This window comes from Tachypleus tridentatus, chromosome 3, assembly GCF_004210375.1.
Source record: "Tachypleus tridentatus isolate NWPU-2018 chromosome 3, ASM421037v1, whole genome shotgun sequence".
NCBI lineage: Eukaryota > Metazoa > Arthropoda > Merostomata > Xiphosura > Limulidae > Tachypleus > Tachypleus tridentatus.
The window spans coordinates 31,282,118-31,354,206 of record NC_134827.1 but is presented as its reverse complement, the minus strand read 5'-3'; the positions used below and the strand labels follow the sequence as shown (position 1 = coordinate 31,354,206).

Here is a 72,089-nt window from a genome sequence, read left to right as displayed (position 1 = left end):
ACTCAGCAGATAGCCCGATGTAGCTAGCTAGAAGAAAAACACACACACAAACAAACACACGCATTATAATTATTTCTATTGATAGCCTACACCACAACGGCTTGGTATAGTGCACCTAAACCTTTTGTATAATTTTAAATAAGGTACTGCGAAGGTCGTGGGAGTATTGAAAATTCAGTTTATTTCTTCTATACTTTACATAAGTTACAAACATCTACTGTAAACAATATTATTATTACCCCTTAAAGTTATATACTGAAAGGCATTAAAAACGCAGCAACGTACATACAGTTAAACAATTTTAATACGTTAGGTTAAACATAAGTTTTAAATGTACGTATCATGAACTCATCATGTCTTTTCACTGCACAATATTCAAATTTGATTAGAAACTGCACACAAACAGTTTAATCAGGATTTCAACATCCAGAACACTAATAACTGGTATGTCCTCCATTCGCCGCCAGGAGAGCCTGGATCCTGCGCAGAATTGATGTCACCAGATTGTCAATCTGCCTCTGGGGGATGATGTCCCACTCAGCCAGAAGTGCTGCACGTAGTTCAGCGAGAGAGCTGGGGCCAGGATCCCGATGACGGATGCGCTGATCCAGAATGTCCCAGAGATGCTCAATGGGATTCATATCGGGAGAATATGGAGGTCAGTCCAGAACATTCACATTGTTTTCATTCAAACAATTTGTACACAGCCTTGCCGTGTGCGGACGTGCATTGTCGTGCATGAAGGTTCATCCCAAAGTGTGCCGCGACCCTGGCTGGTGTCATCCCGACCGCCTGATCTCCGCTTTCTTGCGTCAGCCGAGGCATCTTTCTTTATGGTGAAATTAAATTCTTAAAACCCGGCGTTTTATAGGCTGAAGGAACAGTGTGTACTGCATATAAAAGTTTTTCCATACTCTCACATTATGCACAACAGCAAGGGATGTGTAAGTTTTGAACAGTATAAATACTGACACATGGTCACGCTGATTAAAATGATCTGAACTATCGAACTGTTTTCAGAGAATACTCGTGATTAAAACCCAGGCGTGTTTGCACCGTTATTGCTTAACCTGTATGAAACAACTCATTTTACTACTAGTTGCGTTTTTAATGCCGCTCAGTATATGTACAAGCTCAGTGCTTTGTACACTATATAATCGTTGTCTTTAGGTAGCCAACCCCTATATCATTAACCATAATATGAGCGTTAAAAAATCAGCAAACAAGGTAAATAAACAATTGGAAATTTAAAAACCAGCAAATAGGGATTGTACAAAAAAAAACATAAGGAAACAATGTTATTCTAGGTGGCAGCACTGAGCCAAAATAGGGATTTGTAGTTTGAGTAATTAATATATATTGTATCTTCAGCCAACTTTCCTTACTTTTTTTTTTTTTTACGATTCCTATTTGCAGATTTTAAAGTTCCCAATGTTTGTATTTGTCTTGTTTAGTAATGTAATTAAACAATTACCACGTGAATAGTGACCACCAACAAATAATATAAACAATTACAACAGAAAGCATATTCCAATATTAATATACATCCATCTTGAATTTTTGTTACCTACAGCCGTTAAGAGGTATTACCTGAATTATAATCCTAGAGTCGCCCTGTGCAAACGCTTGATTGTGCTGCTCAACTATCCTCGCTCTTCTTTATTACAAGAATTACACACAATTAACACCCCCCCCCGGTCAAGAATCTGTCGCTCTGTGCAATGCACAAGCTGCAGCCCCAGTCGTGTCCTTCAATGTCAAGAAATACTTCTCATACATTCCCTTCCACCACAACTTTTTAATTTTAGTCACAACTCGTGACTAAATGGTTTCTATATTCAAAATCGCTTCAGTATAACATACTTAAAACTGTGTTTGCAGGGTGTAAATATTTCTCGTAGTTAAGCACAAAGTTACACAAACGGCTATCTGTGCTGTGCCCACCAAGAGTAGTAAAACCCGGATTCTAGTGTTGCAAGTTCGCAGACATGCTGCTATACCACTGGAGTGATGTTGTTTTTGAATTTCGCGCAAAGCTACACGAGAGCTATCTGCGCTAGCCGTCCCTAATTTAGCAGCGTAAGACTAGAGGGAAGGCAGCTAGTCATCACTACCCACCGCCAACTCTTGGGCTACTCTTTTACCAATGAATAGTGGGATTGACCGTCACATTATAACGCCCCCACGGCTGAAAGGACAAGCATGTTTGGCGCGACCGGGATGCGAACCCGCGACCCTCGGATAACGAGTCGCACGCCTTAACCCACCTGGAGTGAGGTGCCACAAGTGGATGAGAAAGGTCACACATTCTCCTTGAACAGAATATATCAAACAATCGTAAGTTATTTTAAAATATTTACTGTAATTTAATTCAGTTTTCATTTCAGTATTGTAATTGCCGAAAGTTCTGACTTATGATTAGGTGTTGCTGCTGTGTTAAAAAAAAAAAAAAAGAATATAGAAATTCTATAAAAATTATTCACTGAATTAGTTTCTCTACTTCAGAAATAATAATTTCCACTGAATTCAGACATGGATATTAATACGTCCTCTAGTCACCAGAGATATCGAAATCTGGATTCTAGCATTGCAAGTCCGCAAGCATGCCGCTGTGCCACTAGGGGCTACACTTTGTTTATCGATATTTTTTTAAATTTCATATCATTAAAGTTTATATTAAGATTAAAATTCGTTGGACATACGAAGATCATATTTTTTTTTTTTAATTATCAGTTTACTTATTTTTAATTTTAGAATTTCGTATATGAATTTTCACATCTTGACGTAAAAATTAGTTAAATATTACAGTTACGCCCTCTATACAAAATATATGACGAAACACATCCTATTTCCACAGCTTCAAATGGCAAAAAAGAACATATTTAATACGAACAAGTAAAACTTACCCAAAAGCGTAGATCTTGGCCTTCATTATAGATTCGTTTAAACTGCTATTCATATAGTGCCCGAATCTGTGAGATAGAAAATAAATATTTTATATTTTAATTAAAAACTCAATTCATCGAATATTTCTCAACTTCATTATTATCACATACACCAAGACTTTTTTGTTCTTTGGTTTTTGGGGCCTCAATACCTATCAACTGTGGAGAATACCCCCCGCTAGTACAACGGTAAGTCTTCGGATTTATAACGCTAAAATCAGATAGCCCTTTGTGGCTTTGCTATACGAAAAACACACACACACTGTGGAGAACAGCATGTAGTATACTGTTTGATATTGTAAATTCAGGGCAAATAACTTTTGTTTTGCATCTGAATAATTAACTAATGAACAAATCATACGCCAACATGCGTCAAACGTTTCGTATACAGGTCAAATGAAACTAAAAATGATCTAATCATTTTTTTATTAAACTTTATTCGTCTCAAATCGTTACAAGTTTTGTTTTTGAATTTTGCGCAAAGCTACACGAGGGCTACGTGCACTATCCATCCCTAATTTTGCAGTGTAAGACCAGAGGGAAGGCAGCTAGTCATCACCACCCACTGCCAACTCTTGGACTACTCTTTTACCAACGAAAAGTCGGATTAAACGTTAAATTATATCGCCCCCACGGCAGAAAGGGCGAGAATGTTTAGTGTCACGGGGCTCAAACCTGCACCCTCAGATTACGAGTCCAGCGCCCTAACAACTTGGCCACGCTGGGCGATAGTTATTACAGACAAACACTTCGCATCGTGAATAATTTTATATTATTTACAATGTTTTTTGAAAATATTAATTGAACAAATGTTAGTGGTTTCGAAGTGGACTACACTTGTGTTAGCGGAGGCACTTACGAAACTGGTTGCATTCATTTGTTGAATTTCACGAAAAGTTTCTCGCGGGATAGTCTTGCCTATTTTGGAGGTAACTGGCTGAAGATAGCTAGTCAACTCTTTATCTACTCTTTTACTAAGGAAAAGTGTGATTGAACGTTAAGTAATAACGGCCCCACGGCTGAAAGGTCGCATATGCTCGGTTTTAGTATTCGAATCCCCGATCTACATATTGCAAGTCGAGTTCCGCTAACCACCAAGCCATGACAGGCCTGGCCCGGCATGGCCAGGTGGTTAGGGCGCTTGACTCGTAATCTGAGGATCGCGGGTTCGATTCCCCGTCACACTAAACCTGCCAGCCCTTTCAGCCGTGGGGGTGTTATAATGTGACGGTCAATCCCAGTATTCGCTGAGTAGTCCAAGAGTTGACGGTGGGTGGTGATGACTAGCTGCCTTCCCTCTAGTCTTACACTGCTAAATTAAGGAAGGCTAGCGCAGATAGCCCTAGTGTAGCTTTGAGCAAAATTAAAAAAAACAAACAAACAAACATGACAGGCCAACTATATGCGCCTTACGTCATAAAATAAAACTATACTTACACTACTTACATTATGTTAAATTTTGTCCATTGTCCACAGTTTTAATTAACACACCCTTTGTCGGACCGAGTCCAGTTCATGAGGTAACATTAACTTGTACATTTTCATTACCTTCTCTTCTGTATGACCGCACTACTAATCCATGTTCACAATATAGTTTCACTTAGTAGTCAGAAACACATGCGTAATTCTATTTTTGCAAATAAAATACTTTTAAAATAGAGCTCAAGTTTGTGTCCAGGATTCAGTTCGTCCATCACTGTTTGGCTTGTGAGATTCTTATCTATGATGTTTTGCTCATCAGTTCATTCTTATTAATATTTTATTCCGAACAATCGGATCAGAGAATCCTGGTGTAAGATTTATGAGAACTAACCAAGTAGTTTGTTTTCAATTTCGCGTAAAATTAGACGAGGGCTATCTGCGCAAACCGCCCCTAATTTAGCAGTTTAAGACTAGAAGGAGAGCAGCTAGTCATCACCACTTACCGTCAATTCTTGGGCTGCTCTTTTACCAAAGAATAGTAGGATTGACTCTCACTTATAATGCCCCTATCGGTTGAAAGGAAAAGCATGTTAGGTGCGACGGGGATTCGAAGCGCCCTAACCACCTGACCAAAATGTCTTAGTTACAATATTTGCTATACTGTTTTAACTAACGTTACTTGGAGTCAAGAATTTTTTTGTCTTTCATCGTGAACGCTCCAAGAAATATCTCTTAAGCAGATGGATACAGGGGGGGGGATGTCTCCCACTGGCCACACCAAAATTGTGTTGGTAAATGGGAAATCAGAAATATAAAGTACTGATCATCTCAATTAGAATATTTTTGCTGTATGTTTACTTGTAACATGTTATTTAGGAATATATGAAAGTTCATTGTCACATGCACTATGTTGTGTGATTCAGTATAGTGCTGTACGATTACTTGTAACTTGATATTTTAGAATAAAATCAATAAATGAGAGTTCATAGACATATATGTTTCTTTTCTTTGTTTCTAAATTAATCCCATGGAATTTACGTTGTAGTAACAAGGAAAAGTTTACTTGGGATCAGGTTTAAGTCATTGTTACTTAGTCGATCATCCCCCCACAAAAAAAAACTGTATCCACCACTGCTCTTAAGTGGCATAGCGGTATATCTAAAAAAAAACGACCTTCGTAAAACAATGGGATTGGCCATACATTATAACGTCCCCACATGTGAAAGGGAGAGTGTTATTTAGTATAACTAGGACTTCAGCCTCGACTCCCAAATGACGAACTTAGACCGAACATCACAAAACAAAGTGATGAATGTTCTGCACCTGAATAATTGACCAATAACAGAAAAGAAACTGGAGTTCTTCTAACCACTAGGCCACTCCCAGCTTTTTTTTTTTTTTTTAAACAAGGAAAATAATTGTTAAACCCAACGAAAAAAGGCAAATCATGTCCAAGTCCGATACACATTTATATATATATTATATTTATATATATAAATCTTGGCTTACCACAGATTAATTTTCCGTTGAAGGCATTTTTCCAGTTAAAACAATTTGTGAAATTATTTTATTTTGTTAAACGGTCCTTGAATTATTTATTAACCACTACAAATTATCAGGTAATTACTAAAGCATAAGAATATTCTGTGAAGTAGAAAAATAAAAACTCATTATCTGTTTCGTTAATTATTAAGAGCGTATAAATTGGAAGTTCTTTATTGTGAAAGACACGGTGAACCGAGTAATAAACATTAATCCTCTGAGTTTGGTTATTAAACTTCAGTGTTACAAGACAGTGTAATTTAGTAGTTTTAAGTTCAGCATTTTTTTCCCCACTTAAAATTAGCCTTGCTTGGTAGTCATTACCTTGACAGTTTCCTTAAACGCTGTGAGCAAGAAACAACTTAATCTCTTGTGGTAACACTCGTCATAACCATGACAATCTCTCCTTATTTATTTTTTTCTGGTTTAAAGAGGGGGGGGGAGAGAAACCCAAATCTCAAGTGCTTTCGAATAGTTGTTTTTCTTCAGTTTTGCCTATGTTTTAAAAACCATTGCATCTCTTGTGTTTGATGCTGTGTGCTCACTTCTTAACCAGATCTCTTGTCATCCGAGATTAAGATACGTTTATACTTAACAAGTTAATCGAGTCTAGAATAACATAACCACAGTTTACGTAAAATTTCACGAAGTCAACTTTACTCTTGATACACAAACTAATTCAGAGGTATCTAAGTTAGTAGAACCACATTGAAATATTTTGCGTGTGGATAACAATCCATTTGTAGCATCAAGACGTGTCCGCCATTTTGTTTATCAGTCTGTGTACCTCACTTCGCATACAAATATAATTATGATTGTATTTGTTTTACAAAAAATCACAATGGCGTCAACAATTTGAATTCACGAGTCTTCACTGGATGATTTTACATCAATATTTATTATTTTCAACCACACCTCAAGTTACAAATAAATTAAACTTTCAAACAAAAGTTTGGTTTCGTTGGGTTGTTGTTTTGTACAAAGGTTCAGTGGGCTATCTCTGTTGATTTAAAATACTGAAAATAAAATTTCGATATCCGCGATGGGTAGAGCACAGATAGCCCACTGTGACCCATTTGTTCTTAATAACAACCAAACAGAAGTACCGATGAGCCACTATCTGGCTGAAAAACAACTAAACTTATCTCTGAGCCACTGTTTGCGCTTAACAACAACCACACAAAATTACCAATGAGCCACTGTTTGTGGTAACAACTAAAGTTATCGCTGAGCCATTGCTTGTGGTAACAACAACAATCAAACCGCTAAGCAATATGTTTAATATGATTGATTTGTTCAAGAAGTCAAGCACTGGCATTTCGATTAGTTTTCTTTTTGATTGTGGATTCATACAATCAAAGCAATCAGCTATGTTGCGTATTTGAGTCTACCTAAAACTTAATCTCACACAATGCGTGACCAGTTTCGTACATAATTCATGAAGCTGGGACACATTAGGTCAACATTTAACGTCATATTATACAAACGTGCACACGTATATGAACAAAACAATTTTTTCCAACATTTTTAAACTTGATCAAAAGCGACTCTGTAAACGGCAAAATCAAAACACTGTACAACTTTAGTTTCAAAAACGCTGGCTGTCCTCAGTGTATATCTTTCGAAAAAATGAAAGAAGCCATGAACGCTATATTTCAAGCAACCAACCAAGGAAACAAAAAGAGAAATATAGCATGTTTTCGTTCAACTTGAAACTACTATCTCTCAAACTGCGTAGCGAGGTTATTTCTCATTATATACCTATTCAATTTCTTTTAAACAAAAGGCTTGGGTTAGCTTGACGGTGCCCGGTGGTTCAGGCACGCGATTCGTAATCTGAGGGTCGCGGGTTCGAATCCCCGTCCCACAAACGTGCTCGTTCTTTCAGCGGTGGGGTCATTATAATGTCAATCCCACTATTCGTTGGTAAAAGTGTAGCCGAAGAGTTGGTGGTGGCGACTGGCTGCCTTCCGTTTAGTATTACAGTAGTAAATTAGAGACGGCTAACGCCGATAGCACTCGTGTAGCTTTGGACGAAAATAGAAAAACAAACAAAAGTACCCTGGGGGGGGGGTCTCTTGATTAGCCTCTCTGACGCAGTCCAAAATTATGGACGCTCTTAAAAGACCATTTTTGTTGTACCCCCCCCTCATGTGCTGTTCCCCAAATAATTATTATACCGTATTCTGTACCGAAGTAAATATTTTGATTTTAATATTACAAAGAATTATCTTCACAGATGTTGTTTTAATACTGTTCTTTTACAGGAACTTACTACGCCCAAGTATATTTACCTTGAAACTAAAACAGCTGGTTAAAGTTCAGATCACCTGCTTAAGGTCTGAGACATACCTGACGTGTTTTATCGTTTTTTGTAAGAAACAAAGATTAGAATGTGATGCAAGATAAAATCTTTGAAGACATTTCACAGATATTATCATTTCTCGAGACTTCTGTTTAACAACATAAATACATCAATCGTTTAGACTATATTAACCTAAGTTTCAGTATCAACAGAGGTTTAATAGCACTTTATATGAATAGTTGGAAAATGCTATTGCAGTTGTGTGTCGTCTCATGTGGTAGACGTGGCACCATGAACAATAAGTTTAGTACCTGTGTATTTGTTTTATGGCGAATTCCTGACCATTCAAGAGCACAGTCACCACAGATCGTCCTATAGCTGGAAGATAAGACAGGAACAAACTTTATGAAATAGCCATAAAATAAAAAACTGTAAGACAATAAGGAACCTTCAACTGTAAAATGAAAGTTACAGTTACGAAACAGAATCTTTCGACCCTAAAAATCATTGTGATGAAGCTGGAAATATCTTCTACTACCACTGAAAAATAGTAGGATTTGAAATTGACAAAACCTCATAAGCTAGATGGTCTTGCAACTAGATTGCAGGATGTGGATCTGAGGATTCACAGTTTGCATCTTGTCACCTTAAGAATTTTGCCCTTTACACTTTGAATCGGGTTGGTTTTACGTTGATATCTGTTTGTTGGGCTCTAGCCTGGCTCACTTCCCCGGTGCCGCCTTTGTCTCACTCACCCCTTTCTCACCCGTCATTTTTATAATGCCCCACTGCACTTCATCACCTTAAACAAGTAAAAGTTAAATACAGGTAAATTTCCAAGCACAGTTAATAATTTTTCATGTGAGGGGACAAAGAGGAACCACAACGTTCCTGACCATCCCTGATGAGGAGAGAATTCTTCAGACTTCTCACTCTCTAAACTAAACCCCTGCCAAGTTCGTTTGCATATGCTTTGGGGTCGTACGTGCATTGTAAAAGTGATGATCAAATCTCATTACTTGATTAGAAAACTGATGGTTGGTTCTGTTTCCTCTTTTAGTCTATCAACAGAAAATTAGAGACAGCTGAAACAGATAACATTTGTGTAGCTTTGTGTAAGTATGCAAAAAAAACAAATATCCCTTTTATTGACCTATGCATGTACAAAATACAGATAAGTTTGAAAGATATCAAATATCAATTACTTTGAAATTAGACTGTCAAAGTGCCATGTGTTTCTAACTTGCATTTTCTGATGGGGAAATGCTACGTTTACTGACTTACAACAGTAAAATCTGGCATTAGATTCCTTGTGAAGGACAATGAAATAGTTCAGTGTGCCTTGGCTATAAAACAGTTTCCCAACCAATGGTATGTCAACAACTAGAGGTTCGTGAGATAATTCTAAAAGGTGTGCGAGAAAAATCTGGTAATAGCGTCTTTTCCATCTCCTAGTTCTACAATTCTTAGCAATATTTTAATTTCTTTCTAATTTATTAAAATATTTACTGTAAGCAATGGTTTGATTCAGAGACAGTTAAAACTATGTCTTTCTTCTGTTGAGTCAAAATTTAAAACACTGTATTCTTGAAGACAAGTTCAGAAGTTTCATTAGGTTTAGTAAAACGGTTTTTGTTTCTTTTATTATGTTTCTAGAGTCACGTTTCAGTTTCATTGGGTACTATTACTAATGACAATACCAGATTTTACTGTAAACATGTTACATACTGTGTGTTACAGAAACGGTTTATTTTCAATACATTCAACACTGTCAAAAGTTATTTCACAAAATCTGTTGCATCTTAAAACAGGTTTGCTACAAAAACTGTTATAACTCAAGAGCCTTGGGAAGAGAAACAAAAGTTGGAAAGTGTTGCTTTTAAACAAGTAATCAAATCTTCTAAGTTGCAGCATTTGTGTTGGACATTCAAGTTTCTAAGTTTGATTTAAATCTTATGAAAGGCTTAACAGTAAATAATTTATAAACAGATAATAAGAAAATGTTACTTACTATAACATATTAAATGTGTTCAAAGGAAATATTTAGCAGTGTTTATATTTACACTTGGTGTTTTATGCTGTTTTCCATCTATTACTTCTATCCATGTTAGGTCACCTTTTAGTATCAACACTAATGTAAGTACTGCTTATGTGGGGGATTTTAGGTATAACTTACAAAAATCAAAAGTTGTTATGTTACCAACATTTCATTTACTGCTAATAATTACTATGAAATAATCCAGTTTTAAAGATAACAACAAAATTAATGTTTGCAATAAAAGAAAGTTTTTATAAGGTTGCAACTTTTAATAGTGATTTTGAAATGATCTAACTTATCAACTCTAAACAATGATCTAATTTATTAACTCTAAACTCCATGGGAAGTTATACTGTATTAACTGAAAAAGCTTAAATCTGGAGATCAAATTTTCACTATATGGAGACTAAAAGTGCCTAAAGATTGTGCAGTAACACAGAATCCCTAGAAGTATTATTGGCATTCATGTAAGTCTGCAGTTTTTCTTTTCAAGCAACACAACCAAAATAGTTTTCCCAGTCACTGAGAAAATCTGACAATTGTGTGTGTGTGTAATAACAAAATCAGTCTAAATTAGTTTCAAACTTTTTTTTTAATACAAAACTGCAAAGATAAAAACAAACTTTTATTTTATATATCAACAGCTACTGAGAATTCCGCTCCCAGCTTTCAATCTCAGGGGTGGGGAGAGACTAACTCATATTGTTCACTGATATGAAAGTGAGACACGACATCACGGACATGCATTTCATATACATTAATCAGGATTAACTTTGGGTTTGGACATTCTGATTCCTTAACATCTTATTACTTTTCCATCATCATTGGGATTTAGGTATTAGAGACCTGGTGGAAGTGCTGTGTACTACTTAAAGACCTGGTGGAAGTGCCATGTACTACTTAAAGACCTGGTGGAAGTGCCGTGTACTACTTAAAGATCTGGTGGAAGTGCCGTGTACTACTTAAAGACCTGGTGGAAGTGCCGTGTACTACTTAAAAACCTGGTGGAAGTGTCATGTACTACTTAGATATCTTCCTGAACTGTTGTTGTTTATTAAAAATTATGTAGTTTTGTGTTTTTTTTGGTAAGCTGGTTTGGATGTCTATTGCTGCATTCCTTCTCACGGGACATGTCCATTTACGTTGTCTGATTGTGTAGTTATGTTAGCTGCATCGTTGTGTTTGTGGAATAATAAATAATTGTATGATCTGTGGTGTAATGAAACAAATTTAATTACCAGAATAACGTTGTCATCTTGAGTGGTTTCAGTGTTGTGTTAAGAATTCATAGAAATAGTTTTTAGCTACATCTGTTACTTTAGAGCACAGATATGTTGTGCGTTCTTTTGTTAGGGTGTGTCATGAGTTTGAGTTACTTTTTCAATGACCACTTCTCTGTTTTATATTTTGCACAAAGCTACTTGAGGGCTGTCTGTGCTAGACATACATAAGTTAGCAGTGATAGACTAGAGGGAAGACAGCTAGTCAGTACCACCAACTTTTTTACCAATGAAGAGTGTGACTGATACATTATAACACCCCCATGGCTGAAAGGACAAACATCTTTGGTGAAGATGCCACTTTGTTTGAAGCATGCTGTTGCTAAATGAAGAGTTACCATCTAACTAATGCTATTTCCAGTCTTGGTTGAAGATGTCTACTTGTTGGCTGGAAGTGGTTGTATTTTTGCTAACCCTTACAAGGATTAACAAACATCAAGCTGCACAGAGCAAAGATCATCTTGAATGCAAGCTGACTTTTGAAACTGGTAGGATCTGATTGCAATGCTTCACTGAGTTTTTATTTACACAAACTTTTTTTACAGCAGATATTTTGTTCGATAGTGTTCCAAAAGGCATTTTAAAATCTGGTCTTGACTCATCACAGGTGAACCAAGTCTGGAGTAAGATGAGAAAGATAGCAGAATTAAAAAGTACTTACTTTTAAAGGTGTCAAACAAAAACTCCAAAAGCTAGAAATGATTCACATGTGCACTGGAGGAACTTCCACAGAAGAGTGGAATATCAGATGATACATATAATTAGTATAACAGACAATAAACAGATCCTACATCTTTACAATTTGTTGCAGTATTTCTGTATTTAAGTGATAATGTAGAGGGCACTTGATGGTTACCTCTACTTATTGTTAAATGTTATAATTTCTATTTTCTTCATAGCTGTTGTCCTAATCAGTTGAAATAACAGGAGATTATAACACAGTTATTTAAATTACATGACACATAATTTATGACTTCAGTTTAATTATTTTTACACTTCTCTACTACATTGCCTATACACGTCCTTCACAACTCAGTTAACTAAATATTTCAAAATTGCCTAATTCCATTTCACTTTTAGCTTAGTAAATAGAATAACACTACATTTTGTTACGTTTCATGAATTATAATAAAACCTGCATTTTCATTTTTGTTTGCAATTAACAAAATATAAGTTCTTTCAAAAAATTCTCTTTACATGAAATCACAAGATGACCTGTTTGTATTTTTAAATTTTTGGTTGTTTTCTGTAGAACAGTAACCAAACTTTTCAAGAGATTAAATATATTTTCACTTTTCTTTTGTCTCAGATACACTGGGTAGTTTTAAACATTTAGTTACTTGTATCAGACAGATCTAAAACTTTCTTTCCTTTGTATTTATGTAATAAATGTTTCTATATACCGTAAAATCAAGTTTAATAAAGTTTATACATGGGGTTACTTCCAGAACTTATTACCACACCCATTGAAAACAACGAAAATTCTATTTAAAAACAAATTAATCATTTTATTAATAATGAAAATGTATGGAAAACTGTTTCTGTGACATAAACCAGACTTCGGTAGTAATACTTGTGGAAATCTTTCCTATACAACACATATACAGTTTAATAAATCTTTTAAATATCAAAGTGTTTCTGTTTTATTGATGGAAACTCTTCACCTCTTAACTTCATGATCCTTTGAAAGTTCCTCTTTTAAATTCAGCTATGTACATGCCTCCACACAGTTTTTTAAGGTGTCAATGTCAGTACAGCTTAGCAGTTTCCTATATATAAATAAAAATGTTATTAACAGCTTAAAAACAAAATGTAGAAACTATAAATGTTTTGTATAAATAATTTCAATTCTGATACTAAATAACATAAATAATTTCAAAAAATGTATCTGCATATTAAGCCTAACAATATCATATAAAAACTAAAAGAAACTAGCCTTCTTTAAAATGGATTTATGTGCATTTGAAATGTGGACTTATGTCTACTATTAACTTCTGCCAATTTTCTTTATTATAAGTTGATGTTCTGGGTTCTGTTATGATCAAAGACATACAAATGTGCCCAAACCATTGTTTCAAGACCAGGAAAATCAGCAGAAGCCCATCATAATTTCAATTCATAAACAAACTATCCTCTTCGGCAAATATACCATGTTGTAGTACCTGTATAGACAGATTTTCAATAATACCAAAGGCTAACCCTATCACAAGAAATGAACAGAGACAGCACTGACAATATATATACAAGTTAGTAGTTAGTTTCTTTCTTGTTTTATCTAACCCACATGTTAAATATATATCATAAGAAAAAATATATACATTTTTTATTTGAAAAATCAAACTTTTTTTTTTTACTCATGGAATTTTACTTAAGCTGAAAATCTGAAATTCAAGCATGTTTAAAAGAAACTTTTATGTTTAGTCTAAAGTATCACAACAAATGAAAGACCTATATGTACCATAACAATTGAAAGACCTATATGTACCACAACAATTGAAAGACCTATATGTACCACAACAATTGAAAGACCTATATGTACCGTAACAATTGAAAGACCTGTTTGTACCACAACAGGTAAAAGACCAGTATGATTTTTACCATTTGAATTACTTAAAATCAATCTGCTTTGCAAAATGTAAAACTGTATTTATTAAATAGGAAACATATCCAAGCAGAGATCTTTCCTAACCCAACACCACTTCTCCAACTAACTTTGAATTTTCTTATTATGCAAAGTTTTAAGTACTTTGAAAAAAATGACCACAGTACGGACAAAAAGGTATTCAATTTACATTATAAACCTACTTATTTTATTATAAGAATTGGTTTCACATCTGAACAACATACATAAACGTTTTTATTGCTATCTAGATTATGTGAAGTACAAGCAGTGTTAACATGTTAAAAACTAATAGTTACAAACGCTTACCTAAACATCTTTCTGCACTCAAGGCTTGCTTCAAACTCTCTGGCTTTCTGGTGGCCTTTTTTTATGATCTGACGAAAAGAGTAAAATTAGAAATATATGGTGATATTAAAGTGAATGGTTTAGACTCCTTCCACAAATATATAAATGAAGAAACTTCTACGTAAATATGTATTAGTTTCAGGTAGCTTTAGCCACGGCTAAACTTTGCAAAAACTTTAAGAGGTTCAATGTTATTTCATATTCCACAGATAAGAAACTAACATCCATGCGATACTAATGGATAGTAATATTAATGTGAAATGTCACATTAAACCAGTAATATTTAGAATCTGACACTAGAAATGCAAGATAATAGTTTCTTTTAACGCTGAGATTATTACACCACTTTCAAATAAGTGACAAACTCTGATAACATAATAACTCATACTGCTATTAAAAAATTAAATATCAAACATCCTAGAATGTTTTCTTTGGCAGTCTGGAAAGACGTGTATTCTAACTATGCAGCTTAAAGTGATCTTTCATGTGTGTTACTCTTAAAAAGTTTGTTTGATGTTGCTCAACAGTATATTACTTCACTTCCAAATGTTGCGATACAAAACAGAGATGCAACGAAAACGTTGACCAAGTGTATCAGAACGTTTCGATAAGTACCTCACAAGATAGTTATTTATTAACTTTGCATGATCTGGGTGCATCACTTTTGCACAATATAATTATTTTTTTACAATATTTGTCTGTAAATAAAACATCTGATATTTATTTCATATTTATGAACTAGCTTTGAAATTTAGAAAAGGTTTTATTGTGATATTTCTTTTGAGAGACAATTAACTTTAAATACTGATTCGTATGTCTTCCTGAATTCTTCTAAATATTTCCATAAACCTTTTCGGCACTGAATAAAAATTTGTAATGTTTGGCATGGGGCTGAAAACATAAGATTGATACTTCAACTAATTACAGTATCAGTACTAAAAGCATGATATCTTGGCAATAACTCAACAAAAGTCCCTGAAATGTTCAGTGATTGTACCCAATACTACACATGTTAAATTTAATACATAAGAATAAAGGAAGACACCCTGATACACAATGATGAAGTGTCATGCACAATAATTTATTTTCAACTGTATACAATTTGTGCAGCAGCCCATCAACAGTCTTTGTGGTTATGATACATCTCATGGCATGGTAAAAAGCACATGGGGAGATTGCACTGTTTGCAGAAATAATTAGTCTGCTTTCTTTTCCATCCAGCTGTGTATCCATCATTGCAAACAGTACAATCAGGTTTGTGTTTTTTGTCCTCATATTGTCCAATACTATGTCTTTCCACCAAGTGCTGACCTTTATCAGTACTTGGTCTTACTTTTTGTTTGGCTTTGCTGAGATATCTCTCCAGCAAATTTTGAATAATCTGCTCTCTGAATAGTCTTGGAGATACCAGGTTTTCACTGTTGCTCTTGCAATCTGCACAATATATTATATATCCATTAACAAGAACTAGGCTTGGTCAGTCAGTTTATGCAGTAAGTTATATGACCCTAACTACACCATGTGCTTACTTAAAGCAAGGGAAGATTCCAGGCCACAAATGTCTTCATTATCACTCTTCTCCGTTACAAGTAAGCTTTCATTATCATCTGGCTCAAACTTTTTGTCACTCTCTTCATCGTTAAAAATAATATCGATTACTTCTTTAGCGGTATAAGCTTTTCCTTTTGGTATTGTAACAACGTCGCAAGTATCAACAGAATATGCAAGGAAGGCACCTTCTAAAACAATAAACAGTACGATCTAAACAGACTAGAAAACAAATAAATCACGTGTCCTTGGTTTAAATACCTGCTGGGAATTTCAAGTAAACAATGAATAAACGTGGTTCTAGCCTCAAGTGGGTCTACAAGCCTGTGTGATTATGATAATTAGCCACAAAGGTATGTTGTTTACATCTTGTCAACGAAGATCGCCTGCCACGCTGAGCCTTCAAGTTGACTGCGGTCGTGAACCCCGCCAAAAGGGTTAAAGTTTGTATTTTATTAAATATAAATTTTCATTTTATCTGTTCTGATTTATTAAACATGTTCAGTTTCACTGTGTCTACAATCACAGGTTTACAATAAAAGCAACTTTACAATCAAGCCAACACTTTTAAATGACAGAAAAAAAAATCAGGTCAAAGTTTCATTTTATACACACAAGTTTCAAAATCATTTGTATTCATCTATATACATTTTTACATTTATTTTTGGTTATTTTCTTGACCCATTCATAGATACACACTTGATAAAATATATATATGTATGGATATAAATTATATAGAAAAGCAAAATGTACCTCAATAGGAAGTCCGGCTAAACGGGCAGCATTAAAACCATAACTCTTTGGACAGGCTCCATCGACAAATTTGTACAAAAAATGTAATTGTTTCCTTGGTTACATCTTCAAGATTTTCATCCTCTACCATACATGCCTAAAGAAAATGGCAAAAGTTAAGTGAAAAATCAAACAATACATTTCTATGATCAGTGCAAGATACTATGCATATTTAACTACACAACTACTACAAACTTGAACACAGAACAAAAATGAAGCAAGAAAAATACTATACATGCTTTAAAATAACAAATTACTGTTACAACTTACCTTCCTGATTTTCTTTCTCACTTATTACAACCAATAATAAATAAAAGGACAGGTAGCTTAACTTAGTGAAAACTTTTAGTCATCTTGTTAGATATTTTACACACACTACTGACTGTATTACTTTAATATTTTTCATCATGATATACAAATCTTACCATGTGACCAAGCCTAACATTAGGGTTATTGAGAAATTCATCAACGAGGCAGTGATAGTGCGTAGAAAACAATGTGCGACACTGTACTCTGGAAGAAAGATCATGAACAACAGCAGTTGCAATGGCTGAACCATCATAGGTAGAGGTTCCTCTTCCTAGTAGAATATAAAACACAAAATGCACATATAACATAATTATCATTTAAATATTTAAAGGTCAAATGTACAAAGTCTTATGCTCCAAACAGTTCCAAAAGATAGATCTTTCATCATTAGAAACAAACTGGTACCAAATTTGACCCTGTTGAAGAAAGATCCACCTTTCAAAAGTGTTCAGTGAGAAGGTTTCATACTTTTGTTTTTATTTGCATTTTTTAAACCAATATTTTCCTAACATTCAAAGATGAATCACTACCCAACAAATACCTCTCTCACACAAACAACCTTACACTCTTGTAGCACTGCAGTTTCTAATTAAACAAATTTAATTTTCAAGGTCATTTAGTTTTCTTGGCAAGATTTAGTTAAAGATGAGATTATTTTAATTAATTATTTTCATTAAAGTCATTATTTATTTATTTATTTATTGTAGTTATTTGCCCTTAAGACTACTGAATAGTTTGAGAACAAGATTATTATCACATTAAGTAGAAAAGTCCTGTTTATCGTATCATAGTTTTCAAATTTCATTTCAAGAACCTCCTAAATAAATGACTAAAGTTTTTTAAACTAATATTTATATTTTATTTTTCACTCTCTACCATATTACTAACTGTAATGTTAACCATCAATGTATAGCACAACATGTATAAACGTCCAGCTGCAACGCCCCCTACAATCCCGTACCTGTTTATACTCTCATCCCTAAGACACGCCCAGCAACAGTCAGTTGCAAACCCTCTCTTTGTTAACCTGAAGATGATCTAGGAAGGTCGAAATATTGTTCTCTGCTTATCAGTAAAAGTGTTAACACCCATACCAGCCATTCTGAGATACATAATGGAATTCTATGGTATCAGTTATTTATGATTTTTTTGGTTAGTCAACTGTACACACAAAATCTAAAACCAATTTTGTTTCATATCTTCCATACTCAAAATTTTAAAAGGCTTAGCAACCTATGTCCAGCAGCAACCGAGTTCAAAGGTTGTAGCAAGAAGAGGTAATTGTGTGCTTTACTTCTTTATTTATTGTTCTATATTTTAAGTGAAATAACTTTCACAAGTTATTTTTAAATAGAAATAATCTATATACATAATGTATAATAATTGAAATATGATTGTATATTAAAAAATACCAGTGTACTAAAACACAGCCAAGACAGGGTTACTTCATAAAGACTTATGATCAGTTTTATACTACTAGATACTGCAACTAGAGTGCATGTGCACCATGCCAATGCAAGCTACGTAATGTTAGCTAGGCATGCCTGAGAAAATCAATATCTAGCATTATAAGACATAAGCTATTTAGACTAAACCTCTGTACTATCATGTTATAATATGCAATCATTCCAGCATGAAAAAAAATCGTAATTTATATTTATTAGGCTGTCCAGAAATAAATAACAGAATTCTCATGATATTTAGAAGCTGAATATTGAGCAACTTGTCATCAATGTTGTTGCTTACAAGATGTCTTTATTGTCTACTGTTTTAGCTCTACTCAGAAAAGGTTTTGCAACTGTCAAGGCAGCTTGGACAAGAAGGGATTTGTCTAATTTTCCTCCACGACTTCAAACTTGGATGTAAAACTACTACAACTACATGGAACATCAACCAGACATTCAGCCATGGATTTGTTCCTGAATGTACAGTTCAGCATTGGTTCCAAAGGTTTTTGAGATGGAGATAAAAGTCTTGAAGACCATGAAGGTCGTAGAAGGAAGCCATCCTTAGATAAAAACACATTAAGGGAAACAGTTGAGACAGACCCTTGCACAACAGTACGTGAGCTTCAGTGATGTCGAGAAACCCACTTGTTGAGAAATTTATATGCAAAAACGGCTCGTTTGGGTTGAGAAAATATTTTACATAGAAGGTCGAAACGTTGTTGCTCTTCTATGTAAAATATTTTCTCAACCCAAAACTAGGCACAAGCAAATAAAGCATTTTTAACCACCAGAGTGCAATTGGGAAAAATAAAAAAAGTTGGAAAAGTGGGTTCCATATCAGTTGACTGAAGATCAACAAAATCAGCATTATGAGACCTGTCAAGGTTGACACTCCAAAAACTGAACAAATTGGAAATCGAGTTTGTGCCTCATCCACCTTATTCCCCAGATCTTTCCCTTACAGATTTTGGTTTTTCAAGCACCTAGACAACTTTTTGAACAAAAAAACGCTTTCAAAACCAGGCAACTGCAGAGGAAGCTTTCAGGGAGTTTTATGACCATAGAAACTGATTTCTACAGCATTGGCAAAAGTGTGTTGAATCAAATGGTGCTTACTTTGATTAAGCCATGTTTTACAACACTGGTTTATACTTTTCCAAACTTTGAAGTTCAAAAACGACATTTATTTTGGACAATCTGATATTTCCCAATGTTTTACAATGGGCAAGAGTTTGGTTGACTGACAGCCTCAACATAGTTAGGATATAGAATATAACAAAATGTAAAGTTTTACCAAAACAAACATTTGAAATGTATTTAGGAGGTTTTACAGATTACATAAATAATATTTGAAGAATAATATTTTAATCAGAACATGAAGTCACTTTACACTTAGACTAGTAACAAAATAGAAGTGATATTTTCACAAACAAATCTTTATTAAAAATACTTTATTAAAAAATCTGATTTTTTGTGTACAAAAACCTGTAATATTTACCAAAGTACACCAGACTTTGTGAACATACACATATTATATCAAAAAGTATAGTGTAAATACTTAATATGTGCAAATGTGTATACAAACTCATGTATAAAAATACATCTCAAAACAGCTGGTATGGGTACTAACATTTTTACTGATAAGGAGAGAACAATCTATCGACCTTCCTAGGTCATCTTCGGTTAAGAAAGAGAGAGCTTGAAAGTGACCGTTGCTGGACACATCTTAAGGATGAAAGTATAAACAGGTACGGGATGATAGGCAGCGTTGCAGTTGGATGTTAGGTTATTAATTAGTATAGGTATAAAGGTGATCCTTTGTATTGGTTTAATTTTGATTTTTGTTGCTGTATAAGTAGGACTTCTTTGATTTTGCATTTGTTTACATTTTTTCCCTTCTTAGTATCTGGGAGTTTTCTATGGTTATGTTGTGTTTATTGGAACTATGAAAACTAGATTTAAAGAACACAAAAGAAAACGAAAATCCTTCGCACGTTTTTGAACACTGCAAATCAAATAAACAAACAAAACCATATACTGCTGCATTCCATGTGTTCCCAACATCAACAAAAAAATAACCAACATTTAAAAAAATTTGTAACAAAACACAACATTCCAGTAAACACCAAATTTATTCAAAAACCAAGTACAAAACTAAAGTACATACTATGTAAAAACTACACTGACAAACACCACACCAACATTATTTATAAAATACAATGTGATAACTGCCACGACTTCTATATTGAAGAAACAAGCAGAAAAATGGAAACTAGATTTAAAGAACATAAAAAGTCACCTTCACACGTTTTTCAACACTACAAATCAAATAAACACAACATCACCACAGAAAACACCTAGATACTAAGTAGAGAAACAAATATAAACAAATGCAAAATCAAAGAAGCCTTACTTATACAGCTAAAGCCAAAATTAAACCAATATAAAGGAACACCTTTATACATATACTAATTAATAACCTAACATCCAACTTCAACGTCCTCTACAATCCTGTACACGTTTATACTCTTGTCCCTAAAACGTATCCAGCAATAATCGGTTGCAAACTCTCTTTTAACCTGAAGATGACCTAGGAAGGTTGAAACATTGTTCTTTGCTTATCAATAAAAGTTCTAGTACCCATACCAGTTGTTCTGAGATAATTTTTATTTCAAGTGGGATTCTCGTCAGCAAGAAACTCTTCAAAATCATATCAAGCTTATTGCAAAAGGGTTAATTAATATGAAGTTAAGAACATTACAATAAAACATTAACACTACATTACTAAAGATAATACTCATGATTTCATGAAAAAGAAATATTTCTTACCTAATTCATCAAGAAGTACTAGAGAATGGTAGGTGGCATGCTGAAGAATTGATGATGTTTCACTTAGTTCAACAAAAAACGTACTCTCTCCTGGCAGGTAACACAGTTATTATTAATCAGAAGAATACACTAAAGGATATTATGTGTTATCAAAGTTCCCAAGGTTAGAAACAAAAAACAAATAGCAACAAATTTGTTTGAAAAAAAAACTGATAACCTCTACATTCTCGTCTATAGAGAGACAAATAACTTGGAAGTATGAACTACACATGAAATTTGGTTTTAAAATATTGACTTTAACTATAATACATAAATATAAAAACAAATTGTGATTTAAAAATGAAAAAAGAGTGGGTTGTGTACTTTTTAAAAATGTATATTTGACAAAGATAAAAAAGGTTTGAACATTTATATAGATATACTGAAAGATCGCGATCATTCTTGTTGTTCGTCATAACAATATATAACACAAATTGTGTTCCTGGATAGCATGTGTTAAATCTTAATTGCTTGTGTTGTAAAAGTACAGAAAATGGCCATTATTTCCTTCAAACTCTGCTTTTGTGACCTGGATAATGAAATTTAACAATTAACCTATTTTCTAGGTATAAACGGGCAAATTTGCACGTTTTCGTTTACATAAGGTCTGAATAAAACAACACATGAATCAAGATTTAAACGTATTCATACTAAAGTTATACAAAAATGTTTAGAAGTGAGTAGTTTTTTAAGATTTGCAACTGTAATGTAAATCACTTTCACGTATCAGTGTCCAAATACAGTCTCCCATCATGTTTTCGTTATACACTCCCAGGTCACAAACGCAAAGTTTGAAGATAAAAATAGGTCTTTTTCCATTTACTTTAGGCATAAGCAATTGGGAATTAACACTTTCTGTCCAGGAACAAGAAAAAGTAAAAAATTTGTTTCATATTGTAATTTAGTAATTACAAGAACACAGTTTATGTCTAGTTAATCTGAAGAGTTTTAAATACCAAATACTTTAACCAAATAACATATGGAACAAGTTACAAATGTATTCATTATTAAACTGTTATTAAAATAGTTTTAACAAGTAATATTTAGGAATCTGAATTATTAATTTGAAGAAAAATCCAACAAGTGTTTATGTTTATATTTATTACAGGTAATACCAACCTGCCATTATTCGGTCACTAGCTCCAAGCCGTGTGAAGACCCTGTCCGCAGGAGTGAAACGGCAACGTGCAGCAGGTACAAAGGATCCCTGGTAAACAAACAAAGGTGTCAATAACAAGAAGATAAAATAAATTCAAATACAGTTCTTTTGATTTCTAAAAGAAGGATCTTTTCAACTTTGAAACTGACAGGTATCAGTTCTTTCATTTTAAGATTTTAAATAATTTCACACAAATTGTCCACATACTTTCATGTTTTCCTTAAAATGTTTCCAGCCTTAGCTAATTATCTGAAGGTTACATCAAACAAGCATTTTAATTAGCACTAATTCAAGTTTATAAGATTCAAAAGAACCGTATTGAAAGGAAATGAAACAACACACCAAAAAGACACGTAGATTTATTCGTTATAGCAGACTAATGATGCTCAGACTAGTGCTTCAAACAACTGAAAACAACAGCATAACATCCAACTCTGTCCACTTCTGCTTAAAGCTACTAATATTTTACAATACTGACAAATCATTTCTAATAATTTATTTCCCCTGATAACCTGTGACAGGTCAATCATTAAGTCTAATCTTTCAAGAAAGCCAAATCTTAGGCTAGAACAGTTCATATTTTTTTCCATTGTAAAAATATGAAACCATAACTGGGTAAATTATGAACTTTAACAATTAATGTACAACAGATATAGATATAATATCCAAACAAACTCGCATGAAAAGTGAGGCAACTCTGAATAAATTTACAAGAGTTGAAAAAATTGTTAAAACTTTATACCAGATTTAGTAATCGTCTCTATAAAATACCAGATTTAGTAATCGTCTCTCTCTCAATAAGAAAATTAATGTCCCCTTCTTAACTCTACTAACTTCCTTCAATAGATTGTTTAAACAGCGTGTTCATGATTAAAGTTAATTGAATGGACAACTTTCCATATCTACATACAGTTGCCACATATTGAACCAAGTTTCATCTGCTAACTTTAGCTAAAATTCAACATATTTAATATTAAACTACTATGAGAAGTGTTATATATTTAAATACTGATGTCTGTTTCAGTTAAATATTTATTTATAAAAGCATGCAACTTGTACTGTTAAATGTATATTGCAAAATTCCTCCCTATTCCCTAAATGTGTAGAAACTTTTTGTGTGTCAAGTGAACAACACACATTTTAACAAAAACACTAGAGTATTGTTGGGCCAAATGAAAATTCGAGAACTTCACATAAAGTTTATAAACTGATGCACCAAGCAACACTATATTGTTATTGGCTTGTTATAGCTGATACATTATAAACCTTGGAAGCTATAACACTTATTAATGCTTATCAGTCATAAAAACTAGAGATTTGTAGCCAGGAACACACAGATTTTGAACCTTACAAACTATACATTTTATAGTTTATATTTTTGATATTAGTATTTCTAAGAGGCTATTACATATCTTCCTCAGTGGAAAACTCACGTGCTCAGTAAAGAAGCTAGCTAGCTTCCGTAAAATGAAATGTACCAATGTATCAAAACAGAATTAATCTGTTCATCATAAACCATTGATAAAACAATCAGTTCCAGACCAGATAGAAGACTCAGTATTTATTGTATATATGTCATTATTTGTAATAACTGTCATTATAAACTGTATTGTTGTTTGTATATTAAAATATATTTGTGTAAAAAAGGAAACTGTGTGCATCCATCTTGTTGGCAAATATCACATATTTGATACATAATAACATTTAATTAATTTCTAAATTAAAATTACAATTTATCTCAGTTTAGGCTGTTTGAAATAATATGTAACGTAATAAATCAGATTCGTCCAAGATAAATTGTAATATGTAACAAAAAGTAATACTCAGTGTTTGTTCAAATTGTGCATCTTCCAACTTTATGTATTCAAGATATAAGTACAGTGCACCGACGACTGCCACAGTAATTTGAATTTAATATTTTGTTTTTAAATAGAATAATTAAATCAAGGTACTTCACACTTACATAAGTATTACAAATTTTCAAACAAAAAGTGTTATTTAGCATTTTAGTCTCCACCATACAGTTATGTAGACTTTGAAAAGTTAAATATTTTTTCCTCTAGAACAGTTGGTCTGAAACATTATGAAAAGATGAGGAAGACTGAAATTTTAAATTCTTAAAATTTCACAATCAATCATTCCTTGGTAATTGCTTCAGATTTTCACCTATTTAGGCTACTGTACTAAAAAATTTAATAACAATGAAAGATATGTAAGAACACAGTATCCTGAACATATTAAGACATAGTCCACATAAGCTTTTGTTACACATGCAATGCATAACATGAGCAAAAATGATAACACTAATTAAGTTAAAACAAGAATGTTAGCCTAAAATAATTGAAATCTGAGAATAAAAATCAGAATTAATGTATTATTAATGATTATGGGACTAATGGTTTTCACTTATTTTGGATAATTTAATACGCAACCAGTCAACATCATAATCAAACTTCAGTTTCCAAAACATCCACACTTGAGTTCTGTATCAAGATGTTGCACGTAACTATCGTGGTAGCTATTGGTTTGTTTTTTCACCCTTACTTAGGTTCATAAGAATTTAGTACACAGGTCTAGATCTTAAAAGTCAGTCAAGGATCCCAAAAAAATGGGCACACTTTTCTTTTGTAGGATAAAGTAAAAAAAAAAAACAAAAAAAAACCCTCTGAATCTCACTTCCTAGTGCATTTATTGAACACCTGACAAGAAGACAGGTGACGAACTTGTAAGTTTACATTCAGTAAAGTGCTGTGGAGTTGTCCTCAAAGTTTATTTTGTTGAAAAATATACACACACACTTAAATTCTTAGAGAACTTAAAATTAAACTAAGACTTACAAGTAAAACTGCTTTCAATTTAATACCCTAATTTGGATTTTCAGAAGACAGTAAAAAATGCTTCATATAATCAAATGATGACAGATTATCAACAATTTAATAGCATCAAGGAACAAATGTACAAATAAAATAACACATTGTTTCCTTCTATCCATACCATTTGTGCCATGATGATAATTAGACCAGTTTGTCTCATCAGTGTAGATTTTCCTCCCATATTTGGTCCTGTCACTAACATAAGACTACTGGTATGTTCATCACTGTCAGCTTCTTCCTGCTGCTGGTGTAATATTTATATCTCTTAAACAATTCAATTAAAGAACTAAATCTTTGCACCAGATAATCGAAATAAATCAGTAACTTGAAATGGAAATATTTCAAAACTTAAAAGTTTTATCATGGTAATAAAATTAAAGCACATCATAATGTTTCGAATGAACTGTATAACCTACAGTAAAAAAATCTGAATATTTGGCTTGGCAGTTTCATGGCTAATTACACGTTTAATCAACTTTGTTTAAAATTTATTTTCCCATCTGCGTATTAGAGTAATACTTATTCAAGAGGTATTTTCGGTACCAAAAATAAAAGTGAAACTTGTAACCTTTAATGCTTTTTTTTTACAACCTAGAAAAGTCACTGATAAGATTAGATGTCCCAGTTATGGGTTTTACAAAAGAAGAGCTCGAAACATCATGATCTAAAAATATGAAGTAATGTGATGTCCCAGTTATGGGTTTTACAAAAGAAGAGCTCGAAACATCATGATCTAAAAATATGAAGTAATGTGATGTCCCAGTTATGGGTTTTACAAAAGAAGAGCTCGAAACATCATAATCTAAAAATATGAAGTAATGTGATGTCCCAGTTATGGGTTTTACAAAAGAAGAGCTCGAAACACCATAATCTAAAAATATGAAGTAATGTGATGTCCCAGTTATGGGTTTTACAAAAGAAGAGCTCGAAACATCATAATCTAAAAATTTGAAGTAATGTTTGAAAAGAAGAGAGGAGAGTTAAAAACTTAAGTAAGGACAGACAGACAGACGTGACAACACTTCTCGAGGCCTAGAAGAAGCATAAATACAACCTAGATAAGTTTTATTAAAAACATTTGTCATTTTTGATAAATATATGTTCTCTGGAAGGCTAATTAGCCTGATGTATTAATGTAAATATGAGGTGGACTATCCCTTTACAAGAGGAAAATTTAAAGTGTGTGTGACTATCTGTGACGACGAGAAAACCCACTTCTAGAGAAATATATATATACGTGAAAACGGCTGGTATGGGTAGAGAAAACTCTATGTAGAAGAGCGAACAACGTTTCGACCTTCTTCGGTCATCGTCAGGTTCCCGTTGTTCGCTCCTCTACATAGAGTTTTCTCTACCCACACCATCTGTTTTTACATATATATGTGTGTGACTATATATAACATTACAACATTAACAACACATTATTTTCCATCTTTTCTTGCTTACCTGTTTTATTCCAATATTTACATCATTAGGAATAAAATCACATCCAGAGAAGAGATGTGCCAAAGTTGGATGTCGTCCTTGAGATATTTCCAAAAATGGCTGGTAATAAAAAATTTGAACTCGTAAAGCATAACATACTGATTATAATTACTGAAAAATCCTATTGTGTTATAACAATAATTATTTGGAAAATTATAGTACACCTGAAACTTTCATTAGATGTAAACTTTCTAACAATAGATAAGACCTAAATGAATGTTCTGATTAACTATGTTTCATGTACTTAGTAAGACACACCAGCGCCAATCATTACTGTGCAAATCAACTGCAACATTGTAAATGTTAGTGTTAGAAAATTGAGCAACAAACAAATTAAAACCTGATCTAATAGAACATTCGTACTTTACAGGACCAAACAGAACATTCAGTACTTTACAGGACCAAACAGAACATTCATACTTTACAGGACCAAACAGAACATTCATGCTTTACAGGACCAAACAGAACATTCATACTTTACAGGACCAAACAGAACATTCATACTTTACAGGACCAAACAGAACATTCATACTTTACAGGACCAAACAGAACATTCATACTTTACAGGACCAAACAGAACATTCGTACTTTACAGGACCAAACAGAACATTCATACTTTACAGGACCAAACAGAACATTCGTACTTTACAGGACCAAACAGAACATTCGTACTTTACAGGACCAAACAGAACATTCGTACTTTACAGGACCAAACAGAACATTCGTACTTTACAGGACCAAACAGAACATTCGTACTTTACAGGACCAAACAGAACATTCATACTTTACAGGACCAAACAGAACATTCATACTTTACAGGACCAAACAGAACATTCATACTTTACAGGACCAAACAGAACATTCATACTTTACAGGACCAAACAGAACATTCGTACTTTACAGGACCAAACAGAACATTCGTACTTTACAGGACCAAACAGAACATTCGTACTTTACAGGACCAAACAGAACATTCGTACTTTACAGGACCAAACAGAACATTCGTACTTTACAGGACCAAACAGAACATTCGTACTTTACAGGACCAAACAGAACATTCGTACTTTACAGGACCAAACAGAACATTCGTACTTTACAGGACCAAACAGAACATTCGTACTTTACACGACCAAACAGAACATTAGTACTTTACGACCAAACAGAACATTAGGTACTTTACGACCAAACAGACATTAGAACATTACAGAACATTACACGACCAAACAGAACATTAGTACTTTACACGACCAAACAGAACATTAGGTACTTTACGACCAAACAGAACATTAGGTACTTTACGACCAAACAGAACATTCGTACTTTACAGGACCAAACAGAACATTCATACTTTACAGGACCAAACAGAACATTCATACTTTACAGGACCAAACAGAACATTCATACTTTACAGGACCAAACAGAACATTCATACTTGACAGGACCAAACAGAACATTCATACTTTACAGGACCAAACAGAACATTCATACTTTACAGGACCAAACAGAACATTCATACTTTACAGGACCAAACAGAACATTCATACTTTACAGGACCAAACAGAACATTCATACTTTACATGACCAAACAGAACATTCATACTTTACAGGACCAAACAGAACATTCATACTTTACAGGACCAAACAGAACATTCATACTTTACATGACCAAACAGAACATTCATACTTTACATGACCAAACAGAACATTCATACTTTACATGACCAAACAGAACATTCATACTTTACAGGACCAAACAGAACATTCATACTTTACAGGACCAAACAGAACATTCATACTTTACAGGACCAAACAGAACATTCATACTTTACAGGACCAAACAGAACATTCATACTTTACAGGACCAAACAGAACATTCATACTTTACAGGACCAAACAGAACATTCATACTTTACAGGACCAAACAGAACATTCATACTTTACAGGACCAAACAGAACATTCATACTTTACAGGACCAAACAGAACATTCATACTTTACAGGACCAAACAGAACATTCATACTTTACAGGACCAAACAGAACATTCATACTTTACAGGACCAAACAGAACATTCATACTTTACAGGACCAAACAGAACATTCATACTTTACAGGACCAAACAGAACATTCATACTTTACAGGACCAAACAGAACATTCATACTTTACAGGACCAAACAGAACATTCATACTTTACAGGACCAAACAGAACATTCATACTTTACAGGACCAAATAGAACATTCATACTTTACAGGACCAAACAGAACATTCATACTTTACAGGACCAAACAGAACATTCATACTTTACATGACCAAACAGAACATTCATACTTTACATGACCAAACAGAACATTCATACTTTACAGGACCAAACAGAACATTCATACTTTACAGGACCAAACAGAACATTCATACTTTACATGACCAAACAGAACATTCATACTTTACAGGACCAAACAGAACATTCATACTTTAAATGACCAAATACCAAAATTGTAATTTGATTCACTGATCTATTCTTATAAAATATTTTACTCAATTATTTTACTTCTGGTTGAAATTATTACATCATTGAAACAAAACAAAAAAACTTTTTACATGTTGTCTTAATCATTACAGGTACAACAACTGAAAATATCTAACTACTTTAGTAGCTCTCTTCATAATCTTCCAAGTTCTTAATTTGATTAATTAAGTTCAGCCATAGGGTTTGCTTGAAATTAAACACAAGCTACATAAAGGTCTATGTGTGCTGTGTCTGCCACGTGTATCAAACTCAGTTTCTAGTGTTATAAGTCCGGTTCTGATCACTTCAGTTTCTAGTGTTATAAGTCCAGTTCTGATCACTAATAGTTGTACCATATCCATACTTAATGACAGCAAGTAGAATAAAAAATGGTTTGTTAAAACATTTCATAAAAAGCATTATTTGCCAAAATGTCTCTCACAATACAACAAATAAGTAATGCTTGAATAAAACCACCAAAATCAAAACTGAAACCTCACCTGGTACGGGATATCTGGAATTAAAACTTCTGGGCGACATATTTCTCCCACACATGACAAGCTGTATTCTGCCAAGCTAAGCAGACAGTCTAATACAGCCAGACACTGAACTGCACTTTCCCATTTCTCATAACTGTTGTAATAAAAGTAAAAATGAAATAAAGGTTTCTGTAAAATTATAGGGCGTATTTCGTCTTACGATTTCTTGCTGAAATTTGAGTAAGAACAGTTTAGAAGTTAAATTGTTTTAAATTATTAAATAAGATTTTCTATACAAACACACTAACCACTATAGTTTGAAGAGGAAAGAACCTAGATCTCAACTCTGTATGAATAGAAACAATATTCTGATCGTCTGCAGTTTTGTTTTGTCTTTAACTAAAAAAAAAAAATTTGGCCAATTGTTGCCCTTAAAGCCCCTTAAGATCCATAATTCTGCTTCCTGAAGGTCAACAGAATTTTTTTTTTAATTCTCACTTGTTGAATGAACAACCTGTGGAAGTTTTCTACCAAATAACTTATCTCAACACAAGCACGAGAACATTACAAATATGAAAATTTAAAAAACAAGAAGTTTAATCTCACTAAGTTTGGGAAATAGCAACAAATGACAGGAAGAATATATGAACCATAGAATATGGAGGAGAATTCAAGAATTAATATAATTCATATAAAAACACAGGAAGGAAAAAAAACGAATTTGATGTGGTTAAATTAAAACTATTTACTTGAAAAAAAAAAGTTGAATTGAATGAAGTTTGAGAAATGGCAATACACAAACCCATTAACCTGTTGACTACCAAGGATTTCAGCTGCTACAATACAACTCTAATGCTTCTTCATTTCGTAACTTTTTTCGTGATGCCATTTTGGATCGAAAGTGAAACAATTTGTAAGTAGGTCAAATGCACATATGGCGCTGACATCTAGCGTTGAAGTTAGGTATTACTGAGAACGAATTAACTCGTCCGTGGCACTGTGTTACTGATCGGCTTGGACGAGTTATCTCGTCTACGGCACTGAACACGTTAAAGAATTAGAGCATTGGAGTAGCAATAAAAGTAATTAGAATAATGGAAATTCTTCACTGGTACACTAAGACCTTTGTGAATCATGAGGGGACCAAAGAACCCTGTGGCAGAGAGTGGGTATTTTATGTTTGTGTACAATATCAGAATTAGTCAAAATGCATTACTATATTCAAATATGAATTAAAAATTGGTATTTCTGGACATCTTGTAGTATGCTTTATTGATAAAAAATGTTTAAAAGTACATTATAATGTATAAAGCTTTCCCAGAGGACATTGTAAATAAACAATAAAAAAAAAAATATTACTTAATTCTGAACTGGAAATATGTCACTGTGGATACCTAGGTTCTAATGGTATCCAATGAAAGCAATGAGTATTTTTAAGGTAAATCCAAAGAAGTTTTATAATTGGTGAAGTAATATACAATTGTTATTGCAGGAATATAATTCATGTGTGAAATGCTACACATTACATTCAGAAAGAGGCTCAAAATGAATGAAGCAGACTACAGTATTGGACTTTTTTAAGTAAATAAATGAACATGAGTGTGCCTCATTTCAGAAATATCAAAGTTTGTCTTTATGTTTTATCTTTTATTATCATATCTCATTTATATCCATTTTCCCTATGTAAATAAATAGTTATTTAGCTGATTGCCTCTGAAGTTTATTGAATCCATATTTTTATGCATGAGTGCCTTTCTGATTAGTTCATTATAATACCCCTCCACTTATATTGCTCTCTGGTGCAAATGGCTCCCAGTGGTATCATTATAATGAGGCAGTATTGTGTTTTCATTACAAGTTTCTGGGAAGTAGGGCAAGTCAATATTACATAACAAAACTAAAGGGTGTACGAAAATATGTCAATCACCCAAAACTGCCACACATCGTGCTAAGCAGGCAGATGTAACAGTTTGATAACTTCTAAAAGCAAGCTACCAACAGACATCAGAACTGTAAAGAAATAGGGAATTAGTTATACCATTCTTATATTCTTAATTATAAAGATCAGAATACAGTTGTCTTTGTGTAGGTACCCAACAGGTGACAGGGTCCTGTTATCCCAATAATATTCATGAGATAAGGTCAGCTAAGAATATCTGAGTTAGTCTAAACATATACCATAATAAAAATATAAAATAATCTATATATAATAGAATTATAATAAAATCAGCTAAATTAATTCTGGTAAGGAAAGTAACTTTGAAAAGAGAACGGAGCACAAATTATGATCTTCTGGTTGAAACCTTTAATACCTAAATTCACTCTAAAATATTAATAAGTAAATATGTATAATATACAAAGATCTTGAATCAAAATTAACACTATAAAGTTGTACAACATTTGAGCAGCATATATATTCTTTAGCATTTATCATATATTTTACATTAATAAATGACATCTTACTGGGTATCAAAAGTGGCAAAGATTCTACGCATGATGTCCTGCAGAGCAGCATCTCTGCACTCTTCTGCATTTATCAGTTTGGCCAACAGGTTTTTAACTTCAGGAGTCCAGTATCGCTTGTAACCTTTCTTCTGACTTTGAAGTTCATAATGGTCAGTAGCGTGTTTCACAGCACTGTCTGGAACTTCCAACTGATACCTCGTTTTTCCACTTCCAAAATAAGTAACCTAATGAAGAAAATTTAATGAGCCTCAAATCTGATTTTTTAAAGTAAACTTAAGGTGGTAATTTTATAGTTTCAAATTTGTGCTTGTATAAATATAACTATACTAAACTTTGCTTAAACCACCAGAGAAATGCCCTACAAAACGATTTCATGTACAGAAAGATAATTAAATTTGCAAATGTTTGTCAACATAAATAATCTGCATGCTTTTAAAAATAAATATATTTTACACACAGTATAGCTAGATCTCTCTCAGTTCATGCTTAGGTGGAATTGTTTGTACTATCATGCTTAATGTATTTGAAAGGAAGGAACTATTATATTCAGATACTTTATGAAGGAACTATTATGTACAGATACTTTATGAAGGAACTGCTATGTACAGACACTTTATGAAGGAACTGCTATGTACAGACACTTTATGAAGGAACTATTACGTACAGATACTTTATGAAGGAACTATTACGTACAGATACTTTATGAAGGAACTACTATGTACAGATACTTTATGAAGGAACTATTACATACAGATACTTTATGAAGGAACTACTATGTACAGATACTTTATGAAGGAACTATTACGTACAGATACCTTATGAAGGAACTATTACGTACAGATACTTTATGAAGGAACTACTATGTACAGAACTATGAAGGAACTACTATGTACAGATACTTTATGAAGGAACTACTATGTACAGATACTTTATGAAGGAACTACTATGTACAGATACTTTATGAAGGAACTACTATGTACAGATACTTTACGAAGGAACTACTATGTACAGATACTTTATGAAGGAACTACTATGTACAGATACTTTATGAAGGAACTACTATGTACAGATACTTTATGAAGGAACTACTATGTACAGATACTTTATGAAGGAACTACTATGTACAGATACTTTATGAAGGAACTACCATGTACAGACACTTTATGAAGGAACTACCATGTACAGACACTTTATGAAGGAACTACTATGTACAGATACTTTATATTTATTGACATTTCTCTCTTTCTTTTTAAACAAATAATTCCATGTAAATCCAAAGAAGACTCTTGACTAATGAAGTGAATCTACTGTAACTTTTGTTTGTGCAGTACTTCATCGAGGAGCAGCATGGCCAGGTGGTTAAGGCACTTGACTCATAATCCAAGGGTCGCGAATTCAAATCCCCATCACGCCAAACATGCTCGCCCTTTCAGCCGTGGGGGCATCACAATGTTACGGTCAATCCCACTATTTACTGGTAAAAGAGTAGCCGAAGAGTTGGCGGTGGGTGGTAATGACTAGCTGCCTTCCCTCTAGTCTTACACTTCTAAATTAAAGACAGCTAGCACAGATAGCTCTTGTGTAGCTTTGCATGAAATTCAAAACAAATCAAACCTACTTCAACAAAAACATAATTAAAAAAATAAAAAAGAATAAACCGAATTGTTGTTACAATATCATAAATTACATTAAAAATACATACAAAAGTGGCCTCAAGGTTTGATTTCCAATCACTCTTAATTAAAACTATATGCCTTTCATATTACAAGACAAATACTTACTTTGCACATGAAATGTTTTTTCTGTTTTTCCAAATATTCGTCTAATTGTTTTTTGGTATCGTTGATGGTCGTAACTGCAGAATCGTAGTCCTCGTCGACACCTAGTGACAGTCAGGTAAATATTAATAAATTAAAATACACTTGAAACAAAGAGTTAGAAAAACCTTCCTGTATACTGATTTTTACCTTCAACCAAATTAAATAATCTTCTCTACTCAGGAAAATACAACAACAAAGGAGTCATACTACGTATACAAGGGTTAAAAATGTAATATTGTAATTAATGCAAAAACACTATATTAATAAGTTGAATACTTATGTGCAGCAGAAGCTTTAATTAAATACCAACATTGTATGCACTGTACATTATTCTAAACTACATTTTTCATCTTGTCCTAAACCTACAGGTATTATGTACACTGCAGGCCAGAACAACTAGCTCTGAATTAGTATTGTAGCACAGGAACAAACAGACAAAACTCTACAGGTTAAATTTTAAATCTTACAATCAATGTGTGGTCCAGTGTGGTTCATATACCCATTACATGAATACACTGAAATTAAAGCTATCACACGGTGAACTTTCTATTCACGTCAGCTATCGTACGGCGATCTTTCTATTCACGTCAGCTATCGTACGGTGATCTTTCTATTCACGTCAGCTATCGTACGGCGATCTTTCTATTCACGTCAGCTATTGTACGGTGATCTTTCTATTCACGTCAGCTATCGTACGGCGATCTTTCTATTCACGTCAGCTATCGTACGGTGATCTTTCTATTCACGTCAGCTATTGTACGGTGATCTTTCTATTCACGTCAGCTATCGTACGGCAAACTTTCTATTCACGTCAGCTATCGTACGGCAAACTTTCTATTCACGTCAGCTATCGTACGGCAAACTTTCTATTCACGTCAGCTATCGTACGGCGATCTTTCTATTCACGTCAGCTATCGTACGGTGGTCTTTCTATTCACGTCAGCTATCGTACGGAGATCTTTCTATTCACGTCAGCTATCGTACGGAGATCTTTTTATTCACGTCAGCTATCGTACGGAGATCTTTCTATTCACGTCAGCTATCGTACGGCGATCTTTCTATTCACGTCAGCTATCGTACGGTGGTCTTTCTATTCAGGTTAGCTATCATATGGTGATCTTTCTATTTACATTTGTCCTTATAGAATGTTTTTTTCTTATAATACCAAATGTGTAGTTTTGTAATTTACAAAATGATATTATTCTAAATTCTTTCGTATTATACTAGTGACATTTAATGTTCTTCTTACCCTTGCTAGGAATTATTTTCCCATCTTTCTTGGCCTTTTCATGGTCAAATGCATTCTGATTAGAAAAAAAAAAAGAGAAAGATTGAAATTATATTAAATTTACAAAAAAGTAGAAGTAACTAATTTTAATTAATTTCTAACTGTTAGAAGAATATAAATTATATGTTATGGTTAGATCACTCCATTATGGTGACAGTATAAATGTGCACAAAACAGCACATGTGGACAAGATTAGATTTATGTAAAACAAATCACAATAATAAACAGCAGAAAATATTATTATAAACATATTACAAAAAACATTATATGAAACATATGTGCAACCCAGAAAGAGAACAGAAGAAAATCATATATAATAATACATCACTTGAACTTAAAATCAACCAAACGAATTAACACACTTTGCTAAGTTTCCACAGTTTTTGACCAAACATGTTAAGTAATATACAAAACTCATGCTTTCTCATTAAATATAAAACATCTCTCCCAACACCCTTCTACCACTTTCTTCTACATCTATCCTCATGTATTCTGCATGAAGTCTATCACCAGTTTACCTTGTTTCCTAGTTTCTAGTAAGTTCTATAACATGGTGATTAAGGTTTAAAGCTGTAACCACATCCATTTTCTTAAACTCTTGAAGTCAATAAAATGATTCTTTGAATGCATTAATTAAAATATATCTACAAAAAATCAATTTGAATGTTAAGACTACATAACTGAAATCTTACATCAAAAAAATCTAACGTATCCTTCAAATCAGGAAACCTTCCATCTTCAAGGACAGAGGTCACACACTGTTTTAACGTTTCTGACCTATCAAAAGGCATACACAATTACAAGCTTCCACAAAAGCACAACAATTTATTTATTCAGCAAATGATAAATATATAAATTAGTATAACTGTGCAACATAAAATTCAAGTTACTTACTTAACTAAACAAAGTAAAATATAATCAAGAATCAATGTTGGAGTAACAGCATCTTTTGAAAGAAAATGTGGTAGAACATTTGTATAAACTTAAAAGATAAATTTGTATCCAAAAGTGATACTTCAGCAAAGAAATTTAAAAGTCAGTTTTAAGAATCCTAAAATGAGTGAAATGGTTAAAAACATTCAAGTTGTATAGCTTCAGCTCAACATTTTTGTTCAAGACATTGCATGTACATAAAGACTGTTACAATACTGCTACTTTGAATCAAGACCTGTAACTTTTAAATCTATCCACTTAAATTAATACAATTTTACAAATTTAAAACCAGCTTTTTGTCTGTTAAACATAAAAATCAGAGTAGCTGTTTCATTTCATACAATTCGATGTCAAATACAGTTACTTAGATGTGTATATTTGTTTGAAAGGTATCCCACTAATTTCTCTATAAGCAACACCCAAATAGACCAATTATAAGTAGAATAAAGCAGAAATTCATTTGATCAAATTATTTCAAATTTAAGTAAATAATATAAAACATAATTTAACATTAACTGTCAAAAATAATACCTTTTTAATGCCACATAAAAAGTCCCTTACCTACAGTTGTCTCGAACCTTTCTAAACACATCAGGAATTTCCAAAGCCACCTGAAAGCCATGAAGAGCAGAAAGAAAATCTGTTATTTTTCTCTTGCTATATGTTTCTGCTTCATAAAAGATAGCTCTGCTGTCTGGATGAGACTTGCTCCTGTGAGCTGATCCCTGGGTGTGGATTCTGGAATAAGTGAAAAATATTAACCACATCATGGTGTGTGCACACACACTACAAATTTACTTGTCTTATTCTCTAATCAAAGTATTTATGACTGACATAAGAAACCAAACATAGTTTTAACAAAAAAGTATACATGTGGACTACTACATGCATTTCAGTAAATATATATTTTCTATTAACTTCTGAACAAAAATACCCAAAATTTAAGCACTTTCAAAAAGATGAGTATTCTTTTTCCTTGTTCTCCTGAACAGTAGTACTCAAATATTACAAAACTCTCAAGTTTTGGACTTTTATTTTAATTCATCGCACTTTTTCTGTGCAATCCAGTGTGCTAACTCTTTCGCTAGAATCCATTTTCTATTAAAAATATGTTCACTTATTTTGTTAATAGCATTGCAAGTTTACCATAACACCAGCAAAATTATACAATAAAAATGTTGGCATTACTCTTCATGATGTCAGGAAAACACTTAGGTTCAAAAGTCAATTAAAGAAAAGAAACTAAAGCACTAGCACTTAGAAGAAGTGGATTGATTTTTGTTTTATCAGGGATAAACTAGGTATCAAACAATATTGTATCGACATATCGAAAACATATACATCATTACAAAAATTAACTAAAAACATGTACATTGTTACAAAAATTAACTAAAAATATACATCGTTACAAAAATTAACCAAAAACATATACATCATTACAAAAATTAACCAAAAACATGTACATTGTTACAAAAATTAACTAAAAATATACATCGTTACAAAAATTAACCAAAAACATGTACATTGTTACAAAAATTAACCAAAAACATATACATCATTACAAAAATTAACTAAAAATATACATCATTACAAAAATTAACCAAAAACATGTACATTGTTACAAAAATTAACTAAAAATATACATCGTTACAAAAATTAACCAAAAACATGTACATTGTTACAAAAATTAACTAAAAATATACATCATTACAAAAATTAACCAAAAACATGTACATTGTTACAAAAATTAACTAAAAATATACATCGTCACAAAAATTAACCAAAACATGTACATCATTACAAAATTAACTAAAAATATACATCGTTACAAAAATTAACCAAAAACATATACATCATTACAAAAATTAACCAAAAACATGTACATTGTTACAAAAATTAACTAAAAATATACATCGTTACAAACATTAACCAAAAACATGTACATTGTTACAAAAATTAACCAAAAACATATACATCATTACAAAAATTAACTAAAAATATACATCATTACAAAAATTAACCAAAAACATGTACATTGTTACAAAAATTAACTAAAAATATACATCATTACAAAAATTAACCAAAAACATGTACATTGTTACAAAAATTAACTAAAAATATACATCATTACAAAAATTAACCAAAAACATGTACATTGTTACAAAAATTAACTAAAAATATACATCGTCACAAAAATTAACCAAAAACATGTACATCATTACAAAAATTAACTAAAAATATACATCGTTACAAAAATTAACCAAAAACATATACATCATTACAAAAATTAACTAAAAACATGTACATCGTTACAAAAATTAACCAAAAACATATACATCATTACAAAAATTAACTAAAAATATACATCATTACAAAAATTAACCAAAAACATGTACATTGTTACAAAAATTAACTAAAAATATACATCATTACAAAAATTAACCAAAAACATGTACATTGTTACAAAAATTAACTAAAAATATACATCGTTACAAAAATTAACCAAAAACATGTACATTGTTACAAAAATTAACTAAAAATATACATCATTACAAAAATTAACCAAAAACATGTACATTGTTACAAAAATTAACCAAAAACATATACATCATTACAAAAATTAACTAAAAATATACATCATTACAAAAATTAACCAAAACATGTACATTGTTACAAAATTAACTAAAAATATACATCGTTACAAAAATTAACCAAAAACATGTACATTGTTACAAAAATTAACTAAAAATATACATCGTTACAAAAATTAACCAAAAACATGTACATTGTTACAAAAATTAACTAAAAATATACATCGTTACAAAAATTAACCAAAAACATGTACATCATTACAAAAATTAACTAAAAACATATACATCATTACAAAAATTAACTAAAAATATACATCGTTACAAAAATTAACCAAAAACATATACATCATTACAAAAATTAACTAAAAACATGTACATCGTTACAAAAATTAACCAAAAACATATACATCATTACAAAAATTAACTAAAAATATACATCATTACAAAAATTAACCAAAACATGTACATTGTTACAAAATTAACTAAAAATATACATCATTACAAAAATTAACCAAAAACATGTACATTGTTACAAAAATTAACTAAAAATATACATCATTACAAAAATTAACCAAAAACATGTACATTGTTACAAAAATTAACTAAAAATATACATCGTTACAAAAATTAACCAAAAACATGTACATTGTTACAAAAATTAACCAAAAACATATACATCATTACAAAAATTAACTAAAAACATATACATCATTACAAAAATTAACTAAAAACATATACATCATTACAAAAATTAACTAAAAATATACATCGTTACAAAAATTAACCAAAAACATGTACATTGTTACAAAAATTAACTAAAAACATGTACATCGTTACAAAAATTAACCAAAAACATATACATCATTACAAAAATTAACTAAAAACATATACATCATTACAAAAATTAACTAAAAATATACATCGTTACAAAAATTAACCAAAAACATATACATCATTACAAAAATTAACTAAAAACATGTACATCGTTACAAAAATTAACCAAAAACATATACATCATTACAAAAATTAACTAAAAATATACATCATTACAAAAATTAACCAAAAACATGTACATTGTTACAAAAATTAACTAAAAATATACATCATTACAAAAATTAACCAAAAACATGTACATTGTTACAAAAATTAACTAAAAATATACATCGTTACAAAAATTAACCAAAAACATATACATTATTACAAAAATTAACTAAAAACATATACATCATTACAAAAATTAACTAAAAATATACATCGTTACAAAAATTAACCAAAAACATGTACATTGTTACAAAAATTAACCAAAAACATATACATCATTACAAAAATTAACTAAAAACATGTACATCGTTACAAAAATTAACCAAAAACATGTACATCGTTACAAAAATTAACCAAATTAACCAAAAATTAAGAAAATGCAAAACTATATACGACTGACCTAAAAGAAGACTGAAATGGTATAAACATTGTTCTTGTCTGTCGTCATATTAAGATTAAAATACTCAGAAAAGCAAACAAATGAAACAATTCCAAAGATAGGATTTTTTAAATGTAAAGTTATTTATATTATTACAGTTCTTGTATTGAAAAATCTTTAGTGCAGTGGCATTAAGGCTGAAGTCATTTCCAACAATATAGTTTTAAGGATTTAGAAAAAAATTATAAATAAGAACTGTGAATTTCTCACATATGACTTACTTGCTAATTAGCCTTTCAAGATCAGGTAACTTCTTCAGTATTTTAATCACTTCAGTTCTAACTTCTGGTAAGCCTCGCCAATCTTCCACAGCATTCAAACGATCATTAATTGAAGATGGGTTGCATAAGGGAGAACAAAGCCACTGATGAAACAAACGTTTTCCTGAGAGAAAAATTTTGTAAGAGACAGATGATTAAATTACTAACATAATGATAGCCAAGGCTTTTACTCCATAAGACCTACTTGACTATATATTTTTAAAGGGGGAAACTAATCACACTTAACATGGAGTTATAAAACAGTAGTAAAGGAGATGATAAAATTACCAAATGATAAGGATAGTCTTTTATTTACAAAGTAAAATTTGACTCCATTTTTATTTTTTAATAAACTATGAAATGTTTTTTTTAAAACACTACAACTGTATAAAGTGTTTGTTTTCACGTTTTTTTTTAGGAAATTTGTTGATGTTAACAAAGTGTTGTTTTATTTTGTTGATTTCATTGTTAATTTTATCAGGTGAACATAGTTTTATGGTTATGTTTATTTGGTTTCTTAATATGTTCAGTTTTTGTTTTGTTTCATGTGCTGAGTACCAGGGAATGTATAGTCCAGTATGGGTGATTTTTCTGTGAATTTCTGTTTTGAATTGTGTGTCAGTTCTTGTGATCTTGAGGTTAAGAAATGCTGTTTGGTTAGTTTTTCCCTGTTCACAGGTGAACTTCATGTTGGGATGTATCGAGTTAACATGGTTGAAGAAACTGTGTGTGTGTTTTGTAGATATGAATCCAGCAATTGCTTCATCAACATACCTGTACCAGTATAGTGGTGGGTGTAAGGCTGAAGTGATTGCTTGAAATTCATTCTGTCATAAAAATATTGACTAGAACTGGTGGCACGGGATTCCCCATACTTAGGCCATTTATTTGTAAGTAGTTTTGGTTATTGAACATAAAGTTAGTTTTTGTGGCAGTGAATTTTATAAGAATTGCTAATTGGTTGCTGGAGATGTGTGTCAGTGGGTTGGGGTCTTGGATATAAAGTTCTAAAGCTATCTTGCTGGCTTCAGTTATTGGAACTTCTGTGAAGAGGGAGATTACATCAAAACTGTCCATTAAGGCTTTATGATTTAGTAGATTAAAAATACATTTAAGAGTTAAAAGAGTCTTTGAAAAAAAGAGCACATCTGTTGGTAGCAAATTAACAATATGTAAACGTAATGAGCACGTCTAATCTTAAGAACTGGTAACAATCACTTTGAATTAAACTTGTTTCAAGGTGGATTGTTTTTTCATTACAGACAGTTAAAAGTTATTCCTGTAACATATCTATTCAGGTTGATCATAAGGTGAATAAACTTGGTAGCTCAGAATAATAAGATTTGCATCAAAATAACAAAAAGATGCTAACTTTGCTCTACAAATTTGATTTCTACTTTCTTTGGACTAGGGTTACTTATTAAATAACATTAATGTTTGTAATTTCCACTGTCTGTGGAAGAGACCCTCAAAAAGGATGAAATCATAGACTTTTAAATACCTGGTAGGTCAAAGACAACAATATTACCTACTAATGAGAGTATAACAATAGTATTCAAAAGATTAATTACAATAATTCTACTTCTGAAATGAATATAATAACAGTACCCAAAAAAATCGAGTACAGCAAACTACTAAACTGAGCATGCTGGTACTGACTAAACTCAGTACAACACTGATATCAAGTGAATATAATGGTACCTACTACACCATGTGTAATATTAACACTTTTTAAAATGAGTACAGGTTTGCTTAGGAAGCTCGGTCCAACACTGATACATACCAAACTGAGTGTTACAATGATCCATGACCTGAAGAAGTGAACCCTCCACTGTTCCACTCATATTTTCCAGAATCTCTAGATTGCGTAATGTGACCCCATCCAATACCTATAAAACAACAACACATTTTTATTAGCTTTTACATTTCAGTCCAAGAATTAAGATATCCTAAGTTTGAAAAGTATTTAAATGTATACATGCAAATATGATTTTACAAAGTTCACAGAATCGTCTAACATAAAAACTTTACCTCATAACTTTTAAGGTACTTTTTCCTTCCCATCTAAGGAATATTTTAGTATTTTGGTTAAAAACAGAATTCACATCAATAGGAGCATAATAGTAATCAATCTACATAGAATCCAATGAACTATTATGACAAAATACATTTCACATAAACTATTCCTAAAATAGTTATGCTTGAATCTAAATGTTTTCAAATTACTTCTTTACCCTTTCAGTGCTGTTACATTATATGGCTGTACAGGACTGGAAAACAAGTAGAACTTTAATTAAGATACTCTTGTATTACCTTCACCTCAGGATGTTTTCATTAACCCTTAAATGGCAGCCATTGTCAACTGATGCTGCTACGTACAACATTCCAGCTGTTTAAGGGTTAATGGCTCATGAAATACACAATCAAAAAGTAATATTTGTTAAGAAACTTGTTTACCCTTGTTCATTTATACACTATCTGTATCTTAATAATACAAATGATACCACAAGTGATGGTAGAAGAACAGTTTGTTTAAAAGCTTGTTTTGGTACGTCTTAAATCAACTGGTAACTTACTGTAGCATCACTGGTGCCATTAGTTTATCTATATTGTTTTTTTATTCCAGTTTTTATACATTAGATGTACCTGAACATTGTTGACCAAACAATTTACAAACAAAAACATTTATTAGTAAATTTTGAAAAAAGTATATATCAAAGCAAATGTAACAAGTTCCAGTCATCAAAATTGTTTAGCACAGTTTGAGACATAAATACTGATTATCTGTTTAATAATTACCAAATTTTCTACAAGTATACTTTTCATTTTCATTTTTACCAACAGGTGGCACTTCATAGTATGAAAAAAAGGATAGTGACATAAAATTCCACGAAATAATTAGCACACAGCTACATTTTGTCAGTTGTTAAAAATTTGACAAAGCAATAACAGATAACGATGAATTTTTTAAAACTTTAAATACAACTCAAAGTAAATTCTAAAAATTTATTTATCTTTAAACAATTTACCTGCAGAAGGTAAAATTAAAACTACATGTGGCTTGTAGTGTACAGTGTAGTGGTTCTCAAACTTGGCGTCATGGAATTGCAAATTTGGCATAAAACATATGTAGTTGTACAGGCTGATATGTCCTAAATGGGGAGGGCACTGAAAAGTGTTGGAGCTGTTGGGTTTGTGCTTGTATTCTCAAGACAGTTGGTATGGGTATTAGCACTTTAATCAAAATAAAGTACAGAACAATGTTTCAACCTTCTTAGGTCATCTTTGTTAACCTGAAGATGACCTCAGAACATCAAAACATTGTTCTGCACTTGATTTTGATTAAACAGTCGATACCTACACATCAGTCGTATTGAGAACACACTTCAAGTGGGTTTCTCGTCATTGCGGGTTTGTGTTTATAAAGAGATGCAAATACTCACCATACGTTGAAAGTGCAAAAATGATTCGTTTGCAGGACTTGCTGCTGTGTCTAATGGTGTGTACTCCTCAAACTTTTTCAACGTCAGAATTTCATTGTGGACACAACTTTCTTGAAGATACCTTTCAAAAATAGAAGTGTTTAACTTCTGTTTTCAACTGCCACATTGATATATACAATTGTAAAAATATGCAAGTTTAAAAATATGAAAAAGATTTATGACAAGAATAACTGTTAAACAAGTGACTGGATAATAATCACAGTTCTTGAAGCAAACTAAATTTTATACCTCGGTACAGAGACAGTCAAACCTAATAGTTTACTCACCATATACAAGCACCTAATGATTTAACTGCAAGATAATATTCCTCTTTGGCTGTTTGCTGCAAGGTATCACCTAAAAATGTATACACAAAATAGTTTATTGTCCACTCAGTTATCAGGTTAAGTTTTAAACATTTGTTTATAGAAACAAATGATAGTGGTTTTAAATTTTTCAAAATTTAGTAGTCACTGCTTATAACACTATTTTAATCATTTTATGTCATTCAGAATGAAAGACAGTTTTTAAAATGTTACAATATAATAATAAAAAAAACCTATATTGACAAATGTAATAAGTTATGAAGAAGAATGAAAGTAACATGGATTCAAGCATCCTTGTTTTAATAAGCTATATGCAAGAATTAAAGTAACATGGATTCAAGCATCCTTGTTGTAATAAGCTATGTGCAAGAATGAAAGTAACATGGCTTCAAGCATCCTTGTTGTAATAAGCTATGTGCAAGAATGAAAGTAACATGGAATCAAAGATTAGAAAAGGATGCTCATTTTCTCAAATATCTACACTACAAAATGAATCATTCTCAGTAAATGTAAGTTGTCATGAGGTAGCTGACATGTGTTGTGGGGTTCAATAGCCCACTCAAGATTCAAAGATGCTTCAGTGCATTAATCAAGCTCCTTCATTACCCCTAATTACATTTATAGCTACCCCACGGGAGATCTGTATACAAAATCACACCTTATTAAGGCACCTGCCAATGGTACCCAAATGCTCGTCTCATAAGTCTACGATTGCAAGCATTAACTATTAACACAGTTTGCAAATATGGCATTCTCAGGATCCCAAGAGGGGTCAAGAACATAAACTTTGATACCAACTGCAATTCAGCAATCCTTAAAATCTTGTCTGATACCCCCCACTACAACTGGGTGACCTTCCAGGAATGTTTTAGTTTCCCTTTATAGGGTGTTACAACATACAGTTAAAGCTATTTCCAGTTTATCAAAACTGAATAAAGAGTGTGTAAACAAAATCACAAACATGGGCACGAATTAAAATAAGAAATGGTCAACAGAAGCTACAACAGTCATTAAAATATCAGTTGATTACAGTTTGAGCCTTTGCCTAAAATGTACCATGAGCCATTACTTATTGAGAACAATCATTACTAACAAATTTCTGTGTTGTTATCACAAGGTACAATTCTAATTAAAAGCACACATTATGTACACCTTCACCAATGTGAGTTATTTCAGGTTTCACTTTTTTTTTTTAAATATTTTAAGTATCTAAATGTGACCAGAATGTGTCACATTCAACCTTATTAGATTAGAGAAGGATAAATTAGATTAAAGCTGTATTCAGTCATCAACCTGCTGTGTTTATGTATTGGTTCATAAGCCAAACAGTTTATTATGTCTAATTCAAGGAAAATTCTGTCATTCTTGCTGAAACATTAGCATTTTCTTACCGATAAGTCTAATGTGTAACTTTAGAAAAACAAGGCTCTTGCTTACCTTGTTAATTGTACAATGAATATATTGTTTAAGTTTCTTTTATTTGTATTTAAAACTTTCAGCTACTGCTCCTGCTGGTTCTATTACAAATATTCACTTACAAATATCAAAGTTAAAATTCAGTGAAAATAAAAAGACTTACTATCATCAATCATCTTTCTGATAGCACCAGGCCAACTTACACCACATTCAGTCTTAAAATACTCATTTTCTATAAGAAATTTCAAGGTTTTAGAATCTTCCCAGAATTCTGAACCAGGCTTCAAAGCTTCCAAAAGGGAAGAGCTTATGCAACCTTTTAAGATTTTTTGTGTTCTGTTGGAAATAATTCCTTTCTCGCAAAGAACCTGGAAAACAAATAAATTGCTTTTATTGTTTAAAACCTTTAAAATATTAGATTAATAATTAAGACAATAACTAAAACAACCACCTGGGACAAATAAAACTAAATAAATCAAAACCAAAGAATTTCTCAGATTACAGTAAAGATACCATGAAAACAGTTCAGCCATCTAGTTTCAATGATTAATGCTACAAATAGCAGAATGTGATATATACTGTTGGGAAAAGTGTATATAAAGTTAGCAAAGCTTTAAGCTTTTTTAAGCCTTGCAAAAGTTACAAAGTCAATCCTAACTGTAGATGTTTTTCTTCAAATTCCTTTTAACAAAACTTTTACAGACTTCCAACAAAAGTTTATAAAAGCTGAATTTTAACCTATTTTTTGTGTGGTACGAGTCACTACATAGGAAGTGTTATTATGATAAATAAATTTGGAGGGTTTTTATTTAATCTGAAACGTATCTTAATATACATACTGCTACTAAAGAGGCCCTTTACATAAAATTTATTTTTTGACACCACATATCACTGATAAGGAAGAACACCTGGTGCATCTTTTATCACTGTATATCACTACCAAAAAAACCCTTTGTCCGAAGCATATATTTTGTCTCCAGATATCATTGCCAAGGATGACGTTTACCTCGAGTGTGTTTGATCTGCTACAAATCACTGTACAGGAACTCACTTGTCCTTGAATAACATCATTTTTGTCAGCCAGAAAACATGAGTGTCCAAAATTTTATTTTTACACATCTCTCTCATTAAAAATCTATACAAGACTAACTGAGACAAACGTTAAGAACAAAAACATGCATTCTATTGTGACTTTTACCTAATTGTTAAATCATTAATGTAAACAAGACACTTTTTGAATAGCTCCATTTCAAACATGATGCATAGTATGAGATACATCAACTTTATCCCTACAAGTCTTTAGGAACTTGAGAAATTCAATGGAACTTAAAACAATTTTTTTGTAGATCAGTCAGAAAAGAACAAAAATAATAAAAAGAAAACTTTATAAAATTGACAATGAGTTCAAACATTTCATGAAATTAACCTTAAGAAAGTCAAAATGTTGTTCTCTGCTTTATGAGTAAGTTTTAATACCTGTACCAGCCATCCTGAGATACATTTTAAAATTCATGTGGGTTTCTTATCATCACAAATTACTTCATATATAAAACAGTTTCCTCAATTCCTTGTTTTACATAACTCTTCCTGTGTTGGTGATCTGTGTAAAAGTGCCATTGACTGCATTACTACTATTTTAAATAAATGTTATTTCCTGTTTGTAACAAGTAACTGCTCATTTGATAGTACCTATGAAACTCAATGGTCTAATAATACACGTAACTAATCAAAAATAATGTTGAAATAACAATATATACTATTCGTCAAGAAGATAGAATCACATCAACATATGCTACTGGTCAAAAGAATGATATAACAACATGATTTGATATTAGTCTGGGAACTGTGTGGCAGTTTATGTTACTATTGAGAGATGATATATTGACGACGTATGCTAATTCTTAAAAACAATGATATAACTCAAGAAAAGGTAAATATCTTTGAGAAACAAAATGATCTCACTGATGAGTGTTGTTTACGATACTGGAATAATAACAGGTGAAAAACATTAGGAGATAACCCGAGTTTTGTTTCTATATGGAAATACTGCTCAATACATGTAAATACATGAACAACATTTTGACAAATTCTTGTTAATCTAATAATAAACCTATCTTAAAGATAAGTTACTCAATCATTGCAATATCTGTAGATGAATGAACCTAGCCAGTGGAAAAACAGTTACAAGAAAACAAACACTATTTATAAATGAAACAGAAATAAAATACACATCAACTGGCAGAGAATGAATTAATATACAATTAGTTTGAATTAAACAAAAAATAAATGAGGAAAACTAAACCTTAACAATAACGAATTAAAATAGAGGGTAAGATAAAACAAAGGCATTTAAACAAAGCCCTTTCTCTCTCAAAATTTGAGGCAAATATTTATGTAAACACTAAACTTTCACATATAGTTCATTCTTTCTGTAGAAGAACATTAAAAAATGGGTCACAAGAATTCAAAAACTTCTGTTCTCAATCTGACAGTCAGAGAGCAATCTCACATAAAGTAGAACATTACACGACTATATCGTTAAACAGAACACCTTCTGTGAATGGACTCTCTAACAGAAAGTAGCACTTAAGACTAAATTTAGCAAAACTTCAACAGAAATTTATTTGTTCCTTAATTTTATCAATACAAAATATACACTACAGACAACTGAGATATGTAATATCTACATCTAAAAGATGTAAGAAATGACATTGGAAGTCTATTCTGTACAGTTTAAAAGAAGACATTTCAAGATGATAATAATTATTAATTTGTTTAGTTGAATACTTAACTCACAAATTAACAATGTTTCTGATACACAGACACTTCTCTCATTATTGCATTCACTTAAATAAAATCTTAAATATAGTGAATTACTATGTTACAACCAAAACCAAAATGAACTATAGTAAATTTGTTATCTCTTAACAAATTCACGTTTTGTATACGTTTTCAGCCACTTGTTGGTAGATTCAATACACCTAAAGCTGTGTGTAGGAATTTTAAATTCAAAAACAAATATATGATGTTATTAGAGACAATATTATAAGAATATTTTCTGTCTACATTCTAACTGAATATAGTAAGTAAAAGCTTACATAACTGTTTCTTCACTAGCATTTAATGTTACAGCATAGTTGTTAAAAATTTACAACTTCCTCTAAATATTCCTGTATTGTATTATTAATACAACTGAATAAAAAACTAATTTTTCTTTAGAACCTATTTTACATTGTAAACTTCTCTAAATACATATTCAAATGTGCCACTAATTTTGTAAGCACAATGACCAACAATCTTGAATCAGTTTCTCTTGATTAGTTATGGAACACAACCAGCAAAATGAAAGTATAGAGTGTAATCTTCTAACGGCAGATTACACTTTAAAATTCCCTTCATTGTTCAGAATTAACAATAAAATAATTGTACCATTAGGCCAACAGTTTTCAATTCAACATAGTTATCTGTAACCAGGAATTGGTATATTTTAATTATGTTCTTAAAACATTTTGAAAAGAATGCATACACAGGAAAGGTTTCCACATTTGTAACCAACAGGAAGATTTATGATTTCATGAACAAGTCTCATGTGTGAGTTTTGACATTGCATCCCTGTACACAAAAATTATATCATAAGAGACAACTCAATAAGCAACAGATCTGGTTTTGAAAACAATGTGATAATACAAGGTCTAACCAAATCGATTTTCACTGAATCGTTACATTCTGACACTTAAAAATCTCATTGTTAAGATTAATACTAGCATTTATGATCTAACAGATTGTGTTTCTATGGCTCAAATTAGACCCCCCAGTGGTACTGAGGTATGTTTGCAAACTTGCACTGCTAAAACCGGGTTTCAAAATCCGTGGAGGACAGAGCACAGATAGTTCATTGTATAGCTTTGTGCTTAATTCGAAAGAACCAAACTCAAAATTAGCACCTCAGTGTAGCTGAACTCATTTTACATTATCATGAAAAACAATGGTTGATTAACTACAACAATTTTCAGTCTGTCAGATATGATAGATAATTTGATAATATTTTAGTAATCTTCAAAGGAAAAAAAAAGTGTATTATTTCTCAAAATATCTTAATAAACAGTGTCCTTGTATTACATTTGTAGTTAAAGAAAACAACAACCCACAATTGTTATTTACAGATCTAGGTATTAATAACCCTGGAATTCATTTTTAAATAAAAATGTATTACAAACTAAAATATAAAAGACTATATAATCATGTTCAAAGTCTTACATTTATTCAATGTCAAGACAGCATGATAATCATGTCTTAGACCTTGTCATATTACAAGTAACTATCAATATTTTTGTATAGAAATAGTGTGAAAAGTTCTTATTAAAAATTGGTTTTCATTTTTAATTATTTCACAGCACTCTAGAATATACTTTTTTCAGCTGGAGCATGTATTACTTGTAAAGTGAATTATGATCTGCCCAAACCATCATTTTACATGTCTTTTACCTAGGGGTAAAGACAGATATGTAATAGAAAATAAAATCAAAAATATTTTGAAATCAAATTTTAGTATGTAAAGCTTTAATATCAGTACTGTTGTACAATCTTTTGTCAAGTAAGCAGAATAAAGTTGTTGCAAATGGCTTACTGTTTTTTGTGAGGCAATCAATACATTGTCATTTGATTTGCTAATATAAATACATGCAACTATCATAATTTTCCATTTCGTAAAATAACAATACACATCCTTTAACACTTTACACCCAAAATAATTTTATTTTAAACAAAACAAAGCAACTTCATATGGATGGTTTATACGTCACAGCATGATGCATATCATATTTAAATTTAGTAAAATCATGTGTATGCAAGCTAAATACATTATAATATCATGAACCTAATCATGAACTTAAGTTTTTTACCCTATAATGGACATTTTCTCATCTGAAACTTACCTGTACAGGAGGAAAATGAGCAATTAGAGTTCTAAGTCGAGAGCAATGTCTGTCATCAAGAAACTGCCCCAGCTGGACATTGGTATCAAAAAATCAAAATAATGAGTTATACAAAGTAGAGACAAGAAATATTTATGTCAACTTCAATATTTTGCCGTGTCCAAGCAGGGATCAAATCTTACTTTATGATGGATACTCTTAAATCTACGTAGCCATTTATATTGTAAAAATTGTTTAAAAGTTAAAAGTCAAAATGGGAGTAGAACTAAAATAAGAATAGGCAATATTAGGCCTATCTAGAAGTGGATATCTAGAAGTCCTAAAATAAACTTTAATTCACTACACTAAAGCACGTCCAGGACAGATTAAAGAAATTTGGTTAATTACTATGAAATTCATTGCCAAAGATCATTCATTGTCATTCAGTATTACCTTGTACTTATCAGGGCTACACTAGCAATAGAAATCATTTATGACAACAAAAGTATAGTCTTCACACGTGAATCATCTACCAAGTATCGAGAATATACCAGGTATAAAGAAGAGAGTTAAAATGAACATATCAAAGAAACCTAAATATTAAGTCAGTGTTTAAGCTTTGCAAACAAAAAATTAAACATACTCAGATACTCACACTGAACTTTCCAATTGAAGTATCCACAAAACACACACCATATTCACTTTCATCTCCAGGTTTAAGACCGTGATTCTGAAAAAATATACTAAGAAGTCTGTTCTAACAATGAATCAAAAATCTTTAAAAGTCACAAAATATTATTTTTTATATAAAACATATACAAATTATGTCACCAAGAAATAGAATTAGGAAACATTTCTAGTCTAAAAAGATAGCCAGAGAAATAAAACTTAATAACTTTATACTTAAAGACAGACATGAAGTCTGTACTTCACCACTTTTAATTCATATAAAATAGTTCATTCCAAGCTCAAATTCGTACAGGGTTACTAGATGTCAAAGTGGTGAAATTATCCAAAACGTGTGATCATGTGGAAATAGATTTTCTATCATATACAATAACTTTCAACTGTTATTTAATACTGTAAATATGAATTATACCTTTCATAATAGAGGTTAAACCCTCTCACATAATAACTAGTAACTTTTCATTCTTAGTCTTAAGAGTTGACCAGTTCCCAAAAACCTTTGGTTTCCTTTATCCAATTTGCAAACAAACAGACTTAAAAATGATTTATGAAATAACTGTTTTGTATCACCTGCTCACAGGGTGCCATCATCATGCAGTTTCAATATTGTGTGTGTATATTTTCTTACAGCAAAGCCACACTGGGCTATCTGCCGAGTCCCCCGAGGAGAATCAAACCCCAAATTTTAGTGTTGTACATCCAAAAGACTTACTGCTGTACCAGCGGGAAACAATTTCAATATTATTCCTAATGATTACAATCAAACACACATTCTAGAAAAAAATTAAATCACAGTATTTAGAACAATCAACTTTGTATGTTCTGCCAATAACCATATCATACATATTTATGTTACCTTCCATGACAAAAAAATGTATAATTTTTAGTATGCCATTCAAAGCAGTAATTTTATAGGAAACTAGCACAACTTTATGAATATCCTCTTTACTGATATTTTACAATGCACCAATATGAGGTCAACATTATTAGAATTTACTATTTCCTTAAAGTTAATGACACCAATACCCAATACATTAATGGAACACATAAAAGCCAATTCACAATTTGTTCTTATTATTTACAGAACTGTTAGATATTATTGTGGTCAAAATTTATTTCAGGAAATAATGATATTTAAATGTTTAGAAATATATCAAATTAAACCTTCTCTGTCACTGCCAGCAAATAAGAATGTCCAGCTGTTGAAGGTTCACCATCTTGAACATTATAGGTACGAGTTCCCTTTGTTGTTATTCTACAGATTTCTCGCCTCACAACTCGATCAAATTTGCTTGGTTTTACTACTGCATAGAAGAAAAAGAGAAACTTTAAAAATTTAGTGCTCAATACACAAATCTAAATCTAGCTGATTACTGTTCTGGTATTTACTAAACTTCAGACCAAACATCATGACTTGACTTTTAAATAATTATGAAGAGCTGATAACAGTAATAAAAGTTATAATATTATAATTACCTTTAAATAATTTAATGTGATATTTTGATTGATATCAAATATGCAGGAACTATATACAGCCTGTACTTGTATTGATGTTGGATACACATCATGATATCACACAGTCATACATTCATTCACAGATGTACATTATAATTGCATAAAAAAAAACAACAAGTGCACCACTTTACGTACGTCGCGATCTCGTATAGCGATATTTGCCCTGTTGGATAAATTTGATAAATAGGTAGAGAAAACAGATGCATTGTTTGGTGTACATTATGACTAGATATGGAAATAGATGCACTTTACAATGTACACCATGAACACTTAAGTATCAAACACATTGTTTCTCAATTACAGTCACCATGTTTATGTAACAAATGTATCTTTACACTGTTCACCTGTGTTTATGTCACATACATAAAATATGGCATTTGAAAGTTTAATAGTTCAAAGCTATTTCAAAAACAGAATTACTTCATATTTGTTCTTCTCTATCTGAATAATACTTTAAGTTTGCACTGCATACAGTAACAAATGACTGTTGGATGCGAATTATGATTACATGTAATGTAACAATATAAACTTACACTGTTTGCATCTTTCTTCCATCATTTGTGGCGTTTCTGTTTGTTCCACTCGAGCCACCTTGTAATTTTTCTGGATCAAAGCATCAGAGTAGCGAGCATAAGCAATCTCCGGAAACCCACAATGAGCAAAGTCACCCTGAAATCAATTACAAAATATTACAATTAAGAACAACTTTTAACTAATATTAAAAATACTGGTTATGGTACTTAGCTTTCAAAACTAGGTATTATTATAGTGTTTTGTACTTATTTCATAATTTATGCAAAACGTTAATTAAAACAAGTTATACGGATGACTGACAAGTAATAATCATGCTTTCTAAGTTTTATCTGTCAAGTACAAATCTTCTAATACCTTCATGTATATTAGGCCCAGCTCATTCACACCTATTACTGCATCCATGTGGTACAACTCGTAAAACTTTCCAACCTGAGTATATTAAAAAAACAAAGAGGATCAACTCAGTATGCAAACACAAGGTCTGCTAACAAAATAAGTTTAAAATCACCCCACCAACTTTTTCGTAATAAACAATTTTAATAATTACACACAAGTATAACAGTACGAAATTTCAAACAGAATTATAAGTGGAAATTACAAGGTGAACTTACTTTAAAGAAAAGAATAGTATCGAAGTGTTGGGATTTCATTTCCCACCACTGTCGTGAAGCCTAAAAAAAGAAAACAATTTATACATCAGTAGTACTCAAAAATATCCATAACAGTTTTTATTATTATTAGTTTTAAATGTATAACAATTCAGTACGGAATACTAGTAAGTAACAAATGGTAATTTAATCATTTTTTCTTCAACCTTAAGTATTATATTTTTCAATTACTTTGTGTTTAATGAATAAATGGTGTCCTAATATACCATCTAATTTCAAACTTGACAGAGAAAATGATATTCCTTTAATTATTTAATAAATATCATGAATACAACACCTTAACAAAATGACGTGTAAAAATTTCATTCTCATTAGCTGTACATTTTACATTCAAAATATAGAAATTTCAATAACTCAGCACTGTTTCTCTGTTTTCTCATAGCTGGGAGATGAAAGAAAAAAAGAGTACTTTGAAAACGTTTATCTGAAGTGTGGTGCAACCACCAGCCAATGAAACTGAAAACTCAAATATCCAAGAATTAGGGAAATAATAACACTATGCAACACAAATTTTGTACCTGGATAGTACATGTTATTTCTTAATTGCTTATGTTGTAAAAGTACAGAAAATGGCCATTATTCCCTTCAAACTTTGCTTTTGTGACCTGGATAATGAAATTTAGAAATTAACGTATATTCTATGTAAAAAAAAGGCAAATTTGCACATTTTCATTTACATAAGGTCTGAATAAATCAACATATGAATCACATTTTACATGTATTTATACTAAAGTTATACAAAAATGTTTAGAAGTGAGTAGTTTTTTGAGATTTGTGACTGAAAATCACTTTCATCTATCAGCCTCCAAATATAGTCTCCCATCATGTTTTCGTTATATGCTTTGAAGATAAAAATTGGTCTTTTCCATTTACTTTGGGCATAAGCAATTGGGAAATATATGATATCAATGTAGTTATTTATGATTTTAAGGTTATTCAATTGTACGTATAAAATCTAAAAATTTTATTTGATTTTCTCCACATGAAATTTTATAAGGCTTAGCAACTAAGTTTAAAAGTCAGAGTGAAAAAGAAATAACTGGTTTCTTTACTTTATCTATTGTTCTTTATTAAAAAATCAAGTTTAACAATTTATTTGTAAATGTTAATAATCTCTACAAGTGTATATAAAGTATAATAATTGAAATGTGACCATATTACAAAATACTAATCCACTAAAACACAGCCAAGACAGAGAAGACTAAAGGTCAGTTTTATATTACTGAATATGTAAAATGAATGCATGTGCACTTTGTCAATGCAAGTTACGTAATGTTAGCTTGGCATGACAGTAGGGTCAATATAATAAAAAATAAGAAATGCATATATAAGTACACCAAGTTGTGAGACTTAAACTACTTTAACTAAACATTTGTCTTTTCATGTGTTATAATATTTAGTAATTCTAGCATGAAACAAAACAACTTACATTCATTTCCCAATTTTTTAATGACGGTTATGGTGTTGGTAAAGCGAAAGACCTCACATAATTAGAGTATAGAAAACAATAAAATATAAAGTCTTACTAAAAACAAACATTTAAAATGTATTTAGGAGGTTTTAGAGATTATGCAATTAATATTTGAGGTTTTTGTGATGCTAAATAGTTTTTTTAAATCACAACACAAAATCACTTTGCATTCAGGTTAGTAACGAAACAGATTCAATATTTTCAAAAACAAATCTTTAGTAAAAATATTTCATTAAAAATCTTATTTTTGTGCACAAAAGAATTGTAATCTTTATTAAAAGTCTACCAAATTTTGTAAAGACACACATGCTGTATCAAAAATTACAGTACAAATACTTAACATGTGTAAATAAACTAATGTATGTTACCATTGCAAAGGGGTTAAGAGAATATTTAAATCTTAAATTAAAAGGATAAATCATAACATTTCTTCTTGTAAAAAAAAAAAATTAATATAAAACAGCACTTACTGGTGTAAGAGTTTTCTTGAAACTCTCTGGAACAAATAACGTTTTCAGATCATAATCTGGATGAGACTGAGGTCGACCTTCTATGTCCCTTAAACAAAATAGATTTAATTTCTACCAATGATATTAAGTTAAAAGTATCTAAAACAATAACCAGTCTGATGTTGAACACTAAGTCTCTTATAAAAGAAATATCATGATTTTTTTTTAAAGAAATGCTTTAGACTATTTATACTTAAAAGGTTTGCAAGGTTTTTAATTCCCATGTGGTATGATTAGTAGGGTTAAGATAAATAATAGGGTATTAAATATCTTGAAATAATAAGCTACATAATATTGCACAACTTAAAACTCAAACACAGGTATAACACGTGTCACAATATCTTTCATGTCTTGAAATAATAAGCTACATAATATTGCACAACTTAAAACTCAAACACAGGTATAACACGTGTCACAATATCTTTCATGTCTTGAAATAATAAGCTACATAATATTGCACAACTTAAAACTCAAACACAGGTATAACACGTGTCACAATATCTTTCATGTCTTGAAATAATAAGCTACATAATATTGCACAACTTAAAACTCAAACACAGGTATAACACGTGTCACAATATCTTTCATGTCTTGAAATAATAAGCTACATAATATTGCACAACTTAAAACTCAAACACAGGTATAACACATGTCACAATATCTTTCATGTCTTGAAATAATAAGCTACATAATATTGCACAACTTAAAACTCAAACACAGGTATAACACATGTCACAATATCTTTCATGTCTTGAAATAATAAGCTACATAATATTGCACAACTTAAAACTCAAACACAGGTATAACATGTCACAATATCTTTCATGTCTTGAAATAATAAGCTACATAATATTGCACAACTTAAAACTCAAACACAGGTATAACACGTGTCACAATATCTTTCATGTCTTGAAATAATAAGCTACATAATATTGCACAACTTAAAACTCAAACACAGATATAACACGTGTCACAACACTATCTTTCATGTCTTGAAATAATAAGCTACATAATATTGCACAACTTAAAACTCAAACACAGGTATAACACATGTCACAATATCTTTCATGTCTTGAAATAATAAGCTACATAATATTGCACAACTTAAAACTCAAACACAGGTATAACACATGTCACAATATCTTTCATGTCTTGAAATAATAAGCTACATAATATTGCACAACTTAAAACTCAAACACAGATATAACACGTCACAACACTATCTTTCATGTCTTGAAATAATAAGCTACATAATATTGCACAACTTAAAACTCAAACACAGGTATAACACATGTCACAATATCTTTCATGTCTTGAAATAATAAGCTACATAATATTGCACAACTTAAAACTCAAACACAGGTATAACACGCGTGTCACAATATCTTTCATGTCTTGAAATAATAAGCTACATAATATTGCACAACTTAAAACTCAAACACAGGTATAACACGTGTCACAATATCTTTCATGTCTTGAAATAATAAGCTACATAATATTGCACAACTTAAAACTCAAACACAGGTATAACACGTGTCACAATATCTTTCATGTCTTGAAATAATAAGCTACATAATATTGCACAACTTAAAACTCAAACACAGATATAACACGTCCACAACACTATCTTTCATGTCTTGAAATAATAAGCTACATAATATTGCACAACTTAAAACTCAAACACAGGTATAACACATGTCACAATATCTTTCATGTCTTGAAATAATAAGCTACATAATATTGCACAACTTAAAACTCAAACACAGATATAACACGTCACAACACTATCTTTCATGTCTTGAAATAATAAGCTACATAATATTGCACAACTTAAAACTCAAACACAGGTATAACACGTGTTACAATATCTTTCATGTCTTGAAATAATAAGCTACATAATATTGCACAACTTAAAACTCAAACACAGGTATAACACATGTCACAATATCTTTCATGTCTTGAAATAATAAGCTACATAATATTGCACAACTTAAAACTCAAACACAGATATAACACGTGTCACAACACTATCTTTCATGTCTTGAAATAATAAGCTACATAATATTGCACAACTTAAAACTCAAACACAGGTATAACACGTGTCACAATATCTTTCATGTCTTGAAATAATAAGCTACATAATATTGCACAACTTAAAACTCAAACACAGGTATAACACGTGTCACAATATCTTTCATGTCTTGAAATAATAAGCTACATAATATTGCACAACTTAAAACTCAAACACAGGTATAACACATGTCACAACACTATCTTCATGTCTTGAAATAATAAGCTACATAATATTGCACAACTTAAAACTCAAACACAGATATAACACGTGTCACAACACTATCTTTCATGTCTTGAAATAATAAGCTACATAATATTGCACAACTTAAAACTCAAACACAGGTATAACACGTGTTACAATATCTTTCATGTCTTGAAATAATAAGCTACATAATATTGCACAACTTAAAACTCAAACACAGGTATAACACATGTCACAATATCTTTCATGTCCGTCAATCTGTGTGTATAAAATTAGTATTGTTAAGTTTTATTTTCATTAAGTTATACCTTTAAACCTATGTTAGAGCTACCATTAAAGGCGTAAGACATTACTGAAATAGACTTGATATTATAGTGAAAATTCATTATCAAGTTTGTACAGCGAGTATAGTATCAAATCTATTTCAGTGAAGTCTTAGGCCTTTAATGGTAGATCTAACGTCAGTAATAAGAATGTAATGTGAATTTCGTTGTAAATGTACACAGCGTGTTTAATTAAACTTTACAAAGTTATATACACTGTGGTAATGCTTTGTTGAGGTGAAAACATCTTTCACCAACTACTCTTAATATCTCTTGTATATTTGTAATAGAGGCTAATGTGCCTTGTACGAAGGCTGTTTTTACCTTGTTTTGTGCTTTACCGATTGTTGAGCATTCCAACTTTTCTATCTAAACCAAACTAATCACTGATAAAGTTAACTTACAGTAACAGTTGTAAAATCAGTCAGTACCTTCTGTACCATCACATTTTCTCTGTGGTCAACTTTCTGTTAATTCCTAACCAGTTTGATAAGTAATGTCTTGACAGTTTAATAAAAAGTTGTACTCAACTACATTTAATAAGATAATCAACATTAATTCTAACTTCACTGAGTAAAAACTGGAAGCAAAGTCAAAAAGAAATACCTTTGTTATTACATGTATCTAGACACTAACCTATGAGTCATTTTGACTGATGCTCAACTGAAACCATAGGACTAACTGTATCTTGGCCAAATTTGAAACAACCAATTACCATAAGAAATCAATCTGGTCTTCCTCATTGACATTCATGCCATCTTAATCTTTTATGCAAAAGACCATTACACAGGGAATTCCAAATGTTTAAAATAATACGAATAGTGTCACTCATTTTAACAGTGCACGTGCAGCCTACATGTAAATCACTGGGTCATAACTTACTGGTCTCAGTGTCACCATCAAATAATCTGATATACCAGAATCCCCAAACTGCTAATACTTGCAGATAACTTAAGTTTTAAATCAGTAATTTTAATGTATTCTAATTTAACAATACTTTGTTACCTTTACTGATAAATTTAAAATCATATTTGATTACTTTTTACAGATAATAAGAGGAACCTTATTTATAAATACCTGTGAGCCTGCAAACTCACACTATAATAAACTACAGAAAATATAGCTTTAGTCAGTTCTTACAAGTGAGGTTAATATTTCTTATCTTGCATGGTTTTCCAGTTTTTAAACTGATGTAGATTCATAGGCCTAAGATGTAATAAAGGATCTGGCAAGATTGCAAATGCAATTGCATATAATTGGCAGTTTAAAATTATGTTAATTGTCAAGGTAGTTTTTCAGTTTTCTATATTTCATTTAAAGTACAATTTAAGATACTTAAATACTTAAGATACTTAAAATTTGTATAATATAACAAAGTTGGTTCCAGTTTTTATTTTCTTAAGTCATGTCATCAGTTAAATCTTATAATTTGTATACAAGTTTTATGGTTTTGTTGTTTTTGACTTATGTTATCATTTTCCAAGCCATCATAATTGTCACATCTGATTTCTCCAATAAAGAAATAATCTCTATTAATAGAGCAAAAATCTGTGAAAGCAATGTTTATATACTTCTGTCTTTTACATTATAAGCAAAAATTGTACACTTTGGTTTGTTTTAGATATCTGCTCAAAGCTACACAAGGCCTATTTGCACTAACCATTCCTAATTTCATATTAACAGACTAGGGTAGAAAGTTGCTAGTCAACAACTCAATCAACTCTTGGTCTACTCAACTTGAGTATTTCATTATCTCATTTACACAAGTATAATTTGTTTTTATTTTGCATCAATAAGATCCATACCATAGACTCAAATGAAATTTAACATACTAACCACCAAGCAGCACATAGCCATATAAACTTTAATAATTAATTATTCTAAAAAAACAGAAATTAAAATTTCTTTCTTCTACATTTTTTAGTAGTTTCAAATATATCGTAAGAAATATTATAATAATCTGGATACTTTTAACTGTAACTTTATTATTCTCACCACATTTCACTTAAAATATAAAATATTTGTAATTCCTTCTGAGCTTCCTGCACGTAATTAAAACCTTAATGCTATAATATACGTGCACATACCATTTTGACATCAATAAAGCCACTTTTTAATACAGAAAGTACGTTAGTCACAAATGAGGATAAAACATCACAAAGATAATAGTTCTTCCTACCTTCGTTTTCCATCCTTCAGAAAGTCTAACTTCAAATGTGCCCACAATTTTGCTTCACCATCGGGTTCACTTGGTTTGGAAGGCTAAAGCAAACAAAAAATATTTAATCTGTAAGGTATATAACTTGATAAAATATGTATTATAATAAGTACTTGTTATGCTAAGACTAATTCAAATTTATTTTACATTTTGTCATGGAACAAAAACAAACTAAATAATACAATTTCATTTTCTAATATCAGTATTAGTTTTTTGTGTATTATTTATGACAAAATTACATACTGTTTTTGATGCACTAAATGAAGCTAGTTTGGCTTTGGTCTGGTTGCTGACAGAAACTGGTGTTCTTGGAGATTTCTCTATTGTAGAAGTATTTTCAACTCTTCTTCTTTTTGCTTTCCGGTTTGTATTCTGTGCAAATAGCAGCACATAATTGTAATACTAAATCAAATTAAAACACCAACTTTAAAATCAAACATTAATACATATCCTATTTTTTTTACACCCAAATCTTACGTTTTTGTGATTATTTATGACTTTTACACACCTACAGCCAAAGTAAATTGCTCTACTAACACATGTAGAGCAGGTTATGCTTTAATATAAGATCATACATAAATTCATGATGCACACCCACACAAGTATAGAAGGTTCAACTAAGAAAAACTGGTCAGGTCTTCAAAAATGTTAACTATCAGAACAATTATCTCTCCTCATAATTCAAAGAAAACATAACGGCACATTTCATGGAACCCATGAGACAATTAATACTCCTAAGAATTTTGTCTAAGAATTTCCTAAAGTACTTTTTATCTTTAAAACTGATTACTTAGTTCTTTGTAAAATCAATAATACCATCTGAAGAGCAAAAACTCATTTTTTGGAGCTAACCTTAACAGGTGAGAGTTCCTCAGACTCGGGTTCTGGTTCTGAAATTTCATTTTCATCAACACCACTACTGATTGAGTCTGAATCGCTCTCATCTTTATCATTAGGCCTAAATTCATCTACAGAATCTTCACTTTCAGATTCTATTATTATTCGACGACGTTTCCTCACTCGTTGATCAGATGAATTATCACTCTACGAAGAGTAAAAAAAACAAAACACAAAAAACCTATAAATAATAAAATACACATCAGCTTTAAGAATACCACTAATGTATATCATACATATCTTTCAAACATAAGGTAATTTTATGGCAAAAACTGATATTATCAAAAACTTAGAACATGATTTTGTAAAACTAGGTTTTATTTTGTCACATGAGCAAATATAAAATTATAATCCATTTATATAACCCTTTCTTTTGGTCAACCAGTGAACTTAACAAAATATATGACAAACAGTGAAGAAATCTAAGATTATAAACAGGTTGAATATTTTCCTTTAATCTTATGATACACACACATGTAAGGAGATCATAACAACCAAAAATTAACTCATTCATTTCATTTTTTTTTTTTTTTATGTTTTTATTAATGCTCAAGTGTCATCACAAGTTGAAGGGATGACTGGCAGTACAATGATAACACCCCCTTGCTCACAGTTTGCCAGAGTATCTCGGGTAAAAGAAAAACGTATCTACATAAGATACAATATAAAAATGTTTAGTAATACATGAAGTTAGTGAAAATAGCTTTAAATATAAATTAAATTGTAAATGTTTGTTAATAATTTTAAAGTTTTTACCAATCTACACTCCCCCCCTCAATCACAGAATTCTTACATATGTATAAATAGCTCATGCAACATTTACCACAATGAAAAAAATTTACTATTCAGAAAACAAAATTACTTTAAGAAACCCCATTGTCTTCATATACTTGTGCTTCTTCTGAAAGGTTTATCTGTTGAACTTTGTATCAAACTACTCAAGGTCTAGCCATCCCTAATTTTGAAGTGACAGGCTAAAGGGAAGACAGCTAAGTTAACATCATCTGTCATCAACTGCTGGGTCACTTTTTACCAAAGAAAAGTGGGATTAATTGCCACATCATACCACTTTCATGAATGAAAAGACAAGCATGTTCAGTGACATGTTTCAAACTTACAACAAGTAAACTGCAAGTCAAGTGCAGTAACAACCAGGGCTACTTTGAACAGCAAATGTAATATACAGTTGTTTATAATCCTTCCTGATATAGTACATGTATACACTTTCAATGTGTAGTCATCACTTACATTCAAGTTGGTATACCAAGAGAATAAAACTGGTTTTTGTATGTGTTCATTCAATACAACTCAAACAGATTTGCATTCATTTTAAACTCTTTAACCCCGTTGCACCGATCATGTTTGCTCTTTCAGCCATGGGAATGTTATTATGTGATAGTCAATCCCACTATTAATTGGTTAAAAAGTAGCCCAAGAGTTGGCAGCAGGTGGTTAAGACTAGCTGCCTTCCCTCTAGTCTTACACTGCTACATTAGGGACAGTTAGCTCAGATAGCCTTCGTGTAGCTTTGCACAAAATTGCAAAATTAAAAAAAACAACAAAAAAACTAACAATACATTACATAATCTAAAAAAAAAATAGCTTTAATGAATTAGAAAAGAAAATAAGATGTTCACTGTTACAAGCAATAACATTTTCATATTTTATTTTTAAAAAATGAGATGAAGTACTTCAAACAAAAACAGCTTACAGATTCAGTATTCAAGTTTTCTTCCATAGATTCCAACATGACACCATTTTCTTCTAAAAAATTACAGAAAAAAACAGGTATCATGATTAATAAAGTTTACTGGCATGTTTTTCTTTCAATTGGTACAGCATTATCTTGATATCTTACTCTTTTTAAGAGGGCAGAACTGCATAAAAACTTTGTGTTTACAAGTGAACAAAACATTTTACATATGTAATGATGCAATGCATAGTTCTGAGTCACTGGGAGATACATCACTATCACATAAACAATGTTCCATCAAATAAAAATATGACATCAAGATAGTTGAAAAACTGTTACACTATCATGATAGTTATCAAAGTTGTTAAATATTAACTACTGATCAAACCAAGCTACTTATATAGATAACAACTAAACATCTATTCCTAGTAATAAGAATAGCCAATTAAATAGAATGTACAGACCATATCATAGTTAAACTAGTATTTACAATCATTAGAATGCATTGATTCCTCATCTGGGTACCCTTACTGTTAATAACATTTTGTGTCATACGTTAAACTTGACCAAGACAGTTATAACAAATACACTGAAACAGCCACGAATACCCTCGAATTACTTTACCGAGTTTCTCATCAGTCATTTCTTCATCTGAACTTTCCATACAAACAACCAGATCGACCCTTTTATCAGGTTTCATCGGAAGAGCCTTTTCTGCCTTTTCTACACTGTCCTTCCAGACAGGATCTTTACGACTTGGAATATCTGGTTGATTGCCACTAATGAATTTTTTGACAAATCTGTTAATTTAAAAAAAAACACACATTAAAATTAATGTCTCTAACTGTAAACTTAACAGCTTCAAAATTTTTTAAGGAAGTAGACGAACAGTAGATTATTTTTACTGTCCTTACTACTTGGTTAAAGAGATCTGTACCAACAAATACAACTCAACGATAAACACTTCTCTCCTATTTCTTTTTAATCTAAATTCAATTTAACTTTCCTTTCACACAAAAACTTTTTTTAATGATAGGAGATATTTTGGTGTAAATTATTGTTGTTGTTACCAAACGTAAATACAATAAAAGTTGGAGCATTATTTATTTAGCACTTGTTCCCAACAGGTTTATTAATATTAATCTATGTTTTACAGTCTACATAAATAAAACAAAAAGTAGTACAACCAGTATCTTTTACTTTCCAGTATAATGTAAATATATTTTAACATCTATCACAGAGATACTTTTGTGGAACGTGTCCAAATTCTTTGAAAGTATTTACGTGCTTTTTGAATGATGTTTTACAGAATTAACTTTATAACAATTAACACTCCTACAAAGTGGGGCCTAATAGGCCCCAGCACAACTTGAAGGTTATTAATATAAGGCTAATAAATTTGTATTTAAATGAAATTGCCATTTAATTTGATTTGATTTGATTTCATTAAATGAAATGGCAATTTCATTTAAATACAAAATTATTAGCCTAATATTAATAACCTTTCAAGTTGCTCTGGGGCCTATTAGGCCCCACTTTTCGTAGGAGTGTTAAAGTGTCCTACATGTAAAAAAAGTAGCTATAACCAGTTATGAAAATAATAGTAATTATAAATATTTACAAGTCATTAAAATGGTCAACTCAAATTTTTCTTTAACTAATACCACTAAATCTGTTAACATGTTTAAAGTTCCAGTTTAAATAATGAGATACACACTTCATCTTCACCCATGCCCTTGTTGGTGGATTATCAAAAAACTGAACATGGATTTGGGGGATTTTTCCTGGCCTCACACAAACATGATCTTTAGGATGATTACAAACCAAACTTGGCCACCAGGGATAACCTTCCAGTTTTGCCCACACAACTTCATAGAGAGTGAAGGGACAATCTATAGTAAAAACATTAAAATGAGCACACTCCTGTAAACTCAAAAATACAAACTCAACCTGAAGGTATTTGTACAGATCAGTAAAAACACTTATCTCTATTAAATCATATAAAAACGTGAAGACGGTGATTTGAACAGATCAGTAAAAACACTTATCTCTGTTAAATCATATAAAAACGTGAAGACGGTGATTTGAACAGATCAGTAAAAACACTTATCTCTATTAAATCATATAAAAACGTGAAGACGGTGATTTGAACAGATCAGTAAAAACACTTATCTCTGTTGAATCATATAAAAACGTGAAGACGGTGATTTGAACAGATCAGTAAAAACACTTATCTCTGTTGAATCATATAAAAACGTGAAGACGGTGACAATAGTTTTGACTCATCGATGTCACCTCTTCTGACTCCTAAAATTTACACATCAAAGTTGCAGTAAATTTATAGACCATAAAATATAATGAAAAAACAGAACAATAAATAATAACTTGAATGTTAAGTCAGCATTACAAGCAGTCAAAGCTTATATCCAGAATTATTTTTAAAAAAAGCTCTCTCTCTCTCTATATATATATATATATATATACACCCTTGTTCAAATTAATTGAAACAAATGGTCATTTTACAATATTTTCAGCATGGCGGCCATTGTAGGCTCGCTGGATCTGCTGATTTCCTTTAATAGTCATATTTTCACACAGACAACATCAGTAGCTGCGTTTTGCAGTACGGTCGATCTATTTTTGGGATACATGACGAAATTTTGAGGAATATTACGTCATTCAAAATTGCGTTAGAAGGACAAGGAGACCAGTCAAAAAACAGCTTCTTACCAACTCAATGAAGAAAAATTGGTATCAATGGGGTCTGAAATACAAGAACTGGACACAAGAACAATGGAGGAAGGTGTTATTCAGTGACAAGACACATTTCTTCTTACAGGGTCAAAGAAGTCTGCATATTCGCAGATCTCCAGGTGAGAAATTTCGAGAATCTCACATCAATCAGTTTGTAAACATCCCTTGAATAAGATGTTTTGGGGCTTTATCAGCTACTACGGCATCAGAGGCTCACATATCGTAGAAAGTATGATGCGAGGACCACAGTACATTGAAGTTTTGTAGAGAAGAGTCATTCCAGAATTGAAAAAGATTTCCAGATCTGGCATTTTTCAGCAAGATCTGGCTCCGTGCCACATATCGAAACTTGTGAAAAATTTTATGACTACAACGTGAATAAAGGTGCTGGACTAGCCTGGAAACTCTCTGGACTTAAATCCTATTGAAAATCTTTGGGCGATTTGTAAAGAAAGACTTTGGGGAAAAGACTGTACTACGAAAGATAAACTAATTGAGGCCATAATTGAGGTGTGGTACTGCGATCCAAAAATTAGTAAAGATTGTAGTCAACTCGTGGACTCGATGCCAAAGTGGATTAATGATCTTCTGAAAAATAAAGACGGTCATATCATGTATTAATTTGTGAGTAATTTTTAGATTCTCAGAAATAAAACGCAAAAAAATTGAAAAAATCATAATTTTCCGTCTTGTTTCAATTAATTTGCACAAGGGTGTATATATACACTACCTTTCAAATGATCAACTTATGTGGGTATTGTCAGGGGAATTGGAATAGGTAACTAATTTGGATGATTTTTAAACTTGGACAGATAAATAAAAACTAAATTTCATTACTTATGAGAAAGTAGTGGCAACTGGATATTAATACAATTAATGTATACTTTATTTAACAGTTTGGAAGGCTAATACATGTTATCAGTGAGATGGCTAAGATCATAAACCATTACAACTGTCTTCTGAATTCTCTTCAAGAAGATAGGCCTACAAGTGAAAAAACACTACTACTCTCAAAATCAAACTTTAAATAAATTATTTTCTGTATGATGCCAGTCTTTGTACAACAGCTAATACAAAAACATTATAAAGTCTCAAATATACACTTGTATTTTTTAATACATTTTAGAAACATCAAAATGTTTTTATTTCAGAATGACTGCATCCATTTTAAAATTTATACCCCAAATCATTATAATGTGTTTATAGCTATGAAAGACATTCAACTGCACAAACATATATGTCGGAAAACTGAAACTTGTTTTCTGACTAGATGAGCATCAGTAGTTTCTTGGGGTTAGTTTTAAGGCCTCTGTTGATTACTGTATAAATAATTGGTAAGCCTTGTTTGGAATACTGTGCTCACTCTTAGGTTCCTTACCTTAAAATGGACTTTGGATTATTCAAAAGGGTCCCAAGGAGGGCTACTAGGGTGATACATGAGACAGGAAGACTGTCATATGAGGTCAAGTTAAAAACTCTGAAATTTTCTCTTGAAAAAAAGATGAATTTAGTGAGCATCTGACAGAGTTTTTAGTGTGTAGTGGGATCTAACAGTTGTTTAGTGTAGTGGGGATCTAACAGAGTTGTTTAATGTAGTAGAGAACTAACAGAGTTGTTTAATCTAGTGGGGAACTAACAGTTGTTTAAGACACTTAAGGAAAGTGATTAATATCGATGTAACATTTTTTCCTTTGTATTTTATGATGAGAATGGTAAAATTAAAACACATCTTCTGCTAAGACAGTTTTATTTTTCTGACAGGATGGGTGACCTTCCTTCAGATGTGATAAATGCAATAAACTTAAAGGAGTTTAAGAAGAGACTTTATATGTACTTACTTGGTAAGACCTGGCTTTGATGGGCATTGTTTTTGTTTAAGTTTAGTTTAGTGGACGGATCAGCCTAAATGGACCGACAGGTCCTTTGTACTGAAATATATTGTTTATCAATAATTATACGTATAACAATATGAGATAAAAACCAACCAAATTTACCTCTCACACCAAGTTAATATTAAAACAAATGTTATTTAATCTACAGAAACTTACAGGCCAGATGATTACACAAAAAAAGAATTTAGAAACACTATGTGAACTCTACAAGCTTGCAGAGTGAACAAAAGCATTGAAGAATGGTGCACTTAGGATACCAAAATTCAACACCAACAAACCTACTGTGTGAGAATTAAGATTCTGAAAAGTTAAAAACATTTCTTTGTGATAGGATTACTTGTAGGACTAATTGAAGAAATGCCTCTGGTTTCTTAGCACTCTTTCATGAAGATGAGAAGCCTAATGGAAGAAGTTAAAGGTTTATAAAACACAGACTTTGTTCCATTTAAGACAGTTTTATTTTTGTAACATAGTGATGCAAGTTAGTTTATGGAATTAGCTTCTATTTACAGATAAGAATATGTGATTTATTGAAAAAGGAAAGATGTATTATATGTTACGTATTATCAGAACTGTATAAAGATACATGCTTTTAAGGCCAAATAGTCTCTTGTTATCCTTAACGTTACGTAGAAAAACAATTTTGTGTTTTAGTTGTGAAATTGGCATACAACATTAGTTAACGCATACAAAGATTATTATAATTTTGCGTATGATAATTAGATTTCACATGGAAGCACACACTTCATTTTACCAAACATTGCTATTGGTATTGGTAACAGATGATAAAAATGATGTATGTTTAGAAAAGTTTAAGTTAAAAGAATTAAAAACTTTACCCTTGTTTACAGATGAAAAGTTTAGAGATGAGAGTTATCTGTAGCAGAAGTTTCTGTATGCAGTTTGAACAGAGGGAACTATAGAAAACTGAATAACCTAGATGGACCAAATGATGTCTTGTTAACCCTTGAAGATAAAACATTTTAAACTTCAAAAATTATCAGAGGCTTCTTTCTGAAGACTTGTACTTTTTTTTTCTGATATTTTAAATAGCAAATGCAATATAAGCTTTGAAAAACAAAGACTCAACTTAGTTATTGGGTAAAAATAATTCTTAAAATTTTATAAACTTTAAAATTGCTTACTTAACCTTAATTACAGATGTGATTCATTCCAATAATGACAACTCTATTTTTTTATTTTTTTTACTTTTATATATTTCTGCTGACCGAACATAAGAATGTGAAAGTTTCATCTCGGGTACATTGACGGTTGATTTGACTGCAGGTTTCAGATGACCTCAGAGAAATGAATGGCTTCCTGACGTAGCGTTCACACTTGCACGTAGTTAACCCATTTTTCAGTTGTAACTATGATTCTTTTCAAATTTCTGATGAATTTATTTATTTATTCTTACATATGGGCTAAAATTTTGTTTTACTTAAGGATGTGGCATAACTCCAGTAAGCAGAATCACCCTCTAATATAGTGACATATTGATCAAATAATTCCTCATACTTATTGTTCAGATAGGGGTGTTCACACCAAATGTTTAACATAAAGTTGATATATTAACAAAGCAGGAAATGAATCTTAACTGAAACTTAACTGGGTGTTCACACCAAATGTTTAACATAAAGTTGATATATTAACAAAGCAGGAAATGAATCTTAACTGAAACTTAACTGGGTGTTCACACCAAATGTTTAACATAAAGTTGATATATTAACAAAGCAGGAAATGAATCTTAACTGTAATTAGTCTTCCAAATACTGTTTAATATAAGACAAAAATTTATTATCTTTTTATAATCAATCTCAACATCTTAATTAAGACTTAAGAACACGAGTCTATGCAAACTAACATAAACATAATTACCAATATTTTCAACCTGAACAATTGAATACCCTCTCATACAGTTATAATTTTACGTCCTTTCTTTCGACACAAGTCACATTCGTAAGTCAGTTTATCTTTTTCAACCTTTTAGATTTATATATACAATGTATATATATATATACACAAAAGCTTATTTGCCAAAGTTCCATAAATATTTGAAACAAAATCACCACAGGCCTACCTAAACTCATCCACTAGATTCGGTTTTCAATAAATCTTTTCTTTTTTCTTCACTTATTTTTATATCTTAACATCTGCCCCAAAATAGCATAAATTCTCCATTCATCCATCTTTTTTAAATGATCGTCATTCGTAATAGTAACAATATTAAATTTAAACTTAAACTTAAGTCTTTCCTTTTCTATTACTAGCATTACCTTTTAAATTATCTTGTACTTTAAAATTCTAGTTAGTTCTCACATTAGTTTCAAAATATTATACAGTTATGTGTACACACGTATTAATTTAATTAAAGACAAAATTTAACTGTAAGGTAAATGCAAATATCGCATGCAATTCCATTGTTAATTTGTTTCCGAACTCTCATGGCTGGCTTACCAATATTACCGTGAACAGTGCGGGTTTCGCCAAGTGGCCGTACACTCTCCTGCTCTTTTGTGATGTTTGATTTTTTCTTCGATACAGATTTTTTGTTTTCTTGTGATTTTACGTTTGAAACCGGAGATTTGGTAAAATACTTAAACAGAGTATTTTCTCTAGCTTTAGACATTGTCAAAATCTCATTTACAGCACATGTGTTATAAAGAGATCTTAATAATAACAAATTGGCGGGAATTGTCAACTTAGGTTTACTCCGAGTGAACACACACGCACAAGTATGGCGTTGTTAAATGGTTATTTCCACAAATTTTATTTTAGTATCAACAATCGTACATAAACACAGTTCATGTACTATCATTTGTAAAAATTAAAAAGAAGAAAATCTGATAATAAACAAATCTATATTAACTTTCACGCCAAAGCTCTTGCAATAAAAATGAAAATATTTTTACATGTGTAATTTGTTTTTTTGTTATACCCCAATAGACAAGTAACCGCAGAATGTTTTCCTCAATCAAAATTAATTTGTTCTGTGGTGCAATTTTCTTTCATGTATACTGTGAAGTATGCTTATTTTAACATAGCTATTCTTCCTTGCGAAATTATGTTCAGAAATGTATGGCTTTCTGATGATTATGACGTTGGGATAAGCTAATAGTTACTTTTATTAAAATACTGGTGTACGTCGGCTTCAAAATAATAAATGCTACAAACCTTCAAACTAGTCGTTTAAACTATCATGAACGTATATCAGTCGGTGTTCAACAAATTAGGTGGCTTTTTTTTTTTTTCTTTTTTGGAATTTTGCACAAAGCAACTCGAGAGCTATCTGTGCTAGCCGTCCCTAATTTAGCAGTGTAAGACTAGAGGGAAGGTAGCTAGTCATCACCACCCACCGCCAACTCTTTTACCAACGAATAGTGGGATTAACCGCACATTATAACGCCCCCACGGCTGGGAGAGCGAGCATGTTTTGGCGCGACTCGGGCGCGAACCTGCGACCCTCAGATTACGAAGCGCATGCCTTAACGCGCTAGGCCATGCCAGGCCTGTAAATTAGGTGGCATTTGTTGTAGGAGCTTTTTTTCATAACAGTTTATTATTCTCTGATCGAAACTGTCTTTAGATCGTTTCAGATCGTGTTTAAATACGCTGTTTTGCGTCTATAAAAAAAAAAGTAGTAAATTAAGATAAAGTAAAAAAAAGCGTAAAATAACGGCTACATTTTCAAATCATATCCAATTATCGATGGCA

At 31.5% G+C, this 72,089-nt stretch overlaps 1 protein-coding gene across 1 annotated transcript; it reads right to left on the bottom strand.

Moving 5' to 3' along the window:
* Positions 1–13,014: 13,014 nt before the first annotated feature.
* Positions 13,015–71,111, bottom strand: LOC143246637 (DNA mismatch repair protein Msh6-like). Its single transcript, XM_076493685.1, is given in 34 exon segments — positions 13,015–13,301; positions 14,462–14,529; positions 16,802–16,882; positions 16,884–16,937; positions 17,266–17,420; positions 21,427–21,516; positions 22,585–22,672; positions 25,619–25,741; positions 26,944–27,042; positions 29,986–30,118; positions 32,428–32,654; positions 34,212–34,312; positions 35,500–35,554; positions 36,231–36,315; positions 37,033–37,209; positions 40,764–40,926; positions 42,586–42,691; positions 44,246–44,366; positions 44,572–44,641; positions 46,190–46,394; positions 50,961–51,032; positions 51,595–51,669; positions 52,791–52,930; positions 53,675–53,810; positions 54,030–54,104; positions 54,287–54,346; positions 56,285–56,372; positions 61,101–61,183; positions 61,383–61,511; positions 61,992–62,183; positions 63,748–63,800; positions 64,354–64,529; positions 65,447–65,621; positions 70,833–71,111. Coding segments are annotated over 34 exon segments (3,888 nt in total). The 5' UTR covers positions 71,005–71,111; the 3' UTR covers positions 13,015–13,240.
* Between the last annotated feature and the right edge of the window lie 978 nt (positions 71,112–72,089).